Source organism: Cetorhinus maximus, unplaced genomic scaffold, assembly GCF_964194155.1.
Source record: "Cetorhinus maximus unplaced genomic scaffold, sCetMax3.hap1.1 HAP1_SCAFFOLD_257, whole genome shotgun sequence".
NCBI lineage: Eukaryota > Metazoa > Chordata > Chondrichthyes > Lamniformes > Cetorhinidae > Cetorhinus > Cetorhinus maximus.
Genome location: NW_027596217.1, coordinates 51,156 through 123,244, shown reverse-complemented (window position 1 = coordinate 123,244; position 72,089 = coordinate 51,156). Strand labels below are relative to the sequence as shown.

General features: G+C 49.0%; 2 non-coding genes and 1 pseudogene across 2 annotated transcripts; 2 read left to right on the top strand and 1 right to left on the bottom strand.

The window, feature by feature from the left end:
* Positions 1–34,621: 34,621 nt before the first annotated feature.
* Positions 34,622–34,803, top strand: LOC144673093 (U2 spliceosomal RNA). Its single transcript, XR_013574253.1, has one exon. It is a non-coding gene; the product is annotated as a U2 spliceosomal RNA (small nuclear RNA).
* A 5,903-nt stretch (positions 34,804–40,706) lies between these two features.
* LOC144673094 (U2 spliceosomal RNA) lies at positions 40,707–40,891 on the top strand. The gene has a single exon (XR_013574254.1). It is a non-coding gene; the product is annotated as a U2 spliceosomal RNA (small nuclear RNA).
* Positions 40,892–65,427: 24,536 nt separating this feature from the next.
* Positions 65,428–69,046, bottom strand: LOC144673091 (zona pellucida sperm-binding protein 3-like; annotated as a pseudogene).
* Positions 69,047–72,089: the final 3,043 nt, after the last annotated feature.

Here is a 72,089-nt window from a genome sequence, read left to right as displayed (position 1 = left end):
GTGGAATTAGGCAGTAAATAAGGAGGTTAATCCAGGAGTTAAAACTAGTGTATGTGCAGGAAAATAACTATTCCAAAGTTGGTGTAACTCAGTCAAAAGAGGACTGGAAAAATAATTGTTCCTGTTTTTTGCAGATAAAGGTGCTTACTATTTTTATACATGTTAGTACAATTGTAATCCTGTTAATACTGTTGATGTAGCAGTTTTGTATAAGGCTCAAAGGTCACTTTTAGTAATGACCTGTGGTAAAGCCATTCAATGCAAAATGTTTGCTTTCCCTGTTATTTTGTGATAACACCCAAGATGTGAACGTGCATACTGGAATGTCCTGTAATTCTACCTACTTCTGTCTCATAAGATATAAAAAGATGTTAACTTCACAGTGCGGGGAGCCAGTCTGGCTAGGAACCCTGTGTGATGTCCTGAGCAGCCTGCTCCCAAGCGCGCTTGAATAAAAGTTACTTTCGCTACTAACAAGTCAGTGTTCTGGTACTTTGTGTTTAGATTCGACACCAGGATGGGAGGAGGAGGGTCCCCCAACATGACAAAGCCTGGGAGGAGGTGATGAGCTCCCGCGACATGGTGCGGTGCACTGGTACCCAGTGCCGTAAACCCTTCAATGATTTGCTGCGCTCTGGAAGGGTGAGGACCATGTTGGCGTTGGGCATTTAACCCAGCAGGCAGCCTTAGCCTTTGAGGACCACCCACCCCCCGCAAGTCATCGAGCAGAATTTTCTGTTTGACGGGCAGGCAGCCGATTGCGCTGCCGAAACGAGCCGCGCTGCCATTTTCCGCGGGCGGGCCAGTTAAGGCCCACACCGTGGCTTTGCGACTCCCGTGGAGAACAGGAATATAGTCCCGGGGTGGGCAGCCTCTGACTGCTGGTTCCAATGGGGAGCCAGCGGCCTGTATAAAAAGAGTGGCTAGGCAGCCTGCTTGAAGCAGTGCACTATGGCCACTCGGGGAGCGAGGGAGGGAGGTAGGTCTGCATGCACAAGAGCATGAGGAGGAGGAGGGGGGCAGGCTGCAGGAGAGGCCAACAGGGGGGGTCACTGTGCCCATGATTCTCTGATGCCTGCCTTGCTGTCCTCCACCAAGAGGTTTCCATCCGTCGGCACCTGCTGTATCCGGAGGATGGAAGGAGGAGGTTCCCCCATGTCACCAGCCAGGCGTGGGAGGAGGTTGGTGACACTGTCAGCGCCCATGGTGATGTGCGGCGCACTGGCACAGTGCCGAAAATGATTCAATGATTTGCTGCACTCTGGACGGTTGAGCACCATCGGCCTTGGCCATTAGACCCGGAAGGCAGCCTTAGCCTTTGAGCCCCCCCCCCACCATGTCTTACTGCCGTTACTGCATAGGGCATCTGGCACACGCTGGGTGGGCAAATGGATACTGACCACGTTTACATTGGCCTAAGGGGTTGAAGAGAAGATGGGTTCTCCCCGCAGCATATGTTGGTGTTTGTGGTATTTGAGTAGTCTGGGGGCAACCTGCAGGGGAGGCAGCTAGACACATACTCAGAACTCCAACACATGTCTTATTGATGGTGATGAGATGGTGCAAGGGGAGCCTCAAGGTGTCGTGGCCAAGTACCATCTGCTGGCCTCGGCACCACACCTAGTTGCGCCTCCTTGCCATGGGTGCTAAGACCCGTGTGCTATTCAAAGTGATGGACGCCGAATGTGTTCAAGGTGTCCGTTGGGGGAGGGGGTTGGGAACAGCCGGACTATCTTCTGGGGACTGATCACCAGTAGTGTGGACAGGAGCTGCTGGAGGTCTCAGATGGGCCACTGTGGTTGGGGTGCGGCGTGCAGAGTACATGAACGATCAGCCCCAATAAATCCTCTTCTCTGTTCTTCAGGCACAAACAGAACAATAGCCAGGAGCGTCTGCGGACTGGTGGTGGGCACACCGTGCTGCAGCACCTCACCACTTATGAGGAACAGGCCATGGAGCTGGGGAGGAGGCAGATGGCCAGGTCAGCAGGTGTCGGCGAGGCTGGGGTACAGCGACCAGGTATTTGAGGGTCACAGTCCCATCCACTCTGTCTTCCCACCATCCAAAGCACTGATGGTTGCTGCAATCGTTAATGCAGCAACACTGCTCATTCACAGACTGATACAGTCAGGCGTGTGGGTCATACACAAAAGGTCCCTCGTCCCCTTGAGGATGTGCAACTCTAGCACCTTCCATAGACACCTTACCCCATGTGTGACCACTATCCCCAAGGCCTAACATGCCATGGCATCGCTGCTGCACATCCAAAGACTTATAGCATCTGAGGAGGGTTTGTACCTCCTCCACCCTTTCAGCCAGTGCGTCCCACATTACTCTGTCCAAAAGGTGCTCAGCTCCTCACCTGTCAACCTCATGGCACTCAACTGAAATAAATGCCACTACGTTAGAACAGAGTGTCTGACACCTGCTTGACAACTGTGGACAGCTGACTCGGAGACTCCACAAAGATTATCCACTGACCCCTGGAAAGAGCCAGAGGTATAGAAGTTGAGGGCCACAGTGACCTTCAGCGCCACTGGCATGGGGTGTCCACCCACACAGTCAGAGCTGATCTCAGGGCCGATCCTCTGACAGATGGAGGTCACTATCTCCCTTTAGAGATGGAGCCTCATTCGTCATTGCACCTCAGACATTGAGGTAGCTGTATCGCCACCTGTAGACCCTGGCAGCAGGATAGTGGCGTCTTCTGCGGCCACTTCCGCCTTGGACTTCCTGTTGGCCCAGCACCTTTTGTGCCTGCACCTGTCCTCCCACAGGTGGCTCCCCTAGAGGCTGAATATGGACTCCTGGCCTCCTCCACCTTCTGGCCCTCCTTTCCTTCTCATAGGAGTTGCCTCCAGCAGAGACCACAATCCCCAAGGTAAGGGAAGGCTGGTTGATACCTGGAAGGCCCCAAGGATTATGATTCCTCCAGAGTCCTGAACTGAAGCCTGTTATTTCTGTCAAAGCAGCTCTGAAGTGAAATAAATTGTTCTGTTCACATAAGTAGCAGTTAAGTAAGTTCTAACAACTCGCATTAGCGAGCCCACTCACCCCTCTTATCCCACCCGTGGATGAGGTTTTTAAAGATGTGGCCGACCGTCTGCTCGTATGATGCCCTGAAAAAAACCATTCGGGCTGCGCAAAATCAATGTCATTGCTGCCTAAGGGTCTTAACTGGCCCGGTAATTAATGGCAGGCCTGCCCCTGAACTCAGCACGCCTGCCTTCCCAAATATCACGATAGCACGTGGTGACGTCAGGACGCACACCTGATGTCATCACACGTGTGTCAGACCCGCCCCCACATGCCAACTGTGAAATTCTGCCCTATAAAATTCAGAAGTTACCTGCTTATTAAAGACCCCAATTTCTCAGATCCATAACCATCCAGCTCTGCGCCACCTCAGCTGAACTGCTGTCAAAACCCTCAACCATGACTTTTGTTACCTTTTGACTTGACTAGTAGGGTTTCCAGTTTCTACCCTCCGTAGGCTTGAGGTCACCCAGAACTCTGCTGTCAGCATCTTTACTTGAACCAAGTTCCATTCACCCATCACCCTCGTGCTCACTAACCTACATTGGTCCCTGGTTAAGTAACACCTCTAAAAAATTCACATCTTTGTTTTCAAATCCCTCCATGGCTGCAGCCCACGCTTTCTCAGTTCTCTCCTCCAGCTGTTGGAGGTACCTGCACTGGCGATTCTGGGCTTTTGAGCATCCCCAATATAATCATCTCACCATTGGTGAATGAAACTTAATTGCAATTTATTTTCATTAGTTAAAAATTTTTTCAGAAGACTACATAGAAGGCAAGGGACAGACATGATACAAGAAATATTTTTGGTGAAACCCTTTTGCATTACTATCAAGTATTGGTACTTGGGATTGAACTCATTCATGTCATTAGTTAATGTAAACTGCAAAATATAAAATCATTCATATGTCAAGAGAACCTGAAACTTTTCTAGGAGATCCCCTCCTGCCTCAGTTGGTAATGGTTTGATTGTTTGATCAGTGCTCAGCTAGCCTGAAACCAGTATTAGTGCAGCAGGAAGGATGCTGTAGTTAGCCTCCGTGCCCTATGGCCACAGAGGGGAAGTTGGACCAGGAGTCACATTCCCACCTCGCTATCCAGTAACCCCTGTGGGTGTAAGTCCGAATGTAGATAAAATAGCATTCAGTTACAATGGCGCTTTGTGCAACTGAAATCTGCTCAAGTGGGCAGCTCACAGGAATGGGCCAGCCCAGCACCCATGGGATATGCCACAGAAAGGAATCCTGCAGAGAAACAGAGCAGAAATATACAGCCAACATACCTGTCAGTTTCCAGCACCAGTTTAAAGTTACTGCATTAGAAGTGGTCCAGTGAATTAAGAAAGTCACAACAGTATTGTTTTCAGAGATGAATTCAAATAACTCTTGCGTTAATTCAGTGTTGCCTGTTATTTTGGACCCTCCCAATCCCGATATCTTCGTGCTGTAATTGCTCCTGTTAAGATATTACTACACTTCTGTTAACACAGCATCTTCCCAGCTGCGTTTCTCTCGCAGCCGGTCATGTGACAGTCCGGACACTACAGCACCTGCATTGTGGTTTGAACCATCATGCAATTTCCTTTAATGATCCTTTTCTTGAAAGTTTTGGAGGGGATGTAAGAAAAATCAAAGTCTGGAATCCAACTCCATACAATTTCAGCAACTTCAAAATTCCAGTTACTCAACCCCCAGACAGACACAAAAGCAAGCTGTGCTTAATTGTCTGTCTTTTTATGCAATTACTTAATATCTTGTTGCTTCATAATTTCAAGTGCTTTTGAAAACATTAATTCTTAACTGTAGCTGAGTCAGTATGTAATAGCAGGCTCTATAAAAGGTGCAAGTTATGAATTCACATTGCCAGCATGGAGCTTCAATACGAAGGTGCACGTGCTGGGAACTGAAACTTGTGGGCCAGTTGACATCAAGGTATCTCTGTCTATTACACCCTATAGGTACGTATATCATCTCCCCCATAGGCACTATTTGGTCATTTAAGCTTCATGCCGACAGTGTGAATCTGCAAGTTGATTTGCTGCCTGCATCTTGTAAAATGCCCATCTCTGTCCCGGAAAGAAAACCTCCCCGCCAAATTAAAATCGGTGTGTAAGTGCAAAGCTTCAGTCAACATTCTGCTAGTTCTCATTTCACCTCTGGACACAATGAGCAAAATGCCCATCCAGATCTCTCATGTGATAATTGTACAAAAAAAGTCTGCGAAGTAAAACTTGGAGCTGCCACCTTCAGGCAAATCCCTTCCTCCTAAAGGATGTAATAAAGTCTGTAAATTGTTGAATTAACAATAAAAACAGTTAAGGTTTAATCTGATTCCACTGTTCCCAGACATTACTTTCAGCAGGTTCACCCACTCAACCAGCTCATTCCCCTTTGTATTTGAAGCTCTCCGTCTGCAAGAGGTGCTGTGATTGGAAGAAGGAGCGGAGCTTGTAAAAGCAGATTCACAGAATCTGCCTGGAATTTGTTCCAGGGTCATTATTAGATGTAATCACACAAATTGCAAAAAAGAGTGTTCTTCAAATGAAGGGGTTCTGAATCATTGATAATATTCAAAATGTTAATCAGTATCAGTCACTAATGGCCAGCAACTTCAGACTGGAGAACAAGGGAAATTGCGTGTGTAATATATTTTTGAGAATTACCATCATTCTCTAATGATATTGGTTTATTTAATACACAAAAATTATCAGGGCTGACGCTGACCAAATGGATTATGCAGCAGGTATGTGCCTATAGCCAAGGGTTGCTTAAGCAGTGAGGGTAATATCATGGACTTGGATGCCTCTGGATGAACTTTAGCAAATTCAGCACCATCCAAACTACAAAATTAGCACTGAGGATCAATCAAGTGTAGCTTACTTTGCAAAGTAAAGCAGAAGTAGTAATCCTGGCAGTAGCAAGCTTGTGAAGTGTGCACAAGAGGTGCACAATACGTATGCTGAGGTGAAACCCCAGGGCAGAAAGTCGCTGGAAATGCTAGAAATCACACAGCAGAAACTGGCCACGAAACATTCTGCCAAGAGTCACTGCTTAGAAGGCCCATGTTACAGCTGCATATCCCCCTGTTAAAGAAAAGGGAAAACCAAACCAGAGTAGTGCTCTTTAAAAATTTGGACATTTTTTTGAGAGTTTCCAAGGTCATATTCCAGTCTTTGTTTTTAAACTTAATCCTGTATTACACGAACAAACTGCATTAAACATTGGGAAGTTAAAATGATGTTAAATTTGGTGGTGGCATTGCACCCATTTCATCTGATCTCCACTTCCAATATTCCATCTGACCAGTATCAGCATCTGCCCACCACATCAGTTGTGTCCTAATTACCAACAGAGCTCAGGACTCGCCCTAGCCCATGTTTCCTTTCTTTAAAAAAAAATTAACTCATCACTGCCCTGCTAAATGCAAGTATTGTAAATGTGGTGCACCCATTCAGAACACTTAACATCTATGTCATGTCACTTGTTCAGACTTTACACAGCTCCAGGATTTTAGGGCAAATTGATGCCTGCCTGATCTACTCTAAGGAAGCATTTCACTAAATGAACATTGCCATATGAAGCTTCAGATGACAACTGTAGTTGATGCTGCAACAAATTGTACAGACAATCTTGATTGTCCCAGTTCACGATAGCATTGCCTGCAAGCCTTGCTGAGTAACACACCATCCTGCTTTGGAGTCATCATGGCATGTAACAATGCAAAGGGATGCCATTTGACCCTCGAGTCTGTGTGAATCCCTTGAGTCACCCGAGGAGACCGCTCTTTACCCATTCTTCTGTACATTCCACCCCTTCTAGCCCTGCTCACAAAAGGGTCCGCTTCCTGAGGAATTTGAAGGAGGACGGCAAATCCATTTGCTCTGAAAAATTTTCATTCATTCCCGAGCTCATTCAGGAAAAAAAGGTACACAAGGATTATCCTGCAACTGAGAAATTGCTGCATTCAGCTAAGGCTGCAGATTCAAGAATAACATTTCTGCCACCAGGGGTGTGAAGTTGTCACCTATGTAGAGCAGCTGGGGAAAAGAGAGCACGTTGCCAGATTGTATGCTGAGGCCGTTTATGAAGGCTTCCTGGGGAAAGAAAGAGCCAAGCTATGAGAAACACACCCACAACGCCAAGAAATTTAGTGCTGAGCACAGCATAAGAAAGTGAGACTTAGTGCCAGTTAGCATTCTGGCATGAGTGGGAGGTCTGACTGAGATCAATACTCTGGATATGGAATGTGCTCTGCAGATCAGGCCAAAGTCTCAAGAGGGAGGAAGGTGATGTATGAATTGCTCTCTCAAGCACTCAGTAACAGTATAAGGTCAAAGAGACCGCACACAGTTAATATTGAAATAAGGCAAACACATCGCACCTCGACAGGGGCTTGTGAAGGGAACAGCATCAGATCATAAACAGCTGGGATGATAGACAGGGAAAGCCTAGGATATGGACAGTGTCAAATGGACAGATTATCTAATATCATTGGTTACAGCACTGGAGGACATTATACCCGTCAGATCAGTGCTGGATCTCTGAAGGAGCACATTGTCCCATCGAGCTTAAGCTACACTTGTTCAAAAACATTCATTCCCTCCACCATCAACACACAGTAGCAATGTGTACCATCTACAAGATGCACTGCAGGAATTCGCCAAGACTCCTTCAACAGCATCTTCCAAACCCACGACCACTACCATCTAGAAGGACATGGGCAGCAGACACATGAGAACACCACCACCTAGAAGTTTCCTTCCAAACCACTCACTATCATGGCTTGGAAATATATTGCTATTTCTTCACCGTAGCTGGGTCAAAATCCTGGAACTCCCTTCCTAACAGCACTATGGGTACACCTTCACCACATGGACTGCAGTGGTTCAAGAAGGCAGCACACCACCACCACCACCTTCTCAAGGGATGGGCAATAAATGCTGGCCCAGCCAGCGAAGCCCACATCCCGTGAATGAATAAAAACAAAAAAAATGACCCTGTCAATGGAACATCCTGCCCACCCAAGGGTATAAAGTTTGTTACAAATAAATAAATAAATAAAAATAAAAGTGCTTAGCCAAGCAGCCTGGTCAACTACTAGAAGGAAAGATCAGGGGGTTGACAATTCGCTGTTGATTTCTTGTAACACGTTTGCAATGACCGACATTATTGCTAATGGGTGTAGGAAATTCTGTGACACCACTCAGGAGTGTGATGAAATACTCTCCACTTGGCTGGACGAGTGCAGCTCCAACAACACAAGAAGCTCAGCACCTTCTACGACAAGGTAAACTGCGTTCTACCGAGCACTTCAAATGAAGCAGTTCAGGCCTTTTTTTGGCATGATGAATTTGTACTGCATGCGACAGGTTTCAAATACCCCCATATTCACAAACTAAAGATACTGCAGAGCCTCTACAGGTTAGTGTAGGCAGCAAAAGTGGCCTCTTTAAAATCCCAAAGAATCTGTAAATGACCAATCCTGTTGTAATGGCACACACAATTTGTCACTGGCACACCTCAGGTAACATTTGGAGCACTCTTCTGGAGGTCAGAGACATGGCAGAGGAGCTAAACTTAGGTCACCCACAAGACATTCATTGAAATGATTTTGTTTTGAAGACGAGATCAAGAGAAATTTGGAAGGAACACATCATAATTTCCAGCATCCTTCACATTGACCCATCGGATCCTCATGTGTTGCCTCACACAATGTATATTCTGGGTGTAAAAGTCCTTTGGAGGTGCTTTTCTATTTGAGAATGAAACACAACATTGATGGCATTAGTTATATAGCCTGGACCATAAGTAAGCCAATGACTTCGTGAGACTGAATGGCCACATCTTGCTACCACTTTGCTGAGGTGACAAATGTGACCAGTTTCCCTGCTGTCCTGTCTCACAGACTCAGGCATTACAGAGATGTCCCAGAGGAACCCCCATTTCAGAGTCTGTGCTCTAAACGTACTTTGGTCAACACCTTCAAAGTGGACATGCAGTAGGTGGCAGAGATGACATATATCCCCTATGTTGAGGCATACAATTCTAATGCACATCTCACCAAGGCCCTTGTAATTTTGTTGCCTGTACGTTGCATTCTATGCAGGGTAGGGCACTGTGTTGGGACATGTTCCCTTCCTATGCTGCCCTTTCTCTTGTGTTGCCCCTCCTTCACCATAAAAAAGGCTTTACAACAATTTGCAATGGCTCTTCTGAAGAAACCATTCATGCACCAAGAGCTGAATGTTTGTTTACAAAATCTGGAAATTGATTTTTGTCACCCTTAAGGTCCATGATTGTAGGTGCACTGCCAGTTTTGAGAGCCAAAATACTAATGGTTTGGAAATCAAGTTGAGCATCTTTGGAAACTGTACCCAAATTGTTTTCACTTCCTAATAAGAGTAGAATATTGGCAGCAATTCATTTTAGCTCAATGCAATAGACTGCATTCTTTTAAACACAATCCAGAAATCAGATGATTCAATAAACACATGTACCTTTTCATCATTTAATCCCCTCCAGACTTCCCCCAGCTTCTTACTCCCCAACACGTGTCCACTGTACTATCAGAAATCCCCCAAAAGCAAAAGATGTTGAGAGGGGTACTTTGTTTGCCTATTCAAGTTGATGTTCAGAAAATATAGGGAGATCAATTACACGACAAGGACAGATGAACACTCATTGCTGTCAGTGACAGTCTGCTGAGGGAAAGGGGTCCCACATTTGCTTAAATGAATACAAGAACCACTAAATTCAAGATTCTAAAGAGAAAATACTTGCATACTCTGATGAAACTTACTACCATGGAATAGTAGAACAGATTGCAAACATTTAAGGGGAGCCTTAATGAATAATTGACAGAGGGGAATAGAGAAATACAGGCAGGTGGAAACAGTTCAGAGTGGGAGGGAACTCCCGAGGAGTTTAAAATCAGTGAACAGTTTTGCCAAAGGGCCTCCATTTTAGTGTTGACTATTTACAATAAGTGACAGCACTTAAAAAATTCAGCAATTTGGGGCATCCTTTTATGGGGAGAGCCTGCATAAAAACACAAGCTGTTGATGTTTACACAACTTCTCCCCAATGTCCAGAGCATCATGAAAATATAAATACTCTCCTGAAATTATCAGGAGCTTCTTGAAACAGGAAACTAATTAAATGCTGAATTAATGAGGATTAATTTGATGAATTCTTGCACCAATGCAGATTCCCATTGATTCTTCACTGTATAAAATCATACATTAAAAAAAGGCAGCCATTCGACCATTGAGGCTGTGCTGGCTCTTTAAAAGATCCAATTCATCCCATTCCTCTGCTCTCCCCCCAACCCCAGCCATTTTCCCTATTCAAGCTCATGTCCAATTCCTTTAGGGAAACTATTGCATTGGCTTCCACCATCTTTCCAGGCAGTACATTCTACACAATGTCTCACCGCATTGGCCTTGTTTTGTTGTAGCCACATTTGCTTCATTCGGATGGAAAGAGAAGAAAAAGCCTCAATGTCACAAGAAGCTTTGGAAAGAGCGGAGAGAACCGGACATCGAGTGTCGATGTGACTGGCCAAGCCCGAGCTCCCCACACAGCCTCATCGGACTGAAGACCATTTGGCCCGTTTCCCCCTCCCTGCCTCCCCTCACTTTCCCCCAAGAGCTTTCCCAACGAAACAAATTCCCAGACCCTCCCCTCTGGAGGGACGGGGGCGCCGGCGGCGCCTTAACTACCCATTGTCACGTGACGCGGCCCCGGGGTCCTCTCGCGAGGTTTGAGCCGGGTCACGCGGCCTTTGTCGGGGATCGGGAGGCGGCTCCTGGATCCTCTCGCGAGGTTTGAGCCGGGTCACGCGGCCTTTGCCGGGGATCGGGAGGCGGCGGTTGGTTTTGGCGGTGAAAAGAATGGCGCGCGCGGCGATGGAGAATCAAACGGGAGAGAAACGGGTGGAGGGCAAAATATAGAGATGGAGGTGTGGCGGGGCCGGGAGGGCAGGGGGTGGGGCGGAGTCACAAAGTATCGGGGAATGAAAGGAAAACCCTCATTAGGAAAATTAGAGTTTGTGGAAATAAAAGAGGGAGCTGGAAAAACGCTGGCTGAGCGGAAAGAAACAGGAGTGGAGGAAAATCCGGCTCCAGCTCAGGGTTCGGAAGCTCATCTTGGGGTCAAGATATCTTGTGAATAAAGGAGCTCAGATTACGACAGATGCCAGGGATGGAAACAGTGGTCAGGAAATGGAGTTTCTCCCATGACTCAGGACAGTGGCTCCAACAGGGGGACAAACATCGATGGATGTCCCGCTCATTGTTTCTCTGATCACCATTAGAAAGATCCATTATTATTTGTTGGGGGCGAGTTGCCATTTTATGTGGGTGGGCCAATTAAGGGTGGGGGGGATTCCCTGAGTCGTTCCCTGTGAGGGGGTGGGGGATTCCCTGAGTTGTTCCCTGTGCAGGGGGTGGGAGTGAGGGATTCCCTGAGTTGTTCCCTGTGCGGGGAGGGGGTGGGGATGGGGAGGGATTCCCTGAGTTGTTCCCTGTGCAGGGGGAGGGGGTGGGGGATTCCCTGAGTCGTTCCCTGTGCGGGGGGGGATTCCCTGAGTTGTTCCCTGTGCGGGGGAGGGGGTGGGGGATTCCCTGAGTTGTTCCCGGTGCGGGGAGGGGGTGGGGGATTCCCTGATTTGTTCCCTGTGCAGGGGGAGGGTGTGGGGGATTCCCTGAGTCGTTCCCTGTGCTCTTCCCCACATGCGCGCGAAAGAACGCAGAGATCTCCCTGAGGCACAGAGATCTCAGGGAGATCAGTTTGACATGTGTAAATTTAAATAAAGGGAAATAAAAACGTTTAAAATATGCCCCCTCGTGTGGCACCCGCCGAACTGTCAAAGGCCTATTAAGGCCATTGAAATATTAATTAATTCAATTAGCTGAGCTGCCCATCCAACCTTAAGGTTGTCGGGCAGGTGAAGAGCCCAGGCGGCCTTCGCATTTTTCACAAAACCTCAGCCACGGGTGGGATGAGGTTTTATCAAGTGTTTTAAAAGTCTTTGAGAAGAGCAAAGGAGTTTTTTGAGAAACACCTCATCTCTAGTAATTCCTGAGACAACAATGTTGTAAGAACTTTTAACAGCTTTTCTAACAGCAGGGTAGCACCTTCCAAACCTGCAACTTCTACCTCCTAGATGGACAAGGGCGGCAGATGCATGGGGACACCACCATCTGCAAGTTCCCCTTCAAGCCTCACACCATCCTGACTGGGAAATATATCACTGTTCCTTCACTATTACTGGGTCAAAAGCCTGGAACTCCCTCCCTAACAGCACTGTGGATGCACAGGAACTCCAGCGGTTCAAGAAGGCAGCTCACCACCACCTTCTCAAGGACAATTAGGGATGGACAATAAATGCTGGCCTAGCCAGTGATGGCCACTTCCTGTGAAAGAATAAACAAAGGAGTGAGTCTCAGCCATTCATCACTCTATTCCTTTTTACAATTAGAATCATTCACAGACAGCTCATGATCAGGAGATGCAGGATGAGCTGAGCTGTGCAGAGTTTTAGAGATACTGACCCAAGCTTTCTGGCAGTATGCTTCAGCATCTCATTGGAAACATGAACAGTTTTGTTCTAAAGGGCAACAAACAAATGTAACTGAGAAAACTGTAACTTCCACAGTTTTAAACACTTGAGAAATTGAGGAGGAGAAGGAGGGATAATGTATCACAACAACAACCACTATATTTACCGACTGCCCTGAACATAATAAAAAATAATTGCATGGCCTGGCAGTAAGCTATTTTTTAAAAATAGATTACTGTCAGCATTACAATCAGAAAGTTAGCTCAATGTATTTTGGAGATTAGAGCAATAAATGAGACTTAGTTTTGGTCTGGTGGGAAAACCAGAGGGGCTACCCTGCATAGGACTGGACTTCCAATTGCAATTGATCCCAAATAAAAGTCGGGAAATTTTCTTATAACTGTACAGGGCATTGGTATGATCACACCTAGAATACGGTGTACAGTTTTGGTCTCCTTATTTAAGGATGGATACACTTGCATTGAGGTCGTTCAGAGAAGTTCACTTGTTGATTCCTAGGATGAGGAAAGATTGAGCAGGTTGGGATTCTACTCATTAGAATTCAGAAGAATGAGAGTTGACCTTATTGAAACATATAAAATTCTGAAGGGGCTTGACAGTGTGGAGGCTGAGAGGATGTTTTCCTGAGGGAAATGTACAATTAGGAATCACAGGTTCAAAATAAGGGGTCTCCCATTTAAAATGGAGATGAGCAGGCTCCTTCTCTCTAAGGAATGTTAATCTTTGGATATCTGTACCCCAATGAGCAGGGGAGGTTTGGTCATTGAACATATTTAAGGCTGAGTTACAGATTTTTGATCTACAAGGCAATGGTTAATGGAAGCAGGTGGAAAAGTGGAGTTAAGGCCATGATTTTACTAAATGGTAGAGCAGGCTTCAGGGACCAAATGGCCTACTCTTGCTTCTATTTCCTATGTTCTTATGGGCTGAATTTTACAAGGGGTCATATTGCTCGCGCCCCGCCACTGCTGGTTCACAAGTTGGTCAGCAGTTTGCTGACTTTAAAAAGGGTTGCAACACAATGATGATTTGCTGGGGGCAGCCTTAACGAGGTGAGAATGGAACTTCTGCTGCTGGCCAATCTGATAACAATTAGGCAGAGTCAACATGGTTTTGTGAAAGGGATATTATGTTTGACTAATTTATTAGAGTTCTTTGACTAGTAATGTGGATAAAGGGGAACCTGTAAATGTGATATACTTTGATGTGGCACCCTATCGAATGCTTTTTGGAAATCCAAGGTCGGACTACTTCACTTTCCAGCCTAATGAAAAATTCTGTTATGTTATACTCACTGTTCCCTAAAGGACCCTGTACAACAATTAATTACCCCCTTCTCATTGCACAATACCAAATCTAGGGCCTGTTCCCTAGTTGGTTCCTCGACATGCTGGCCTAAAACACCATCTCGTACACATTCCAGAAATTCACCCGCCACAGTATTATTGCTAATCCACAGGCGGGATGAGGCTTGTGTACAAAGGGACACAATGTACAAACCTCTGTATAAAGGGGGAAAAACGTGCCCAACATCGCCCTCATCCTGATGGCCACCTTTGTGTGTGGCTGCATCAAGCTGGGTGCAGACCCTCGGTATGCAAACACCAAGTGTCACTACGTGCTGAGGTTCTACATGTCCCCGGTGTTGCGAAGGATGGGTCTGGCCACGCTGCCGTGGAACGCTCCAAGTAGTTGGACCGTGCCATACCACCTGTCCCTCGTGGAAAAATTTATACAGAGAAACAGCTTTGGCCAGAAGTCCACGAGGCAGTGGTTGGCACGTATTGTCCCAGAGGCTGTGCTGGAAAAACAGATGGTGCATCCTGTCAGATGGTTTGCTGAGTAGACTGTCAAAATCATTTAGCAGAATGCCTCATTGCCAGAACTTTCCACCAAGCACCAATACATAGCTTGTCTGGTGGTGAGAAAGGCCCTCCCTGTCAGATCTTTCCTACACGCCAGGAGTTTTACCCCCTCTGCACGTTGCCCTCGATGTGGCTGCTTGTGGAATGTGCCTTTCCAAAGAAAGCCTGGAGAGAGTTGACGTGGATTTTGTCGAGGTTCACCCCGAGCAGCTCCGTGACACAGGACTCTGTGCTCGATGGGCTGTTCCCAGCGACACGCACCGAGACAAAATCAACTATAGCTGGAGGATCATCAATTCATTGAACGTCGCTCTTTGGCCTGCCCGAAACCTGTTGACCTTCTAGTGTAAAGAGTTGTACCCGACCGAGTGTTGCAGACTGGCACATTCCAAGGTTCAGGACTACATGCTGAGGGACGCACTAAAGCTTGGGGCAGCTGCCGCAAAGGCGCAATGGGGAATGGTCACTATCTAAGACCTTTCAGCCATAGTGCACCGAGTGGCTGGGAACTGTATAGACCCCTCGGGCTATATAGCTCACATTGAATGTATGCAGTGAATATTACATGTATCATAATTGTATTGAAGCACCTCAGAGTACAACATGATCTAAGCAGAGAGCTTAAATACCATTGCACTGTCTCTGACTGCCTGTAATGAGCCTGTTGAAATGTCAGTAATGTTCATTGATTGTATTGAAATACCTCATGACCTATGTGGAAAACTGGAACATGATTGCACTTTCTTGTGATGGTCATTTTGAAATGTTTTGTAATGTTATTTAAAATATTATATGCATAAAGTACATTTTTCAAAATAAAACCTTTTACACCTTCTTGAATTGGCCTTCCAGTGTGAAGAATTGCACATGACCCAGTGTTGCAGACTGGTATGTTCCGAGGTCCAGGACTACGTGCTGAAGGACGCACTAAAGCCTGAGGCAGCTGCCGCACAAGGTGCAATGCGGTCTAAGGCCTTTCCCATAGGGCACCGAGGGACCTGGAGCTGTGAAAAAACCTTCAGGGTTTATGATCAACATGTAATGGGTATGGCAAACATTAACTCTAATTGTCAATGTATTGAGCAACAAACAGTATTGGAAGAAACTGATTTGGTTTACACCTTATGTATGGCTGGATTATGGAGTCAGGGACACTCGGTGGCGGGAGCTGGCTCCGGAAGTCCCACACCTATTCTCAGAATTTCTGACCTTGAAAACTGAAAGGGGCAGGGTGTAAAGCACACATGCAGCATTTACGATTCAGAATCATCCAACTTAAACTTTGGGCAAAAGGTATGACTACAACACCCAACCGATGGAACATGAAATCCAGCAGAAATCAGCAGCATCTGTCCACAACCATGATCAGATCAAGTACGAGCACCCATTGTGAAGAAACCCATGGCGAATCAGGGATGTACCAGAACAATAAACACCATGGCAAGCAGAACGCGATCTAAGACACGATCCCAGTGCTACACTCCTACAGACAACCAGAATTGTGAGAACGTGCAGCAATCTCAAACCAACTTCACAGTATTGACGAACCACCATTCCGTCCCAGAGACTCATAAGGTGATCACTTTGTACAATTGTAGGTTCAAACACAGAAGAGCAATTTGTTGTCATGTAAATAGTTCTTATTATTTAAGGGTACAGCTTGGAGATGTTGTGGTATACCTTTAAGGAGCGTATGTAAAATTGCTGTGCATCGCTAGGCAGGCTGTGACCAAGGAAAAGGTGCTAGGAAAACTGAAAGGTCTGAGGTGGATAAATCACCTGGACCCGAAGGATTACACCCCAGAGTTCTGAAGGAGATAGCTGAGGAGATAGTGGAGGTGTTAGTGGTGATCTTTCAGCAATCACTGGAGTCAGGGTGTGTCCCAGAGGACTGGAAAATCGCTAATGTAACCCCCTGTTTCAGAAGGGAGTGAGGCAAAAGATGGTAAATTACAGGCCGATTAGCCTGACCTCGGTCGTTGGTAAGATTTTAGAGGCCATTATTAAGGATGAGATTTCAGAATACTTGAAAGTGCATGGTAATATAGGGCAAAGTCAGCATGGTTTCATCAAGGGGAGGTCATGCCTGACAAATCTGTTAGAATTCTTTGAGGAGGTAACGAGTAGATTAGACAAAGGAGAGCCAATGGAAGTTATCTGCTTGGATTTCCAGAAGGCCTTTGACAAGGTGCCGCACAGGAGGCTGCTCAGTAAGATAAGAGCCCATGGTGTTAGAGGGAAGGTACTGTCTGGCTGGAGGCAGAGAGTGGTGATAAGGGGGTCTGGCAGGAGGCAGAGAATGGGTGTCTGGCAGGAGGCAGAGAGTGGGGATAAGGGGGTCCTTCTCAGGATGGCGGCCGGTGACTAGTGGAGTTCCGCAGGGGTCAGTGTTGGGAACACAACTTTTCACTTTATACATTAATGATCTAGACGAAGGAACTGAGTGCATTCTGGCTATGTTTGCAGATGATACAAAGATAGGTGGATGGACAGGTAGTATTGAGGAGACGTGAAGGCTGCAGAAGGATTTGGACAGGTTAGGAGAATTGGCAAAGACAGTGGCCGATGTGGGGAAATGTGAGGTCATGCACTTTGGTTGGAAGAATAGAGGCATAGACTAATTTCTAAATGGGGAGAGAATTCAGAAATCTAGAGTGCAAAGGGACTTGGGAGTCCCAGTCCAGGATTATCTTAAGGTTTACTTGCAGGTTAAGGCGGTAGTTAGGAAGGCAAATGCAATGTTGGCATTTTTTTTGAGAGGACTAGAATATAAAAGCATGGATGTGCTGCTGAGGCTTTATTAGGCTCTGGTCAGACCACATTTAGAATATTGTGAGCAATTTTGGGCCCTGTACCTCAGGAAGGATGTGTTGGCCCTGGAGAGGGTCCAGAGGAGGTTCACGAGAACGATCCCAGGAATGAAAGGCTTAACATATGAGGAACGCTTGAGGGCTCTGGGTCTATACTCGATGGAGTTTAGAAGGATGAGGGGAGATTTGATTGAAACTTACAGAATACTGAAAGGCCTGGATAGAGTGGACGTGGGGAAGATGTTTCCATTAGTAGGAGAGACCAGGACCCGAGGACACAGTCTCAGAGTAAAGGGAAGACTGTTTAGAACAGAGATGAGGAGAAACTTCTTTAGCCAGAGAGTAGTGAATCTATGGAATTCATTGCCACAGAAGGCTGTGGAGGCCAGGTCATTGAGTGTATTTAAATTTCAGACTGAGATAGATAGGTTCTTGATTGGTAAGGGATAAATAGGTTCTTGATTGGTAAGGGGGTCAAAGGTTACGGGGCAAAGGCGGGAGAATGGGGTTGAGAAACTTATTAGCCACGATTGAATGGCGGAGCAGACTCAATGGGCCGAACGGCCTAATTTCTGCTCCTATGTCTTATGGTCTTATACTCATGTATAATTATCGGGCCGATGATAGGAGCTGTCCTGGAGACCCAGATATTGTTGTATACGTTTCATCTCTTCAAATCAAAGAATTGAGTTAGCAATCCTCTTTGTGTCGTCGGTGTGTTTGCGTAAGGTGGAAAACGCAACATGGAGGACGCCCAGTTAAGGTGAATGGCAAAAGAACCAAGGCGACATGAGGAGAAACCTTCTTGCGCAGCGAGTGGTTAGAATCTGCAATGCACTGCCTGAGAGTGTGCTGGGGGCACTTTCAAGAGTGGCTTTCAAAAGAGAATCGGATAATTATCTGAAGAGAAAATATTTGCAGGGCTACGGGGGAAAGACAGGTGAGTGGCACTAGGGGAGTTGCTCTTTGCAGAGAGCTAGCTCAGGCACAACAGGGGGAATAGCCTCCTTTTGTGCTCTAACCAATCTAGCATTCTACGAGTGCAGCTCTGCACACTTGCTTGTGCATTGTCACTCACGCCCAGCAAGACACGCAACTGCTTTCAAAAGCTTCTTCCACAGCAGCCTGTGACACTGACGTCCATGTGGATAGGCCCAACCCTCTCCCACCTGATTGGTGGAATACTGCCGATCTACATAACTCTGATGCAGTCTCACTGAAAAAGAGAGAGAACAAAGGCAACTTTTGTAAATTAACCTTCTGTTCCAATTAGAAATCCCGGGACAAATATGCCAACAGTGAAAGCGTCAGTGCTTAGGCCAGAGCGGCACCGACAGAAGAGGCGGCAAAGCTCCAGGGCGTTGGAGGACGAGACACCCGAGCTCCAGAAAATTGGAGACAACAAGGAGACCAGCGCACCCCAACTTGGCCTGCAACCTGAGGAGGCCAGTGCACCACAGCCCCTGGAATCTGGGAGCAGTGAGGCAATCATCGCACCCCAGCTCCAGGAAGCCGGGAACAGCAACCCCCCAGAGGGGGTGAGTTTTGGAGAAGCTTCTCCAGCAAAGGTCATCTCAAAATCCGCTCACTACGTGAACCTCCAGATGCCACTGGAGCAGAACACGGCCAAGGAGATCTACCTCAGCCCATCCAAAGTGAAGGAATTTGAGCTCACTACGGGTATGAAGGAGCAGACTAAAGGTCTGGGACTCTCAGAGACAGTGGGTTTGGTAGGAGAATAAATGCTTTAAAATGGGTTTAAAGATTGTATCCATAAATGTGCGTAGCATTAAATCTACTACGCGATGTGTTGCGACCTTGGACTACCTAGCCAAGGTCAAAGCTGACCTGTTGTTTCTGCAGGAGTGTGCGATACCGCACCTCAGCTCCTACAGGCAATGGTCACGATGGTGGTCCCACGGGCCATCGATCTGGTCGGGCGGAAACGACTCTCGTTCCTCCGGCCTGGGTATTCTGCTGCGGGGAGGCAACTTCACCGTCTCCGAGGTCAAGGAGGTGGTGGGCGGGCGACTCCTGGTAGCAGACGTAATGTACAAGAACGCTCCACTCCGGTTAATTAACGTGTACGGCCCGGCACAAGGGGCTGAGCGGCTGGAGGTTTTTCAGCAGCTCCCACTGCTGCTGGCGACCTCCAGGCCGGTCATTCTGGGCGGGGACTTCAACTGCATCATCGATGCGGCTGGACGATCCGGCAGGGCCGGAAGCAGATTGGACGCTACGTCCAGATCCCTGATGGAAACAGTTAAGGATGCCAAGCTGCACGACGTCTTCAGCAACCCTGCAGACGGAGCGCAGCGTAGATACACCTGGTCGCGGCCAGACGGGTCCATTCGTTCCAGGATAGACTTCCTGTTTGTGTCCCGTGCATTCACAGTCAGATCCACCGAGGTCAAGCCGGTGTTCTTCTCTGACCACTGCCTCCTACTGGCGGACTGCCACTTGGAGGAAGACCTGAGGGTGGGCAGGGGGGCATGGAAGCTAAATGTGCAACTGCTGACCCCAGAGAACATTGAGGAGCTCAAGAGGGATTACAAAGGTTGGAGAACCGTGAAACCCCTCTTTGAGTCCCTGACACACTGGTGGGAAGTGATCAAGGGAAGCATCAAGAGGTTTTTCATCCTCAAAGGCACCCAGAAAGCTAGAAAGGAACAGAGGGAAATGTCCCGACTCCAGGAAAAGATGCAGAATCTGCTCCGGCTGCAGTCGATGGGGGTCGATGTCAAGGAGGAGCTCCAAGAGGTGAAGGGCCAGCAAGCCTCGCACTTTGCCTCGGAGGCCTCCAAGATCATCTTCCGTTCCAGAGTCCGCTCCGTGGAGCAGGATGAGACGTGCTCACGTTTCTTCTTCCAAAAGGTACACAGAGAGCGCTCTGTGATCAGCAGCCTGAAGGAAGAAGACGGCTCAGTAAAGTCATCACGGTCCGACATTCTGAGAATCAGCAAATCCTTTTATGCCGGACTGTATGACGTGAAGCCCACGGACAGCACGGCCTCCCAGTCCTTCCTGTCCTCTATCACGGAGGTCCTAGACCACAGTACGCGGGAGAGCCTAGACAAACCGCTAACTCCTGACGAACTGACTAAGGCCCTCGAGTCCTTCGAGAAGAGTAAAACCCCCGGAAGCGACGGCCTGCCGGCGGAGTTGTATTCGGCTCTGTGGGACTTGATCGGCCCAGACCTGCTAGAAGTGTACGAGAGTATGCTCCTGGCCGGCAGCATGTCAGAATCCATGAGGAAAGGCATCATCACCCTCATCTACAAGCACAAGGGGGAAAGGGAGGAAATTAGAAATTGGCGACCCATTTCACTGTTGAATATGGACTATAAGATTCTGTCCAAGGTCATCGCCAACCGGGTCAAATCCGCTCTGGAATTGGTGATTCACCCTGACCAGACCTGCTCTGTGCCAGGCAGGAAGATCTCTGACAGCCTGGCGCTGCTCAGGGATACGATTGCCTATGTACAGGACAGGGGTGTGGATACCTGCCTCATCAGCTTGGATCAGGAGAAGGCCTTTGACAGAATATCGCACACCTACATGGGGGATGTGCTCTCCAAAATGGGGTTTGGGGAGGGAATTCGAAATTGGATCCAACTGCTCTACACTAACATCAGTAGCGCAGTCTCAATCAATGGGTGGGAAACAGATAGCTTTCCGATTAAATCTGGAGTCAGGCAGGGCTGCCCTCTCTCGCCTGTCCTTTTTGTGTGCTGCATAGAACCCTTTGCCGAGTCCATCAGGAAGGATCCGGGCATAAGAGGAGTGACGATCCCAGGCAGTGGAGGCACTCAGGTAAAAGCCTCCCTGTACATGGACGACGTCGCCGTCTTCTGCTCGGATCCGCTGTCGGTGCGCAGACTGATGCACATCTGCGACCAGTTCGAACTGGCCTCGGGAGCCAAGGTAAATCGTGGGAAGAGCGAGGCCATGTTCTTTGGGAACTGGGCTGACCGATCCTTTGTCCCCTTCACTGTCAGGGCTGACGGCCTGAAGGTGCTGGGGATATGGTTCGGAGGGACCGGGGCATGCGTTAGAAACTGGAAGGAGCGAGTGGCTATGGTGAAAAGGAAACTGGGCATGTGGGAGCGACGCTCCCTCTCCATTGCGGGTAAGAACCTGGTCATCAGGTGTGAGGTACTCTCGCTGTTGCTGTACGTGGCGCAGGTCTGGCCCATTCCACACTCCTGCGCGATGGCGATCACTCGAGCCATCTTCCGCTTTATCTGGAGGTCGAAAATGGATCGTGTCTGCAGGGACGCGATGTACAAGCCTCTAGATAAAGGGGGAAAAAACGTGCCCAACATCGCCCTCATACTGATGGCCACCTTTGTGTGCGGCTGCATCAAGCGGTGCGTAGACCCTCAGTACGCAAACACCAAGTGTCACTACGTGCTGAGGTTCTACCTGTCCCCGGTGTTGCGAAGGATGGGTCTGGCCACGCTGCCGCGGAACGCTCCAAGTAGTTGGACCGCGCCGTACCACCTGTCCCTGGTGGAAAAATTTATGCAGAAAAACACCTTTGACCACAAGTCCATCAGGCAGTGGTCAGCACGTAACGTCCTAGAGGCCCTGAGGGATAAGGAGAGGGTGGACCCTGTGGGATGGTTCCCCGAGCAGACTGTCAAAGTCATTTGGCAGAATGCCTCATCGCCAGAACTTTCCAACAAGCACCAAGACGTAGCTTGGCTGGTGGTGAGAAAGGCCCTCCCCGTCAGATCCTTCCTACACGCCAGGAGTCTCACCCCCTCTGCACGATGCCCTCGAGGTGGCTGTGGTGGGGAAGAGACCGTTGTTCACCTCCTTGTGGATTGTGCCTTTGCAAAGAAAGTCTGGAGAGAGATGCAGTGGTTGCTGTCGAGGTTCATCCCGAGCAGTTCTGTGACACAGGACTCTGTGCTCTACGGGCTGTTCCCAGGGACACACACCGAGACAAACATCAACTGCAGCTGGAGGATCATCAACTCGGTGAAAGACGCGCTTTGGTCTGCCCGAAACTTGTTGGTCTTCCAGCACAAAGAGTTGTCCCCGACCGATTGTTGCGGACTGGCACAATCCAAAGTCCAGGACTACGTGCTGAGGGACGCACTAAAGCTTGGGGCAGCTGCCGCAAAGGCGCAATGGGGAAGGGTCGCTGTCTAAGACCTTTCTACCACAGCGCACCGAGAGACTGAGAACTGTTTAGAGCCCCTCGGGCTGTACAGATCAAAATGAAAGGCTGTAAATGACTGTAATATTGTTTGTACTGATGCACCTGGTGATACATTTTGTAAAAGTTTAACCTGGATTGTACCCTTGTAATGTTGTTTTTGAAATGGTTTTGAATGTGATTGAAGATTTTTATGAATAAAGTATATTTTTACAAAAAAAAAAAGTCAGTGCTTAGCGCCGAGCCATGTTCTTTGGGAACTGGGCTGACCGATCCTTTGTCCCCTTCACTGTCAGGGCTGACGGCCTGAAGGTGCTGGGGATATGGTTCGGAGGGACCGGGGCATGCGTTAGAAACTGGAAGGAGCGAGTGGCTATGGTGAAAAGGAAACTGGGCATGTGGGAGCGACGCTCCCTCTCCATTGCGGGTAAGAACCTGGTCATCAGGTGTGAGGTACTCGCGCTGTTGCTGTACGTGGCGCAGGTCTGGCCCATTCCACACTCCTGCGCGATGGCGATCACTCGAGCCATCTTCCGCTTTATCTGGAGGTCGAAAATGGATCGTGTCTGCAGGGACGCGATGTACAAGCCTCTAGATAAAGGGGGAAAAAACGTGCCCAACATCGCCCTCATACTGATGGCCACCTTTGTGTGTGGCTGCATCAAGCGGTGCGTAGACCCTCAGTACGCAAACACCAAGTGTCACTACGTGCTGAGGTTCTACCTGTCCCCGGTGTTGCGAAGGATGGGTCTGGCCACGCTGCCGCGGAACGCTCCAAGTAGTTGGACCGTGCCGTACCACCTGTCCCTGGTGGAAAAATTTATGCAGAAAAACACCTTTGACCACAAGTCCATCAGGCAGTGGTCAGCACGTAACGTCCTAGAGGCCCTGAGGGATAAGGAGAGGGTGGACCCTGTGGGATGGTTCCCCGAGCAGACTGTCAAAGTCATTTGGCAGAATGCCTCATCGCCAGAACTTTCCAACAAGCACCAAGACGTAGCTTGGCTGGTGGTGAGAAAGGCCCTCCCCGTCAGATCCTTCCTACACGCCAGGAGTCTCACCCCCTCTGCACGATGCCCTCGAGGTGGCTGTGGTGGGGAAGAGACCGTTGTTCACCTCCTTGTGGATTGTGCCTTTGCAAAGAAAGTCTGGAGAGAGATGCAGTGGTTGCTGTCGAGGTTCATCCCGAGCAGTTCTGTGACACAGGACTCTGTGCTCTTCGGGCTGTTCCCAGGGACACACACCGAGACAAACATCAACTGCAGCTGGAGGATCATCAACTCGGTGAAAGAGGCGCTTTGGTCTGCCCGAAACTTGTTGGTCTTCCAGCACAAAGAGTTGTCCCCGACCGATTGTTGCGGACTGGCACAATCCAAAGTCCAGGACTACGTGCTGAGGGACGCACTAAAGCTTGGGGCAGCTGCCGCAAAGGCGCAATGGGGAAGGGTCGCTGTCTAAGACCTTTCTACCACAGCGCACCGAGAGACTGGGAACTGTTTAGAGCCCCTCGGGCTGTACAGATCAAAATGAAAGGCTGTAAATGACTGTAATATTGTTTGTACTGATGCACCTGGTGATACATTTTGTAAAAGTTTAACCTGGATTGTACCCTTGTAATGTTGTTTTTGAAATGGTTTTGAATGTGATTGAAGATTTTTATGAATAAAGTATATTTTTACAAAAAAAAAAGTCAGTGCTTAGCGCCTTTTGGCTAAGATCAAGTGTAGTGTTGCAGGGGCGACACCATGGTCCTGCCAAGGCAAGGTCGGGATGGAAGGGCGATAACCAATCGCAATCCAAATCCATACCGTGGGTTACCTATCACCGTCCGAGTCACGGTGAACCACAGCGAAGGAGGATCACCTATGGATCGGGGCTTCTTCACCAGGAGGATCCTGTTGAAGGCGTGCGGCTTTCAAGCTACGGAGATCTTCACCCTGCACGACTCCCGCAAAGGCGGATATTTTGACGTGACGTTCAAGCGGGTGGCAGACTGCGTCCGGCTCCTGAGGGTGTTCGAGGAGAAGAGAGACCTGCCGGAGATGAAGATCCTGACGGCGGAGCCGCACTTTTCTCTGCCGTTGCAACGGGAACGTGAGGTGATGGTGCATGTGTACAACCCCTTCGTCCCTGTCGCCGACGTGGTCACCTTCCTCACCAGGTACTTCGATAAGGTGGGGAGCGGCACCGAGATTCGAGACGACTTGGGGATCTGGACAGGCAAACGCCTGTTTAAGGTCACGCTAAAGACCGATGGTAAGGGAGCCATTTTCCACCCTCCCTCCAGTTTCGCTATCGGGGGAAACCGGGGCTACCTGGTCTACGCTGGGCAACCCAAGCATTGTCGCTCATGCGGCAAGGCTGGTCATGTGGCGGCCAACTGCAGCGCCTCCCTCTGCAAGATCTGCAAACAGGAAGGGCACCAGACAAAAGACTGCAAACAGGCCAAGTGCTGCAACCTGTGTGGCGAGGCAAGTCACCTCTACAGGACCTGCCCCAAACGCTGCCGTACTTACGCACAGGCAGCCAAAGCCGACCAGGGGGAAGCAGAAGAAATGTTTCGTGTCACTCCAACCACCAAGGCCCCCAGGGAGCTCAACGGGACAAAGGAGGACACAGAGAGAGACAAGGTGGAGAAAGAGATTGAGGCAACAGAGAGCCAATCAACAGCACTACCCCCTGAACCTCCCAGTCCTCAGGAATCAATGGAGGAGGAGGCAGCAGTGGAAAAGCAGCAGGGGGAGTGGCGGACGGTGAAGAACAAGAAAAGTAAGAGGGAGCGAAGAAGAAGCAAAGGCGTTTCCCAGAGAAGCGGCAAGAGGCGTCTCACATCCGACACGGATGACAAGGGCAGCAGCTCTTCGGATGATGAAGTGCCAGAGCGGCACCGACAGAAGAGGCGGCAAAGCTCCAGGGCGTTGGAGGACGAGACACCCGAGCTCCAGAAAATTGGAGACAACAAGGAGACCAGCGCACCCCAACTTTGCCTGCAACCTGAGGAGGCCAGTGCACCACAGCCCCTGGAATCTGGGAGCAGTGAGGCAATCATCGCACCCCAGCTCCAGGAAGCCGGGAACAGCAACACCCCAGAGGGGGTGAGTTTTGGAGAAGCTTCTCCAGCAAAGGTCATCTCAAAACCCGCTCTCTACGTGAACCTCCAGATGCCACTGGAGCAGAACACGGCCAAGGAGATCTACCTCAGCCCATCCAAAGTGAAGGAATTTGAGCTCACTACGGGTATGAAGGAGCAGACTAAAGGTCTGGGACTCTCAGAGACAGTGGGTTTGGTAGGAGAATAAATGCTTTAAAATGGGTTTAAAGATTGTATCCATAAATGTGCGTAGCATTAAATCTACTACGCGATGTGTTGCGACCTTGGACTACCTAGCCAAGGTCAAAGCTGACCTGTTGTTTCTGCAGGAGTGTGCGATACCGCACCTCAGCTCCTACAGGCAATGGTCACGATGGTGGTCCCACGGGCCATCGATCTGGTCGGGCGGAAACGACTCTCGTTCCTCCGGCCTGGGTATTCTGCTGCGGGGAGGCAACTTCACCGTCTCCGAGGTCAAGCAGGTGGTGGGCGGGCGACTCCTTGTAGCAGACGTAATGTACAAGAACGCTCCACTCCGGTTAATTAACGTGTATGGCCCGGCACAAGGGGCTGAGCGGCTGGAGGTTTTTCAGCAGCTCCCACTGCTGCTGGCGACCTCCAGGCCGGTCATTCTGGGCGGGGACTTCAACTGCATCATCGATGCGGCTGGACGATCCGGCAGGGCCGGAAGCAGATTGGACGCTACGTCCAGATCCCTGATGGAAACAGTTAAGGATGCCAAGCTGCACGACGTCTTCAGCAACCCTGCAGACGGAGCGCAGCGTAGATACACCTGGTCGCGGCCAGACGGGTCCATTCGTTCCAGGATAGACTTCCTGTTTGTGTCCCGTGCATTCACAGTCAGATCCACCGAGGTCAAGCCGGTGTTCTTCTCTGACCACTGCCTCCTACTGGCGGACTGCCACTTGGAGGAAGACCTGAGGGTGGGCAGGGGGGCATGGAAGCTAAATGTGCAACTGCTGACCCCAGAGAACATTGAGGAGCTCAAGAGGGATTACAAAGGTTGGAGAACCGTGAAACCCCTCTTTGAGTCCCTGACACACTGGTGGGAAGTGATCAAGGGAAGCATCAAGAGGTTTTTCATCCGCAAAGGCACCCAGAAAGCTAGAAAGGAACAGAGGGAAATGTCCCGACTCCAGGAAAAGATGCAGAATCTGCTCCGGCTGCAGTCGATGGGGGTCGATGTCAAGGAGGAGCTCCAAGAGGTGAAGGGCCAGCAAGCCTCGCACTTTGCCTCGGAGGCCTCCAAGATCATCTTCCGTTCCAGAGTCCGCTCCGTGGAGCAGGATGAGACGTGCTCACGTTTCTTCTTCCAAAAGGTACACAGAGAGCGCTCTGTGATCAGCAGCCTGAAGGAAGAAGACGGCTCAGTAAAGTCATCACGGTCCGACATTCTGAGGATCAGCAAATCCTTTTATGCCGGACTGTATGACGTGAAGCCCACGGACAGCACGGCCTCCCAGTCCTTCCTGTCCTCTATCACGGAGGTCTTAGACCACAGTACGCGGGAGAGCCTAGACAAACCGCTAACTCCTGACGAACTGACTAAGGCCCTCGAGTCCTTCGAGAAGAGTAAAACCCCCGGAAGCGACGGCCTGCCGGCGGAGTTGTATTCGGCTCTGTGGGACTTGATCGGCCCAGACCTGCTAGAAGTGTACGAGAGTATGCTCCTGGCCGGCAGCATGTCAGAATCCATGAGGAAAGGCATCATCACCCTCATCTACAAGCACAAGGGGGAAAGGGAGGAAATTAGAAAATGGCGACCCATTTCACTGTTGAATGTGGACTATAAGATTCTGTCCAAGGTCATCGCCAACCGGGTCAAATCCGCTCTGGAATTGGTGATTCACCCTGACCAGACCTGCTCTGTGCCAGGCAGGAAGATCTCTGACAGCCTGGCGCTGCTCAGGGATACGATTGCCTATGTACAGGACAGGGGTGTGGATACCTGCCTCATCAGCTTGGATCAGGAGAAGGCCTTTGACAGAATATCGCACACCTACATGGGGGATGTGCTCTCCAAAATGGGCTTTGGGGAGGGAATTCGAAATTGGATCCAACTGCTCTACACTAACATCAGTAGCGCAGTCTCAATCAATGGGTGGGAAACAGATAGCTTTCCGATTAAATCTGGAGTCAGGCAGGGCTGTCCTCTCTCGCCTGTCCTTTTCGTGTGCTGCATAGAACCCTTTGCCGAGTCCATCAGGAAGGATCCGGGCATAAGAGGAGTGACGATCCCAGGCAGTGGAGGCACTCAGGTAAAAGCCTCCCTGTACATGGACGACGTCGCCGTTTTCTGCTCGGATCCGCTGTCGGTGCGCAGACTGATGCACGTCTGCGACCAGTTCGAACTGGCCTCGGGAGCCAAGTTAAATCGTGGGAAGAGCGAGGCCATGTTCTTTGGGAACTGGGCTGACCGATCCTTTGTCCCCTTCACTGTCAGGGCTGACGGCCTGAAGGTGCTGGGGATATGGTTCGGAGGGACCGGGGCATGCGTTAGAAACTGGAAGGAGCGAGTGGCTATGGTGAAAAGGAAACTGGGCATGTGGGAGCGACGCTCCCTCTCCATTGCGGGTAAGAACCTGGTCATCAGGTGTGAGGTACTCTCGCTGTTGCTGTACGTGGCGCAGGTCTGGCCCATTCCACACTCCTGCGCGATGGCGATCACTCGAGCCATCTTCCGCTTTATCTGGAGGTCTAAAATGGATCGTGTCCGCAGGGACGCGATGTACAAGCCTCTAGATAAAGGGGGAAAAAACGTGCCCAACATCGCCCTCATACTGATGGCCACCTTTGTGTGTGGCTGCATCAAGCGGTGCGTAGACCCTCAGTACGCAAACACCAAGTGTCACTACGTGCTGAGGTTCTACCTGTCCCCGCTGTTGCGAAGAATGGGTCTGGCCACGCTGCCGCGGAACGCTCCAACTAGTTGGACCGTGCCGTACCACCTGTCCCTCGTGGAAAAATTGATGCAGAAAAACACCTTTGACCACAAGTCCATCAGGCAGTGGTCAGCACGTAACGTCCTAGAGGCCCTGAGGGAAAAGGAGAGGGTGGACCCTGTGGGATGGTTCCCCGAGCAGACTGTCAAAGTCATTTGGCAGAACGCCTCATCGCCAGAACTTTCCAACAAGCACCAAGACGTAGCTTGGCTGGTGGTGAGAAAGGCCCTCCCCGTCAGATCCTTCCTACATGCCTGGAGGCTCACCCCCTCTGCACGTTGCCCTCGAGGTGGCTGTGGTGGGGAAGAGACCGTTGTTCACCTCCTTGTGGATTGTGCCTTTGCAAAGAAAGTCTGGAGAGAGATGCAGTGGTTGCTGTCGAGGTTCATCCCGAGCAGTTCTGTGACACAGGACTCTGTGCTCTACGGGCTGTTCCCAGGGACACACACCGAGACAAACATCGACTGCAGCTGGAGGATCATCAACTCGGTGAAAGACGCGCTTTGGTCTGCCCGAAACTTGTTGGTCTTCCAGCACAAAGAGTTGTCCCCGACCGATTATTTCGGACTGGCACAATCCAAAGTCCAGGACTACGTGCTGAGGGACGCACTAAAGCTTGGGGCAGCTGCTTCAAAGGCGCAATGGGGAAGGGTCGCTGTCTAAGACCTTTCTACCACAGCGCACCGAGAGACTGGGAACTGTTTAGAGCCCCTCGGGCTGTACAGATCAAAATGAAAGGCTGTAAATGATTGTAATATTGTTTGTACTGATGCACCTGGTGATACATTTTGTAAAAATTTAACCTGGATTGTACCCTTGTAATGTTGTTTTTGAAATGGTTTGGAATGTGATTGAAGATATTTTATGAATAAAGTATATTTTTACAAAAAAAAAAAAAAAAATCTGTTCTTATCTGGCAGGGGAGAGACCATGGGCATGGTCCTGCCAAGGCAAGGTTGGGAAGCAAAGGCTATAACCAATCGAAATCCATATCATGGGTTACCTATCACTGTCCGAGTCACGGTGAACGACAGCGAAGGAGGATCACCTATGGATCGGGTCTTCTTCGCCAGGAGGATCCTGTTGAAGGCGTGCGGCTTAGAGGCTCCGGAGATCGTATCCCTGCAGGGCTTCCCCAATGCTGGTTTTTTCAACGTGACGTTCAAGCGGGTGGCAGACTGCGTCCAGCTCCTGAGGGTGTTCGAGGAAAAGAGAGACCTGCCGGAGATGATGATCCTGACGGCGGAGCCGCTCATTTCTCTGCCGTTGCAACGGGAACGTGTGGTGATGGTGCATCTGTACAACCCCTTCGTCCCTGTCGCCGACGTGGTCACCTTCCTCACCAGGTGCGTCCATAAGGTGGGGAGCGGCACCGAGATTCGAGACGAGTTGGGGATCTGGACAGGCAAATGCCTGTTTAAGGTCACGCTAAAGACCGATGGTAAGGGAGCCATTTACCACCCTCCTTCCAGTTTCGCTATCGGGGGAAACCGTGGCTACCTGGTCTACGCTGGGCAACCCATGCATTGTCGCTCATGCGGCAAGGCTGGTCATGTGGCGGCCAACTGCAGCGCCTCCCTCTGCAAGATCTGCAAACAGGAAGGGCACCAGACAAAAGACTGCAAACAGGCCAAGTGCTGCAACCTGTGTGGCGAGGCAGGTCACCTCTACAGGACCTGCCCCAAACGCTGCCGTACTTACGCACAGGCAGCCAAAGCCAACGAGGGGGAAGCAGAAGAAATGTTTCGTGTCACTCCAACCACCAAGGCCCCCAGGGAGCTCAACGGGACAAAGGAGGACACAGAGAGAGACAAGGTGGAGGAAGAGATTGAGGCAACAGAGAGCCAATCAACAGCACTACCCTCTGAACCTCCCAGTCCTCAGGACAGCGAATCAATGGAGGAGGAGGCAGCAGTGGAAAAGCAACAGGGGGAGTGGCGGATGGAGAAGAACACCAAAAGGAAGAAGGAGCAAAGAAGAAGCAAAGCCATTTCCCTGAAAAGCGGCAAGAGGCGTCTCCCATCTGACATGGATGACAAGGGCAGCAGCTCTTCGGATGAAGAAGTGCCAGGGCGGCACCGACAGAAGAGGCGGCAAAGCTCCAGGGCGTTGGAGGACGAGACACCCGAGCTCCAGAACATTGGAGACAACAAGGAGACCAGCGCACCCCAACTTTGCCTGCAACCTGAGGAGGCCAGTACACCACAGCCCCTGGAACTGGGAGCAGTGAGGTAATCATCGCACCCCAGCTCCAGGAAGCCGGGAACAGCAACACCCCAGAGGGGGTGAGTTTTGGAGAAGCTTCTCCAGCAAAGGTCATCTCAAAACCCGCTCTCTACGTGAACCTCCAGATGCCACCTGAGCAGAACACTGCCAAGGAGATCTACCACACCCCATCCAAAGTGAAGGAATTTGAGCTCACTACGGGTATGAAGGAGCAGACTAAAGGTCTGGGACTCTAAGAGACAGTGGGTTTGGTAGGAGAATAAATGCTTTAAAATGGGTTTAAAGATTGTATCCATAAATGTGCATAGCATTAAATCTACTACGCGATGTGTTGCAACCTTGGACTACCTAGCCAAGGTCAAAGCTGACCTGTTGTTTCTGCAGGAGTGTGCGATACCGCACCTCAGCTCCTACAGGCAATGGTCACGATGGTGGTCCCATGGGCCATCGATCTGGTCGGGCGGAAACGACTCTCGTTCCTCCGGCCTGGGTATTCTGCTGCAGGGAGGCAACTTCACCGTCTCCGAGGTTAAGGAGGTGGTGGGCGGGCAACTCCTCATAGCAGACGTAATGTACAAGAACGCTCCACTCCGGTTAATTAACGTGTATGGCCCGGCACAAGGGGCTGAGCGGCTCGATGTTTTTCAGCAGCTCCCACTGCTGCTGGCAACCTCCAGGCCGGTCATTCTGGGCGGTGACTTCAACTGCATTATCGATGCGGCTGGACAATCCAACAGGGCCGACAGCAGATTGGACGCTACGTCCAGATCCCTGATGGAAACAGTTAAGGATGCCAAGCGGCACGACGTCTTCAGCAACCCTGCAGATGGAGCGCAGCGTAGATACACGTGTTAGCGGCCAGACGGGTCCATTCGTTCCAGGATAGACTTCCTGTTTGTGTCCCGTGCATTCACAGTCAGATCCACCGATGTCATGACGGAGTTCTTCTCTGGCCACTGCCTCCTTCTGGCGGACTGCCACTTGGAGAAGGACCTGAGGGTGGGCAAGGGGGCATGGAAGCTAAATGTTGAACTGCTGACCACAGAGAACATTGAGGAGCTAAAGAGGGATTACAAAGGTTGGAAAACCGTGAAACCCCTCTTTGAGTCCCTGACACACTGGTGGGAAGCGATCAAGGGAAACATCAAGAGGTTTTTCATCCTCCAAGGCACCCAGAAAGCTAGAAAGGAACAGAGGGAAAAGTCACGACTCCAGAAAAACATGCAGAATCTGCTCCGGCTGCAGTCGATGGGGGTCGATGTCAAGGAGGAGCTCCAGGAGGTGAAGAGCCAGCAAGCCTCGCACTTTGCCTCGGAGGCCTCCAAGATCATCTTCCGTTCCAGAGTCCGCTCCGTGGAGCAGGATGAGACGTGCTCACGTTTCTTCTTCCAAAAGGTACACAGAGAGAGCTCTGTGATCAGCAGCCTGAAGGAAGAAGACGGCTCAGTAAAGTCATTACGGTCCGACATTTTGCGGATCAGCATATCCTTTTATGCCGGATTGTATGACGTGAAGCCCACGGACTGCACGGCCTCCCAGTCCTTCCTGTCCTCTATCACGGAGGTCTTAGACGACAGTACGCGGGAGAGCCTGGACAAACCGCTAACTCCTGATGAACTGACTAAGGCCCTTGAGTCCTTCGAGAAGAGTAAAACTCCCGGAAGCGACGGCTTGCCGGCGGAGTTGTATTGGGCTCTGTGGGACTTGATCGGCCCAGAACTGCTAGGAGTGTACGAGAGTATGCTCCTGGCCGGTAGAATGTCAGAATCCATGAGGAAAGGCATCATCACTCTCATCTACAAGCACAAGGGGGAAAGGGAGGAAATTAGAAATTGGCGACCCATTTCACTGTTGAATGTGGATGATAAGATTCTGTCCAACGTCATCGCCAATCGGGTCAAATCCGCTCTGGAATTGGTGATTCACCCTGACCAGACCTGCACTGTGCCAGGCAGGAAGATCTCTGACAGCCTCGCGCTGCTCAGGCATACGATTGCCTATGTACAGGACAGGGGTGTGGATACCTGCCTCATCAGCTTGGATCAGGAGAAGGCCTTTGACAGAATATCGCACACCTACATGGTGGATGTGCTCTCCAAAATGGGGTTTGGGGAGGGAATTCGAAATTGGATCCAACTGCTCTACACTAACATCAGTAGTGCAGTCTCAGTCAATGGGTGGGAAACAGACAGCTTTCCGATTAAATCTGGAGTCAGGCAGGGCTGTCCTCTCTCGCCTGTTCTTTTCGTGTGTTGCATAGAACCCTTTGCCGAGTCCATCAGGAAGGATCCGGGCATAAGAGGAGTGACGATCCCAGGCAGTGGAGGCACTCAGGTAAAAGCCTCCCTATACATGGACGACGTCGCCGCCTTTTGCTCGGATCTGCTGTCGGTGCGCAGGCTGATCCACATCTGTGACCAGTTCGAACTGGCCTCGGGAGCCAAGGTAAATCGTGGGAAGAGCGAGACCATGTTCTTTGGGAACTGGGCTGACCGATCCTTTCTCCCCTTCACTGTCAGGGCTGACGGCCTGAAGGTGCTGGGGATATGGTTCGGAGGGACCAGGGCATGCGTTAGAAACTGGAAGGAGCGAGTGGCTATGGTGAAAAGGAAACTGGGCATGTGGGAGTGGCGCTCCCTCTCCATTACGGGTAAGAACCTGGTCATCAGGCGTGAGGCACTCTCGCTGTTGCTGTACGTGGCGCAGGTCTGGCCCATTCCAGACTCCTGCGTGACGGCGATCACTCGAGCCATCTTCCGCTTTATCTGGAGGTCGAAAATGGATCATGTCCGCAGGGACGCGATGTACAAGCCTCTAGATAAAGGGGGAAAAAACGTGCCCAACGTCGCCCTCATACTGATGGCCACCTTTGTGTGTGGCTGCATCAAGCGGTGCGTAGACCCTCAGTACGCAAACACCAAGTGTCACTACGTGCTGAGGTTCTACCTGTCCCCGGTGTTGTGAAGAATGGGTCTGGCCACGCTGCCGCGGAACGCTCCAACTAGTTGGACCGTGCCGTACCACCTGTTCCTCGTGGAAACATTTATGCAGAAAAACACCTTTGACCACAAGTCCATCAGGCAGTGGTCAGCACGTAACGTCCTAGAGGCCCTGAGGGAAAAGGAGAGGGTGGACCCTGTGGGATGGTTCCCCGAGCAGACTGTCAAAGTCATTTGGCAGAATGCCTCATCGCCAGAACTTTCCAACAAGCACCAAGACGTGGCTTGGCTGGTGGTGAGAAAGGCCCTCCCCGTCAGATCCTTCCTACACACCAGGAGTCTCACCCCCTCTGCACGTTGCCCTCGAGGTGGCTGTGGTGGGGAAGAGACCGTTGTTCACCTCCTTGTGGATTGTGCCTTTGCAAAGAAAGTCTGGAGAGAGATGCAGTGGTTGCTGTCGAGGTTCATCCCGAGCAGTTCTGTGACACAGGACTCTGTGCTCTACGGGCTGTTCCCAGGGACACACACTGAGACAAATATCAACTGCAGCTGGAGGATCATAAACTCGGTGAAAGACGCGCTTTGGTCTGCCCGAAACTTGTTGGTCTTCCAGCCCAAAGAGTTGTCCCCGACCGATTGTTGCGGACTGGCACAATCCAAAGTCCAGGACTCCAGCACTAAAGCTTGGGGCAGCTGCCGCAAAGGCGCAATGGGGAAGGGTCGCTGTCTAAGACCTTTCTGCCACAGTGCACCGAGAGACTGGGAACTGTTTAGAGCCCCTCGGGCTGAACAGCTCAAAATGAAAGGCTGTAAATGATTGTAATATTGTTTGTACTGATGCACCTGGTGATACATTTTGTAAAAGTTGAACCGGATTGTACCCTTGTAATGGTGTTTTTGAAATGGTTTGGAATGTGATTGAAGATATTTTATGAATAAAGTATATTTTTGCAAAAAAAAAAAAATAAAAATCTGTTCTTATCAGTTTAATATCTGATACGTCCCTTCTCTGGGGACCATATATTAAATTGATTTTTGGAGCAGGGAGATGGAATAGGGGCTTGCACCGCCCACTCCACGCATCGGCCTGGTATTGCAGTATCTCTGGGAAAGGTGCACCCTCCCTTTCCAGGGGATTTTCAATGCTAAAAATAGTTTTCTTACAAGCATCTGCTTTCTTTACTTTTCAACATGTACATGTTCCAAAACCCAAAGGAGGTGTCAGCTGTGGCTCAGTTCATAGCACCCTCGCCTTTGAATCCGAGGGTTGTGGGTTCATGTCCCACTCCCGGGAACCAAGAACTGTGATTGTACTCGAAAGAGTTGCAATCTGTGACTGTTGATAACTCGAAAGAATTTTGACGAGGTGTCAGCTGTGGCTCAGTTCATAGCACCCTCGCCTTTGAATCAGAGGGTTGTGGATTCGTGTCCCACTCCCGTAAACCAAGAACTGTGATTGTACTCAAAAAAAAAGAGTTGCAATCTGTGACTGTTGATAACTCGAAAGAATGCTTTCAAAAGCTTCTTCCACAGCAGCCTCTGACACTGACGTCCATGTGGATAGGCCCAACCCTCTCCCACCTGATCGGTGGAATACTGCCGATCTACATAACTCGGATGCAGTCTCACTGAAAAGGAAAGAGAACAAAGGCAACTTTTGTTCCAATTAGAAATCCCGGGACAAATATGCCAGCAGTGAAACCGTCAGTGCTTAGATATATACATAAGTCTTTGAACGCTGTCAGTCTGCTTTAAAGGAGGGAAGGCACATGGCACTCGGGGAAGTCAAGGGCGGCGCCGGTATCGCTTCTCGGCCTTTTCGCTAAGATCAAGAGTTGCAGCGGCGACACCATGATCCTGCCAAGGCAAGGTCGGGATGGAAAGGTTATAACCAATCGAAATCCATACCATGGGTTAGCTATCACCGTCCGAGTCACGGTGAACGACAGCGAAGGAGGATCACCTATGGATCGGGTCTTCTTCGCCAGGAGGATCCTGTTGAAGGCGTGCGGCTTCCAAGCTCCAGAGATCGTATCCCTGCAGGACTTCCCCAAAGCTGGTTTTTTCAACGTGACGTTCAAGCGGGTGGCAGACTGCGTCCAGCTCCTGAGGGTGTTCGAGGAAAAGAGAGACCTGCCGGAGATGATGATCCTGACGGTGGAGCCGCTCTTTTCTCTGCCGTTGCAACGGGAACGTGTGGTGATGGTGCATCTGTACAACCCCTTCGTCCCTGTCGCCGACGTGGTCACCTTCCTCACCAGGTACTTCGATAAGGTGGGGAGCGGAACCGAGATTCGAGACGAGTTGGGTATCTGGACAGGCAAACGCCTGTTTAAGGTCACGCTAAAGACCGATGGTAAGGGAGCCATTTTCCACCCCCCTTCCAGTTTCGCTATCGGGGGAAACCGTGGCTACCTGGTCTACGCTGGGCAACCCAAGCATTGTCGCTCATGCGGCAAGGCTGGTCATGTGGCGGCCAACTGCAGCGCCTCCCTCTGCAAGATCTGCAAACAGGAAGGGCACCAGACAAAAGACTGCAAACAGGCCAAGTGCTTCAACCTGTGTGGCGAGGCAGGTCACCTCTACAGGACCTGCCCCAAGTGCTGCCCTACTTACGCACAGGCAGCCAAAGCCAACGAGGGGGAAGCAGAAGAAATGTTTTGTGTCATTCCAAACACCAAGGCCCCCAGGGAGCTCAACGGGACAAAGGAGGACACAGAGAGAGACAAGGTGGAGAAAGAGATTGAGGCAACAGAGAGCCAATCAACAGCACTACCCCCTGAACCTCCCAGTCCTCAGGACAGCGAATTAATGGAGGAGGAGGCAGCAGTGGAAAAGCAGCAGGGGGAGTGGCGGACGGTGAAGAACACCAAAAGGAAGAAGGAGCGAAGAAGAAACAAAGCCATTTCACGGAAAAGCGGCAAGAGGCGTCTCCCATCCGACATGGATGACAAGGGCAGCAGCTCTTTGGATGATGAAGTGCCAGGGCGGCACCGACAGAAGAGGCGGCAAAGCTCCAGGGCGTTGGAGGACGAGACACCCGAGCTCCAGAACATTGGAGACAACAAGGAGACCAGCGCACCCCAACTTTGCCTGCAACCTGAGGAGGCCAGTGAACCACAGCCCCTGGAATCTGGGAGCAGTGAGGCAATCATCGCACCCCAGCTCCAGGAAGCCGGGAACAGCAACACCCCAGAGGGGGTGAGTTTTGGAGAAGCTTCTCCAGCAAAGGTCATCTCAAAACCCGCTCTCTACGTGAACCTCCAGATGCCACCTGAGCAGAACACTGCCAAGGAGATCTACCTCACCCCATCCAAAGTGAAGGAATTTGAGCTCACTACGGGTATGAAGGAGCAGGCAAAAGGTCTGGGACTCTCAGGGACAGTCGGTTTGGTAGGAGAATAAAGGCTTTAAAATGGGTTTAAAGATTGTATCCATAAATGTGCGTAGCATTAAATCTACTACGCGATGTGTTGCGACCTTGGACTACCTAGCCAAGGTCAAAGCTGACCTGTTGTTTCTGCAGGAGTGTGCGATACCGGAACTCAGCTCCTACAGGCAATGGTCACGATGGTGGTCCCATGGGCCATCGATCTGGTCAGGCGGAAATGACTCTCGTTCCTCCGGCCTGGGTATTCTGCTGCGGGGAGGCAACTTCACCATCTCCGAGGTTAAGGAGGTGGTGGGCGGGCGACTCCTCGTAGCAGACGTAATGTACAAGAACGCTCCACTCCGGTTAATTAACGTGTATGACCCGGCACAGGGGGCTGAGCGGCTGGAGGTTTTTCAGCAGCTCCCACTGCTGCTGGCGTCCTCCAGGCCGGTCATTCTTGGCGGTGACTTCAACTGCATCATCGATGCGGCTGGACGATCCAGCAGGGCCGGCAGGAGTTTGGACGCTACGTCCAGATCCCTGATGGAAACAGTTAAGGATGCCAAGCTGCACGACGTCTTCAGCAACCCTGCAGACGGAGCGCAGCGTAGATACACCTGGTCAGGGCCAGACGGGTCCATTCGTTCCAGGATAGACTTCCTGTTTGTGTCCCGTGCATTCACAGTCAGATCCACCGATGTCAAGCCGGTGTTCTTCTCTGACCACTGCCTCCTACTGGCGGACTGCCACTTGGAGAAGGACCTGAGGGGGGGCAGGGGGGCATGGAAGCTAAATGTGCAACTGCTGACCCCAGAGAACATTGAGTAGCTCAAGAGGGCTTATAAAGGTAGGAGAACCATGAAACCCCTCTTCGAGTCCCTGACACACTGGTGGGAAGCGATCAAGGGAAACATCAAAAGGTTTTTCATCCTCAAAGGCATCCAGAAAGCTAGAAAGGAACATGGGAAATGTCACGACTCCAGAAAAACATGCAGAATCTGCTCCGGCTGCAGTCGATGGGAGTCGATGTCAAGGAGGAGCTCCAAGAGGTGAAGAGCCAGCAAGCCTCGCACTTTGCCTTGGAGGCCTCCAAGATCATCTTCCGTTCCAGAGTCCGCTCCGTGGAGCAGGATGAGACGCGCTCACGTTTCTTCTTCCAAAAGGTACACAGAGAGAGCTCTGTGATCAGCAGCCTGAAGGAAGAAGACGGCTCAGTAAAGTCATCACGGTCCGACATTTTGCGGATCAGCATATCCTTTTATGCCGGATTTTATGACGTGAAGCCAATGGACTTCACGGCCTCCCAGTCCTTCCTGTCCTCTATCACGGAGGTCTTAGACGACAGTACGCGGGAGAGCCTGGACAAACCGCTAACTCCTGATGAACTGACTAAGGCCCTTGTGTCCTTTGAGAAGAGTAAAACTCCCGGGAGCGACGGCTTGCCGGCGGAGTTGTATTCGGCTCTGTGGGACTTGATCGGTCCAGAACTGCTAGGAGTGTACGAGAGTATGCTCCTGGCCGGTAGTATTTCAGAATCCATGAGGAAAGGCATCATCACCCTCATCTACAAGCACAAGGGGGAAAGGGAGGAAATTAGAAATTGGCGACCCTTTTCACTGTTGAATGTGGACTATAAGATTCTGTCCAACGTCATCGCCAATCGGGTCAAATCCGCTCTGGAATTGGTGATTCACCCTGACCAGACCTGCTCTGTGCCAGGCAGGAAGATCTCTGACAGCCTCGCGCTGCTCAGGCATACGATTGCCTATGTACAGGACAGGGGTGTGGATACCTGCCTCATCAGCTTGGATCAGGAGAAGGCCTTTGACAGAATATCGCACACCTACATGGTGGATGTGCTCTCCAAAATGGGGTTTGGGGAGGGAATTCGAAATTGGATCCGACTGCTCTACACTAACATCCGTAGTGCAGTCTCAATCAATGGGTGGGAAACAGACAGCTTTCCGATTAAATCTGGAGTCAGGCAGGGCTGTCCTCTCTCACCTGTTCTTTTCGTGTGTTGCATAGAACCCTTTGCCGAGTCCATCAGGAAGGATCCGGGCATAAGAGGAGTGACGATCCCAGGCAGTGGAGGCACTCAGGTAAATGACTCCCTGTACGTGGACCAAGTCGCCGTCTTCTGCTCGGATCCGCTGTCGGTGCGCAGACTGATCCACATCTGTGACCAGTTCGAACTGGCCTCGGGAGCCAAGGTAAATCGTGGTAAGAGCGAGACCATGTTCTTTGGGAACTGGGCTGACCGATCCTTTCTCCCCTTCACTGTCAGGGCTGACGGCCTGAAGGTGCTGGGGATATGGTTCGGAGGGACCAGGGCATGAGTTAGAAACTGGAAGGAGCGAGTGTCTATGGTGAAAAGGAAACTGGGCATGTGGGAGCGACGCTCCCTCTCCAGTGCGGGTAAGAACCTGGTCATCAGGTGTGAGGCACTCTCGCCATTGCTGTACGTGGCGCAGGTCTGGCACATTCCAGACTCCTGCGCGATGGCGATCACTCGTGCCATCTTCCGCTTTATCTGGAGGTCGAAAATGGATCGTGTCCGCAGGGACGCGATGTACAAGCCTCTAGATAAAGGGGGAAAAAACGTGCCCAACATCGCCCTCATACTGATGGCCACCTTTGTGTGTGGCTGCATCAAGCGGCGCATAGACCCTCAGTACGCAAACACCAAGTGTCACTACGTGCTGAGGTTCTACCTGTCCCCGCTGTTGCGAAGAATGGGTCTGGCCACGCTGCCGCGGAACGCTCCAAGTAGTTGGACCGTGCCGTACCACCTGTCCCTCGTGGAAACATTTATGCAGAAAAACACCTTTGACCACAAGTCCATCAGGCAGTGGTCAGCACGTAACGTCCTAGAGGCCCTGAGGGAAAAGGAGAGGGTGGACCCTGTGGGATGGTTCCCCGAGCAGACTGTCAAAGTCATTTGGCAGAATGCCTCATCGCCAGAACTTTCCAACGTGCACCAAGACGTGGCTTGGCTGGTGGTGAGAAAGGCCCTCCCCGTCAGATCCTTCCTACACACCAGGAGACTCACCCCCTCTGCACATTGCCCTCGAGGTGGCTGTGGTGGGGAAGAGACCGTTGTTCACCTCCTTGTGGATTGTGCCTTTGCAAAGAAAGTCTGGAGAGAGATGCAGTGGTTGCTGTCGAGGTTCATCCCAAGCAGTTCTGTGACACAGGACTCTGTGCTCTACGGGCTGTTCCCAGGGACACACACCGAGACAAACATCAACTGCAGCTGGAGGATCATCAACTCGGTGAAAGACGCGCTTTGGTCTGCCCGAAACTTGTTGGTCTTCCAGCACAAAGAGTTGTCCCCGACCGATTGTTGCGGACTGGCACAATCCAAAGTCCAGGACTACGTGCTGAGGGATGCACTAAAGCTTGGGGCAGCTGCCGCAAAGGTGCAATGGGGAAGGGTCGCTGTCTACGACCTTTCTGCCACAGTGCACCGAGAGACTGGGAACTGTCTAGAGCCCCTCGGGCTGTACAGCTCAAAATGAAAGGCTGTAAATGATTGTAATATTGTTTGTACTGATGCACCTGGTGATACATTTTGTAAAAATTTAACCTGGATTGTACCCTTGTAATGTTGTTTTTGAAATGGTTTGGAATGTGATTGAAGATATTTTATGAATAAAGTTTATTTTTGCAAAAAAAAATAAAAATCTGTTCTTATCAGTTTAATATATGATACGTCCCTTCTCTGGGGACCATGTATTAAATTGATTTTTGGAGCAGGGAGATGGAATAGGGGCTTGCTACGTCCACTCCCCGCATCGACCCGGTAATGCAGTATCTCTGGGAACGGTGCACCCCCCCCTTTCCAGGGGATTTTCAATGCTAAAAATAGTTTTTTTACAAGCATCAGCTTTCTTTACTTTTCGACATGTACATGTTCTAAAACCCAACTTTCTTTCTTTTTTTCTTTCTCTCATTCACTCACCCACCCACCCACCCGCCCGCAGCAGCTACACACAAAAAACACGCACTCTCACCCAACACTCACAGACAGCACCCTCATCTCACAAACACTCTACCTCACTCATACAAAAACATCTCTCACTTGCAAATTCACCTCTCAAACATTCTCTCAGCTGCACCTTTCGCCTCACAACATTTTAACCCAGCTCTCTGCTGCCGCTGCCGCTGCTGCTGATGACACAGCAACGATCAAAACTCACACCTCAAAGCTCACACACTTTACACAGCTACTCGGAAACGTCTACATCCACATTCAAACAATCCTTACACTGCACAAGAAGCCCATTCCGCCTCTCGTGCTTGCACCATCTCTCCCAATGAACACTTCACCTCCTGCCATTCTCCAACACCCAACCGATGGAACATGAAATCCGGCAGAAATCAGCAGCATCTGTCCACAACCATGATCAGATCAAGTTTGAGCACCCATTGTGAAGAAACCCATGGCGAATCAGGGAAGTACCAGAACAACAAACACCAAGTAACCCCATGGCAAGCAGAATGTGATCTAAGACACGATCCCAGTACTACTCTCCTACAGACAACCAGAATTGTGAGAATGTACAGCAATCTCAAACCAACTTCACAGTATCGACGAACCACCATTCCATCCCAGAGACTCATAAGGTGATCACTTTGTACAATTGTAGGTTCAAACACAGAAGAGCAATTTGTTGTCATGTAAATAATTCTTATTATTTAAGGGTACAGCTTGGAGTTGTGGTGGTATACCTTTAAGGAGCGTATGTAAAATTGTTGTGCATCGCTAGGCAGGGTATGACCAAGGTAAAGGTGCTAGGAAAACTGAAAGGTCTGAAGGTGGATAAATCACGTGGACCCGACGGATTACACCCCAGTGTTCTGAAGGAGATAGCTGAGGTGATAGTGGAGGCGTTAGTGGTGATCTTTCAGCAATCACTGGAGTCAGGGTGTGTCCCAGAGGACTGGAAAATCGCTAATGTAAAACCTGTTTCAGAAGGGAGTGAGGCAAAAGATGGTAAATTACAGGCCGATTAGCCTGACCTCGGTCGTTGGTAAGATTTTAGAGGCCATTATTAAGGATGAGATTTCAGAATACTTGAAAGTGCATGGTAAAATAGGGCAAAGTCAGCATGGTTTCATCAAGGGGAGGTCATGCCTGACAAATCTGTTAGAATTCTTTGAGGAGGTAACGAGTAGATTAGACAAAGGAGAGCCAATGGATGTTATCTGCTTGGATTTCCAGAAGGCCTTTGACAAGGTGCCGCACAGGAGGCTGCTCAGTAAGATAAGAGCCCATGGTGTTAGAGGCAAGGTAATAGCATGGATAGAAGATTGGCTGTCTGGCAGGAGGCAGAGAGTGGGGATAAAGGGAGTCCTTCTCAGGATGGCGGCCGGTGACTAGTGGAGTTCCGCAGGGGTCACTGTTGGGACCACAACTTTTCACTTTATACATTAATGATCTAGACGAAGGAACCGAGGGCATTCTGGCCAAGTTTGCAGATGATACAAAGATAGGTGGATGGACAGGTAGTATTGAGGAGGCGTGGAGGCTGCAGAAGGATTTGGACAGGTTAGGAGAATTGGCAAAAACAGTGGCAGATGTGGGGAAATATGAGGTCATGCACTTTGGTAGGAAGAATAGAGGCATAGACTATTTTCTAAATGGGGAGAGAATTCAGAAATCTGGAGTGCAAAGGGACTTGGGAATCCCAGTCCAGGATTCTCTTAAGGTTAACTTGCAGGTTGAGTCGGTAGTTAGGAAGGCAAATGCAATGTTGGCATTTATTTTGAGAGGACTAGAATATAAAAGCAGGGATGAGCTGCTGAGGCTTTATAAGGCTCTGGTCAGACCACATTTAGAATATTGTGAGCAATTTTGGGCCCCTTATCTCAGGAGGGATGTTTTCGCCCTGGAGAGGGTCCAGAGGAGGTTCACGAGAACGATCCCAGGAATGAGAGGCTTAACATATGAGGAACGCTTGAGGACTCTGGGTCTATACTCGATGGAGTTTAGAAGGATGAGGCGGGATTTGATTGAAACAAAGGCTATATCGAATCGAAACCCATACCATGGGTTATCTAACACCGTCCAAGTCACGGTGAAGGACAGCGAAGTATGATCACCTATGGATCGGGTCTTCTTCGCCAGGAGGATCCTGTTGAAGGCTTGCGGTTTTGAGGCTCCGGAGATCTTCATTCTGCAGGACTTCCCCAACGCTGGAATTTTCGACGGGACGTTCAAGCGGGTGGCAGACTGCGTCCAGCTCCTGAGGGTGTTTGAGGAGAAGAGAGACCTGCTGGAGATGACGATCCTGACTGCGGAGCCGTTCTTGTCTCTGCCGTTGCATCGGGACCGTATGGTGATGGTGCATCTGTACAACCCCTTCGTCCCTTCTCCACCAGGTACTTCGATAAGGTGGGGAGCGGCACCGAGATTCGAGACGACTTGGGGATCTGGACAGGCAAACGCCAGTTTAAGGTCATGCTAAAGACCTACGGTAAGAGAGCCGCTTTCCACCATCCTTCCAGATTCGCTATCGGGGGAAACCGTGGCTACCTGGTCTACGCTGGGCAACCCAAGCATTGTCGCTCATGCGGCAAGGCTGGTCATGTGGCGGCCAACTGCAGCGCCTCCATCTGCAAGATCTGCAAACAGGAAGGGCACCAGACAAAAGACTGCAAACAGGCTAAGTGCTGTAACCTGTGTGGCGAGGCAGGTCACCTCTACAGGACCTGCCCCAAATGCTGCTGTACTTACGCACAGGCAGCCAAAGCCAACGAGGGGGAAGCAGAAGAAATGCTTCGTGTCACTCCAACCACCAAGGCACCCAGGGAGCTCAACGGGACCAAGGAGGATACTGCGAGAAACAAGGTGGAGGAAGAGATTGAGGCAACAGAGAGCCAATCAACAGCACTACCCCCTGAACCTCCCAGTCCTCAGGACAGCGAATCAATGGAGGAGGAGGCAGCAGTGGAAAAGCAGCAGGTGGAGTGGCAGATGGTGAAGAGAGCCAAAAGGAAGAAGGAGCGAAGAAGAAGCAAAGCCACTTCCCAGACAAGTGGCAAGTGGCGTCTCCCTTCCGTCATGGATGACAAAGGCAGCAGCTCTTCGGATGAAGAAGTGCCAGGACGGCAGCTACAGAAGAAGCGGCAAAGCTCCAGGGCAATGGAGGACGAGACACCCGAGCTCCAGAACATTGGTGACAACAAGGAGACCAGCGCACCCCAACTTTGCCTGCAACCTGAGGAGGCCAGTGCACCACAGCCCCAGGAATCTGGGAGCAGTGAGGCAATCATCAAACCACAGCTCCGGGAAGCCGGGAACAGCAATGCCCCAGAGGGGGTGAGTTTTGGAGAAGCTTCTCCAGCAAAGGTCATCTCAAAACCCGCTCTCTACGCAAACCCCCAGATGCCACCCGTGCAGAACACTGCCAAGGATTACTACCTCAGCCCATCCAAATTGAAGGAATTTGAGCTCACTACGGGTATGAAGGAGCAGACTAAATGTCTGGGACTCTCAGAAACAACGGGTTTGGTAGGAGAATAAATGCTTTAAAATGGGTTTAAAGATTGTATCCATAAATGTGCGTAGCATTAAATCTACTACGCGATGTGTTGCGACCAGGGACTACCTTGCCAAGGTCAAAGCTGAGCTGTTGTTTCTGCAGGAGTGTGCGTTACCGCACCTCAGCTCCTACAGGCAATGGTCACGATGGTGTTCCCATGGGCCATCGATCTGGTCGGGCTGAAACGACTCTCGTTCCTCCGGCCTGGGTATTCTGCTGCGGGGAGGCAACTTCACCGTCTCCGAGGTTAAGGAGGTGGTGGGCGGGCGCCTCCTCGTAGCAGATGTAATGTACAAGATCGCTTCACTCCGGTTAATTAACGTGTATGGCCCATCACAAGGGGCCGAGCGGCTGGAGGTTTTTCAGCAGCTCCCACTGCTGCTGGCGACCTCCAGGCCGCTCATTCTTTTCGGTGACTTCAACTGCATCATCGATGCTGCTGGACGATCCAGCAGGGCCGACAGCAGATTGGACGCTACTTCCAGATCCCTGATGAAAACAGTTAAGGATGTCAAGCTGCACGACGTCTTCAGCAACCCTGCAGACGGAGCGCAGTGTAGATACACCCGGTTGCGGCCAGATGGGTCCATTCATTCCAGGATAGACTTCCTGTTTGTGTCCCGTGCATTCACAGTCAGATCCACCGACGTCAAGCCGGTGTTTTTCTCTGACCACTGCCTCCTACTGGCGGACTGCCACTTAGAGAAGTACCTGAGGGTGGGCAGGGGGTCATGGAAGCTAAATGTGCAACTGCCGTCCCCAGAGAACATTGAGTAGCTCAAGAGGGATTTCAAAGTTTGGAGAACCGTGAAACCCCTCTTTGTGTCCCTGACAAACTGGTGGGAAGCGATCAAGGGAAACATCAAGAGGTTGTTCATCCTCAAAGGCACCCAGAAAGCTAGAAAGGAACAGAGGGAAATGCTTCGACTCCATAAAAACATGCAGAATCTGCTCCGGCTGCGGTCGATGGGGGTCGACGTCAAGGAGGAACTCCAAGAGGTGAAGAGCCAGCAAGCCTCGCACTTTGCCTGAGAGGCCTCCAAGATCATCTTCCATTCCAGAGTCCGCTCCGTGGAGCAGGATGAGACATACTCATGTTTCTGCTTCCAAAAGGTACACAGAGAGAGCTCTGTGATCAGCAGCCTGATGGAAGAAGACGGCTCAGTAAAGTCATCGCAGTCCGACATTTTGAGGATCAGCAAATCCTTTTATGCCGGATTGTATGACGTGAAGCCCACGGACAGCACGGCCTCCCAGTGCTTCCTGTCCTCTATCATGGAGGTCTTAGACAACAGTACGCGGGAGAGCCTGGACAAACCGTTAACTCCTGATGAACTGACTTAGGCCCTTGAGTCCTTCGAGAAGAGTAAAACTCTCAGAAGCGACGGCTTGCCCGCGGAGTTGTATTTGGATCTGTGGGACTTGATCGGCCCGGACCTGCTAGGAGTGCACGAGAGTATGCTCCTGGCTGGCAGTATGTCAGAATCCATGAGCAAAGGTATTATCACCCTCATCTACAAGCACAAGGGGGGAAGGGAGGAAATTAGAAATTGGCGACCCATTTCACTGTTGAATGTGAACTATAAGATTCTATCTAAGGTCATCACCAATCGGGTCAAATCCGTTCTGAAATTGGTGATTCACCCTGACCAGACCTGCACTGTGCCAGGCAGGAAGATCTCTGACAGATTCGTGCTGCTGAGGGATACTATTGCCTATGTACAGGACAGGGGTGTGGATACCTGCCTCATCAGCTTGCATCAGGAGAAATCCTTTGACAGAATATCGCACACCTACATGGGGTTGAGAAACTTATTAACCATGACTGAATGGCGCAGCAGACTCAATGGGCCGATCGGCCTTTTTTCTGCTCCTTTGTCTTATGGTCTTATACTTATGTATAATTATCGGGCCGATGATAGGAGCTGTCCTGGAGACCCAGATATTGTTGTATTTGTTTCATCTCTTCAAATCAAAGAATTGAGTTAGCAATCCTCTTTGTGTCGTCGGTGTGTTTACGTATTGTGGAAACCGCAATATGGAGGACCCCCAGTTAAGGTGAATGGCAAAAGAACCAAGGCGACATGAGGAGAAACCTTCTTGCGCAACGAGTGGTTAGAATCTGCAATGCGCTGCCTGAGAGTGTGCTGGGGGCACTTTCAAGAGTGGCTTTCAAAAGAGAATCGGATAATTATCTGAAGAGAAAATATTTGCAGGGCTACGGGGGAAAGGCAGGTGAGTGGCACTAGGGGAGTTGCTCTTGCAGAGAGCTAACACAGACACGACAGGCCGAATGGCCTCCTTTTCTTCTCTAACCAATCTAGGATTCTATGTGTGCAGCTCTGCACACTTGCTTGCTGCCTTGTCACTCACGCCCTGCAAGACATGCAGCTGCTTTCAAAAGCTTCTTCCACAGCAGCCTCTGACACTGGCATAGAGTGATTGAGAGAGAAAGAAAGAAAGAAAGTTGGGTTTTGGAACATGTACATGTTGAAAAGAAAAGAAAGCAGATGTTTGTAAGAAAACTATTTTTAGCATTGAAAATCCCCTGGAAAGGGGGGCGTGCACATTACCAAATCTAGGGCCTGTTCCCTAGTTGGTTCTTCGACATGCTGGCCTAAAACACCATCTCGTACACACTCCAGAAATTGAACCGCCGCAGTATTATTGCTAATCCACAGGCGGGTTGAGGCTTCATGAAATCTTTTTAAAAATTCATTGACATGCCCCAACTCATGGGTCACATGAGGGGACATGTTTTAAAATGTTTTAATTTCTTTATTTACATGTTTAAAACTTAAACTAATCTCCCTCAGGCAGCTCCGTGCCTTGGAGATTTCTGCGCTCTTTCGCACACATCTGGCCCATTCCTCACTCCTGCGTGGTGGTGATTCCCCGAGCCATCTTTCACTTTATCTGGAGGTCGGAAAGGTATCAGGTTTGCAGGGACACAATGTACAAACCTCTATATAAAGGGGGAAACTCGTGCCCAACATCGCCCTCATCTTGATGGCCACCTTTGTGTGTGGCTGCATCAAGCTGGGTGCAGACCCTCAGTACGCAAACACCAAGTGTCACTAAGTGCCATACCACCTGTCCCTCGTGGAAAAATTTATGCAGAGAAACACCTTTGACCACAAGTCTATCAGGCAGTGGCGGCACGTAACGTCTTTGAGGCCCAGAGGGAAAAGGAGAGGGTGGATCCTGTGGGATGGTACCCCAAGCAGACTGTCAAAGTCATTTGGCAGAATGCCTCATCGCCAGAACTTTCCAACAAGCACCAAGACGTAGCTTGGCTGGTGGTAAGAAAGGCCCTCCCCGTCAGATCTGTCCTACACGCCAGGAGTCTCACCCCCTTGGCACGTTGCCCTCGAGGTGGCTGTGGTCGGGAAGAGACCGTTGTTCACCTCCTTGTAGATTGTGCCTTTGCAAAGAAGGTCTGGAGGGAGATGCAGTGGTTTCTGTCGAGGTTCATCCCGAGAAGTTCTGTGACACAGGACTCTGTGCTCTACGGGCTGTTCCTAGGGACACACACTGAGACAAATATCAACTTCAGCTGGAGGATCATCAACTCTGTGAAAGACGCTCTTTGGTCTGCCCAAAACTTGTTGGTCTTCCAGCGCAAAGAGTTGTCCCCGACCCAGTGTTGCAGACTGGCACATTTCAATGTCCAGGACTACGTGCTGAGGGACGCACTAAATCTTGGGGCACCTGCTGCAAAGGCGCAATGGGGAAGGGTCGCTGTCTAAGACCTTTCTGCCACAGGGCACCGAGGGACTGGAAACTGTTTCAATCCCCTCAGGCTGTACAGCTCAAAATGAATGTCTGCAAATGATTGTAATATTGTTTATACTGATGCACCTGGTGATACATGTTGTAAAAGTTGAACCTGATTGTACCTTTGTAATGGTGTTTTTGAAATGGTTTGGAATGTGGTTGAAGATATTTTATGGATAAAGTATATTTTTGCAAAAAAAAAATAAAATGTTACTTCACAACTCTACTTCCTCGCCCCTGGAACCAAACTCGTAAACCTCTTCTGCACTCTCTCCAATGCCTTCACTACCTTCCTAAAATGCAACTCAAAATGCTATCCATCAGAGTCAGCATGGCTTGATGAAGAGTAAATCGTGTTTGACTAATTTGCTAGAGTTCTTTGAAGATGTGACAAGCAAAGTGGATAATGGGGATCCTGTAGATGTAGTATGTCTGGACTTCCAGAAGGCATTTGATAAGGTGCCGCACAAAGGATTAATACACAAGATAAGATCACACGTAGCTAAGGGTAATATATTAGCTTGGATAGAGGATTGGCTAACCAACAGAAAGCAGAGAGTCAGTATAAATGGGTCTTCACTGGATTGCAAGCTGTAACTAGTGGGGTGCCACAGGGTTCGGTCCTTGGGCCTCAACTATTTACTTGGATTCAGGGATAGAAGGTACTATAGCTAAATTTGCAGATGACACCAAAATAGGTGGGAAAGTAAGTTGCAATGAAGAAATAAGAAATTTACAAATGGATATGGACAGGTCAGGTGAATGGGCCAAAATTTGGCAGATGGAGTTTAACGTGGATAAGTGTGAGGTTATCCATTTTGGTCAGAAGAATAAAAAGGCGACTTATTATTTAAATGGAGAGAAACTTCAGAAATGCTTCAGCACAGAGGGATCTGGGTGTCCTCGTGCATGAATTGTTGAAAGCTAGTATGCAGGTACAGCAGGTAACAAGGAAGTCAAATGGAATATCTTATCGGCCTTTTGTCTAAGATCAAGTGTCGTCATGAAGCGATGGTTATAACCAGTCTAGCCCCATATGATGTGGTACGTAACACCGTTCGGGTGACGGTGTAGGACAGCGAAGGAGGAGCACCCATGGATCGGGCATTCTTCATCAAGCGGATCCTGTTGAAGGCGTGTGGATTTGAAGCGGATGAGTTCTACTCCCTGCAAGACTTCCCCAGCGCTCCATGTTTCGACGTGACGTTCAAGCGTGTGGCAGCTTGCGTCAAGTTCCTGAAGGTGCTCGAGGAGAAGAGAGACCAGCCGGTGATGAAGATCCTGACGGTTGAGCCACTCTTTGCTCTGCCTTAGCAATGGGACCGCGTGGTGAAGGTGCATCTCTACAATCCCCACGCCCCTGTCACCGACGTGTTCACCTTCCTGGCCAGGTACGTCGACAAGGTTGGGAGCTGCACCGAGTAAGAGACGCCTTCGTGATTTGGACATGCAAACGCCAGGTCAAGTTTACACTCAAGACCGACGGTAAGGGAGCCATCTTACACCCTCCTTCCAGCTTCGCTATCGGGGGAAGCTGTGGCTACCTTGTCTCCGATGGGCAGCCCAAACTTTGTCGCTCATGCGGCAAGTCTGGTCATTTGGCGGCCAACTGCAGAGCCACCCTCTGCAAGAACTGCAAACAGGAAGGTCACCAGAAAACAGACTAAGTGCTGCAACCTGTGTGGCGAGGCAGGTCACCTCTACAGGACCTGCTCCAAACGTTGCCTCAGTTATGCACAGGCAGCCAAATCCAACGAGGGGGAAGCAGAAGAAATGCTTCATGTCATTACTACCAAGCACACTTGCAACACTCCAAGCACCATGGCCCCCAGTGAGAACAACGGGACAAAGGAGGACACAGAGAGAGACAAGGTGGAGGAAAAGATTGAGGCAGCAGACAGCCAATGAACAGCACTGCCCCCTGAACCTCCCACTCCTCAGGAGAGCGAATCAATGGAGGAGGAGGAAGCAGCGGAACATCAGCAGGTGGAGAGGCAGCTGGTGAAGAGAGCTAAAAGGAAGAAGGGGCTAAGAACGGACCAAGCCACTTCCCAGACAAGTGGCAAGAGGCGTCTCCTATCCGACACGGATGACAAGGGCAGCTGCTCTTCGGATGAAGAAAGGCAAGGGCGGCACCTACAGAAGAAGCGGAAAAGCTCTAGGGAGTTGCAGGACGAGACATCCAAGCTCCAGAACATTGGAGACAATGAGGAGACCAGCGCACCCCAAATTTACCCACAACCCGAAGAGGCCAGCACACCCAAGCCCCAGTATTCTGGGAGCAGAGAGACGCTCAGCGCACCCCAGCTCCGGGAAGCCGGGAGCAGCAATGCCCCAGGGGGGAGAAGATTGGAGAAGATTCTCCAACAGAGGACATTTTAATTCCCGTTCCCTACATGAACCCCCAGATGCCACCTGAGCAGAATATTGCCAAGGGGGAGGTTCAGGACAGTTTCTTCAGTCCATCCAACGTCACGCAATTTGGATGGACTGAGGACTAAATGTTTTGGACTCTCAGAGAGAACAGGTTTGGTAAGAGACTAAATGTTTTAAATTGGGTGTAAAGATTGTATCCATAAATGTGCGTAGCATTAAATCTACTACGTGATGTGTTGCGACCTTGGACTACCTTGCCAAGGTCAAAGCTGACCTGTTGTTTCTGCAGGAGTGTGCGATACCGCACCTCAGCTCCTACAGGCAATGGTCACGATGGTGGTCCCATGGGCCATCGATCTTGTCGGGCGGAAACGACTCTCGTTACTCTGGCCTTGGTATTCTGCTGCAGGGAGGCAACTTCACCGTCTCCGAGAATAAGGAGGTGGTGGGCGGGCGCCTCCTCGTAGCAGACGTAATGTACAAGAATGCTCACTCCAGTAAATTAACGTGTATGCCCGGTCACAAGGGGCCGAGCGGCTGGAGGTTTTTCAGCAGCAACCACTGCTGCTGGTGACCTCCGGGCCGGTCATTCTGGGCGGTGACTTCAACTACATCATCGATGTGGGTGGACAATCCGGCAGGGCCGACAGCAGATTGGACGCTACGTCCAGATCCCTGATGGAAACAGTAAAGGATGCCAAGCTGCACGACAGCTTCAGCAACCCTGCAGACGGAGCGCAGCATAGATACACATGGTCGCAGCCAAACGGGTCCATCCATTCCAATAGAGACTTACTGTTTGTGCCCCGAGCGTTCGCAGTCAGATCCAACGACATCATGCTGGTGTTCTTCTCTGACCACTGCCTCCTACTGGCTGACTGTCACTTACAGGAGGACGAGATGGTGGGCAGCGGGCATGCAAGCTAATCGTTCAACTGCTGACCCCAGAGAACATTGAGTAGCTCAAAAGGTATTACAAAGGTTGGAGAACTGTGAAACCCCTCTTTGAGTCCCTGAAACCCTGGTGGGAAGTGATCAAGGGAAACATCAAGAGTTTTTTCATCCTCAAAGGTGCCCTGAAATCTGGAAAGGAACAGAGGGAAATGTCCCGACTCCAGAAAAACATGCAGAATCTGCTGCGGCTGCAGTCGATAGGGTTCGATGTCAAGGAGGAACTCCAAGAGGTGAAGAGCCAGCAAGCCTCGCTCTTTGCCTCGGAGGCCTCCAAGATCATCTTCCATTCCAGAGTCCGCTCCATGGAGCAGGATGAGACGTGCTCACGTTTCTTCTTCCAAAAGGTACACAGAGAGAGCTCTGTGACCAGCTGCCTGAAGGAAGAAGACGGCTCAGTAAAGTCATCGCAGCTCGACATTTTGAGTGTCAGCAAATCCTTTTATACCGGATTTTATGACATGAAGCCCTCGGACAGCACGGTCTCCCAGTCATTCCTGTCCTTTATCACGGAGGTCTTAGACGACAGAACACGGGAGAGCCTGGACAAACCGCTAACTCCTGACGAACGGAATGACGCCCTCCTGTCCTTCAAGATGAGTAAAACTCCCGGAAGCGATGGCTTTCCGGTGGAGTTGTATTCGGCTCTGTGGGACTGGATCAGCCCAGACCTGCTAGAAGTGTACGAGAGTATGCTCCTGGCCGGCAGTATGTCAGAATCCATGAGGAAAGGCATCATTACCCTCATCTACAAGCACAAGGGGGAAAGGGAGGAAATTAGAAATTGGCGACCCATTTCACTGTTGAATGTGGACTATAAGATTCTGTCCAAGGTCATCACCAATCGGGTCAAATCCGCTCTGGAATTGGTGATCCACCCTGACCAGACCTGCACTGTGCCAGGCAGGAAGATCTCTGACAGCCGCACGCTGCTCAGGGATGCGATTGCCTATGTACAGGACAGGGATGTGGACACCTGCCTCATCAGCCTGGATTAGGAGAAGGCCTTTGACAGAATATCACACACCTACATGGTGGATGTGCTCTCCAAAATGGGGTTTGGGGAGGGAATTTGCAATTGGATCCAACTGCTTTCCACTAACATCAGTAGCATGATCTGAATCAATGGGTGGAAATCAGATAGCTTCCCGATTAAATCTGGAGTCAGGCAGGGCTGCCCTCTCTCCCCTGCCCTGTTTGTGTGTTGCATAGAACCCTTTGCTGAGTCGATCAGGAAGGATCCGTGCATAAGAGGAGTGACGATCCCAGACAGTGGAGGTACTCAGGTCAAAGCCTCCCTGTACATGGACGATGTCGCCATCTTCTGCTCGGATCTGCTGTTGGTGCGCAGATTGATCCACATCTGCGACCAGTTCGAACTGGCCTCGGGAGCCAAGTTAAATCGTGGGAAGAGCGAGGACATGTTCTTTGGGAACTGGGCTGACCGATCCTTTATCGCCTTCACCGTCAGGGCTGACAGCCTGAAGGTGCTAGGGATATGGTTTGGATGGGCCAGGGCATGCGTTAGAAACTGGAAGGAGCGAGTGTCTATGGTGCAAAGAAAACTGGGCATGTGGGAGTGATGCTCCCTCTCCATTGCGGGTAAGAACCTGGTCATCAGGTGTGAGGCACTTTCGCTGTCGCTGTATGTGGTACAGGTCTGGCCCATTCCAAACTCCTGCGTGGTGGCGATCACCCGAGCCATCTTTCACTTTATCTGGAGGTCCAAAATGATTCGTGTCCTTTGGGACACGATGTACAAGCTTCTAGATAAAGGGGGAAAAAACGTCCCCAACATCGCCCTCATACTGATGGCCACCTTTGTGTGTGGCTGCATCAAGTGGTGCGTAGACCCTCAGTACGCAAACACCAAGTGTCACTACATGCTGAGGTTCTACCTGTCCCCAGTGTTGCAAAGGATGGGTCGGCCACGCTGCCGCGGAACGCTCCAAGTAGTTGGACCGGCATGGCACGTACCACCTGTCCATCGTGGAAAAATCTATGCGGAGAAAAACTTTTGACTCCATATCCATCAGGCAGTGGTAGGCAGGTAACGTCTTAGAGGCCCTGTGGGAAAAGGAGAGGGTGCATCCTGTGGGATGGTTCCCCGAGCAGACTGTCAAAGTCATTTAGCAGAATGCCTCATCGCCAGAACTTTCCAACAAGCACCAAGATGTAGCTTGGCTGGCGGTGAGAAAGGACCTCCCCATCAGATCCTTCCTACACGCCAGGAGTCTCACCCCCTCGGCACGTTGCCCTCGAGGTGGCTGTGGTGGGGATGAGACCGTTTTTCACCTCCTTGTGGATTGTGCCTTTGCAAAGAAGGTCTGGAGAGAGATGCAGTGGTTTCTGTCGAGGTTCATCCCGAGCAGTTCTGTGACACAGGACTCTGTGCTCTACGGGCTGTTCCCAGGGACACACACCGAGAAAAACATCAACTATCGCTGGCGGATCATCAACTCGGTGAAAGACGCTCTTTGGGGCTGGGGAGTGTATAGACCCCTCGGGCTGTCCAGCTCACAATGAATGTCTGCATTGAATGCTAGTTGTATTCTAATTGTATTGAAGCACCTCAGAGAGCAACATGTTGTATGTAGATAACTCCAATCCCATTGTCTGATTGTCTGTAATGACCAGATTTAAATGGTTGCAATATTCATCGATTGTATTGAAGCAGCTCGTGATCCATGTTTAAAAGTTGATTCTGATTGTACTGTTTGTGATGGCGATTTAGAAATGTTTTGTAATGTTCTTCCAGATATTTTATGAATGAAATATATTTTTCCAATAAAAAGGAAAGCAATTCCGAGAGTACACCATATGTGTATAACATTCCCCATTGCTTTCTCAACACTAATGGATTGTGAAGAGAGGGATGGGTCAGAAATTCCACTGAGCAGCATTGACTCCCAGCTACAGAAATGAAATTAAGTTGAGTCCTTAACAGCGAGGTGCTATTGGGAGGTAACTCTGTTGTTGAATTTCATTTTGATCGAACATTTCTTCAACTCTCTGCTGAGGAATTCCAAGTTGGAGATTGCCTGTGAGATGTCAAATGGCCTCCTGCTTCCTTGCATCATTCTATAATTGTACGGACAGAATGTTGGTCCAATTCCCTCTGAGCTGAGAGAGGATCAAACCCAGATCCCGGTTATTATAAACACCACACCCCAACCAAATGAACAAGCCTTTACTCTCTCTTTCTCACAGCCTCTGCTCCTCACTTTTTCTATGTTTCCAGCCTGTTCTGTTCCTCTGACCTTCATTCCTGACGTTCTATTGACCACGGCCGACTCACTGTCCCTCTCACTCCCACCGTCTCTCTGCCCCTTCACCCACTTCCAAACCCCTTGGTTGAATAGCCCCTCATAGAGCTCAGTTGGGTGGGTGTTAGACTGAAAATCGAAAGGTCCCCAGCTCATTCCGGACTTTTCTCCTTTCCTTTGTGTCACCATTTGGGTTCGATTCTCGAGCTGCCTGATTTACTCTGAAATTATTTCCACAGCGCCGAAGATTGGACTGGAATAGAGAGACATTAAGGGTGGGAAATATTTCCATTTTCTCTATTTAACTGAGTCTCAATCTCCTTCTGTCCTTTTCTCTGGTTTTTCCCTCTCTCGGGGTGGGATGGATATTTGATTTGTTGCATTTGTCCTAAACAGAAACCTTTTCCACATCTCGGATGGTCAGACACACTGGGCGGAATTTAATACGCGAAGCCTGGGTCCCGTTGGTGCGAGTGAGTGCCAATTCCGTTTGCGTGTCGAGAGCCGGCATTGGCACCAGACCAATTAAAATGTAAAGAGCCAGCGGTGGGCACGTGGGGCAGGTATGATCACACGGTGGGCACGTGGGACAGGTGTGATCACATGGTGGGCACGTGGGGAAGGTGTGATCACACGTGGGGCAGGTGTGATCACATGGTGGGTATGTGGGGCATTTACCTGCCCTCCCTCAAGCGGCACCTGCCCTCCATCAACCTTCAACTGCCCTCTCTGAGTTTGGATCTTCCCTGTGGGGTACAACTTCCACCCACGACCCGATGACATCTGACAGGATGGACCGAAACAAGACATTTGCTCCCCTCCCAATTCTTCACCCCTACTCACACCGTCCAACCCCCTAGTGTCTCTCTGTGGCTCCCGTCGACACCTCGACCCCACCTGTAATACCCCCCTCTCCGTTCTTGCTGCTACTGACAGTACATGTCCGTGAACATTCTCCTGTTCCCCTCCTCTTTGCCTCAGAGTTCAGCAAAGAGAACCACTCACCGCTTGACCAAATGGACCAGCTCACCTAGTGCATGCCACCTTTAACCAGCCCTAAATCAGGTGGCACAAGTTTCCCGTTCACCGCTGACTTAATCTTGATGGTCGGACTTAATGTGGAAAAGTTATAATTTAATGAGTATTCATGGGATGCTCATGTAGGGAAAAGAAGTTCCCGTCATCGGACACTGTGAATGCCGACCCACCACTGAAACGGTGCCAACTCAACCCATTAAACTCTCTTTTTTCATTCATTCATGGCATGTGGGCATCGCTGGCTGGGCCAGCATGTATTGCCCATCCCTAATTGCCCTTGTTCAGAGGGCATTAAGAGTCAGCCACATTGCTGTGGGTCTGGAGTCACATGTAGGCCGACCAGGTAAGGACAGCAGATTTTCTTCCCTGAAGGACATTAGTGAACCAGATGGGTTTTTACAATGATAAAAACAAAAAGCTAAAAGCTACTGCGGATGCTGTAAATCCAAAACAAAAACAGAATTACCTGGAAAAACTCAGCAAGTCTGGCAGCATCGGCGGAGAAGAAATCAGTTAACGTTTCGAGCCTTCATGGCCCTTCGGCAGAACTGCCGAAGTTCTGCCGAAGGGCCATGAAGGCTCGAAACGTTAACTGATTTCTTCTCCGCCGATGCTGCCAGACTTGCTGAGTTTTTCCAGGTAATTCTGTTTTTGTTTTGGGTTTTTACAATAATCGACAATGGTTTTGTTGTCAGCATCAGACTTTTAATTCCAGGTTTTTATTGAATTCAAATTTCACCATATGCCATGGTGCAATTTGAAGCCAGGTTCCCAGAGCAATACCCTGGGTCTCAGGGATGACGAGTCCAGTGACAAATCCACGATGTCACCACCTTCCGCCATCGGGAAGATGAGATTTTGGTTCCTGCCTGATTAAATCACTCTGCCCACCACATTCCCACTCTCGATGGCCCCATTAAATTCTGCCCAATGTAAGAGAGAATGTGCAAGGTGATGGGAATAAGGGAGGGGAGTGGGACTAGGTGGAAAGCTCTTTCAGAGAGCCAGCACAGGCTCGATGGGCCGAATGTCCTCCTTCTGCACTGTAAAGATATTGTGATACTGTGAAATGTTTCAGCTCAATGACCCTTCAACTGAACAATTTTAATCCCGGTGATTCAGTTCTTTTCATCATTGAATTAATTGAACAATTAGATTTAACGGATATTTCAGCACATTCTTCAACTGCTCTCTGAACTTAGTCTGGGTCATGGCATAAATACAAGTGTTTGTGCAGCAACTCAGGAGCTGCAGCATGAAGCCTAACTCCATTACAATGAAATGAAACTGTACAGACCTATACCATAACAACCACATCCGGTACCACACGGAATAAACCATTAACATCGTCCATAACAGGATGAAATTTGCCGAGATAGGAAACAGTAAAATGATGGATTTCCTTCGACTCTCCATCTCTGGGTCTCTGGGACTCTCCCCACTGCTGTCAGCCCGGAGACTCCTGCGGGCTCTGCTGCTCACTAAAATGTGTCTGACAGTGAAAACATTGAGCATCAAAATAAGAACAAATGGGATAAACGGGGTTATAGTCTGATGCAGGAACTCGATTGATACCCAGACTGTAGAAAACCGAACCGACTCTGGTACGAAACAAAAGAAGGGGGAGTTGAAGAGCAAATACTGACCTGTGTATATAAAATACCAGATAATATTCTTTAAACAGCTCAGAACAGTCATTGTTCCCAGAACCATAGCTGCCATTTTACTGGTGCAATATTTACTTTTCAGCTTCTGGCCACAAATGGCCACGAAGCGATCAAAGGTGAAAGTGATGATGAACCAGACAGAACAGTCAGTGGCTGCATAAAGCAGGATGCCATGGATATTACATATCGGCATCAACTTCAGGAAAAGAAACTGTTCCCACTAAACAATTGGAATGTGTCTGAATATCAGGTCGAGGATAATTACCAGTAGATATGCTGTTGCCATGGCCACCAGGTAGCATGTCACACATTCAGAGAGACCATACGTTCCCTTATACAGGATCGCAATCGTCACTGAGTTAGCTGTGAGGAAGGGGAATAAATAGGATAATTATGCATCAGGGTGGGAACAAAGTTTCAGATTGATTCAGGAAATTGAGATTTTCAGAAGCACTTTTGTGTCCAGGGATCCATTGCAATGATTCTACCTGTAAGAACAAATGGGAAGTTTTATGATGTGGTGAAGGCAGGAGAGATTAAATGGCAAAAGGAATGACACTAAAATAATAAATCGAATGTTGATCATGATCCTCCACTTCCTCCTTTCCCCCTCAAGACACTTCACAGGAGCAATATAAAACAAAATATGACACTGAGGCACATCAGGAGATATTAGGTCAAATGACTAAAAGCTTGGTCAAAGTGGTAAGTTTTATGGAGTGGCTTTCGGGGAGCAAGGTGAGATTGAGAGGTGGAGAGGTGAAAGGAGGGAATTCCAGAACTTGATGGCCAAGGCAGCCAACAATAATGGAGTGATTAAAGTGGTGATTCCATAATCAAAGGGAGAGAGAGAAAACCGATGGGGAAGGCGAACATTCCTCCTCTCAGCCTGAGTGAGGCAATGGTTCTCCATATCTTGGGACCAGCTGTGACGGAGCCTGTAGCATCCAGTGTGAGCGCGAGCATTTAGGGTGATGTTATGTTTCTGCCTTGACCCCTTCTTAACTCCCAGCTGGCTCTCATCCTGTTGTCTGAAATCATGTCCAAGCTGCAGATGGTGGAACCATGGACCTTGTGCTTTCCATCCCACCCCACTCCCACTCCCCAACCACCCCCCCGCACCCCACACCCCCCCGACATTTCTGATTTTTTGCTTTCTAATGATTGCAAAAAATGGCCAGGTTCCAGGAGGCAGAGAGAGAGAGAGAGCGAGAGTGAGAGACTGAGTGTGAGTGAGAGTGAGAGAGAGAGAGAGAGAGAGAGCGTGAGAGAGAGAGAGAGTGAGAGAGAGTGAGAGAGAGAGAAAGTGAGAGAGAGAGAGCGAATGAGCGAGTGTGAGACAGAGAGGGAGAGAGTGAAAGAGAGCGAGGGTAAGAGAGAGCTAGGGTAAGAGAGAGAGAATGAGGGAGAGAGAGTGAGATAGAGAGAGCATCAGCACAGCACTGATGATGAATCCCTATCATTTGGCCTGACCCTCACAGCCACCAGCTCATATCCTCGCACTGCCTGTACCTTAGGGACTGGTAGTGACTCAGAATCTGCCTGTGGTGTGTCACTGAGAGTGAGTGAGCTGCAGCCAGACCAGGGGGAAAGGATCATTCATGTGACAGCTCAGCGGAGGGTGAGGGTACAAACGATTTGAGAATCATGGGGCAGCATAGAGGAGAATGGTGATGGGTGTGTACACTGAATTGCTTTGTACATTGACCGTCTGTCAGGATGTTTGTTGTCACTTTCAAGGAGCATGGAGGTGTCCAGCTCCAAAGTGACTCAGGACATTGCCCAGGGCATGAAACCCATTCTGTCCGCTGTAGAAGTGGTCACTCACTCCAGTACAGCACTAGCAGACCCAGCTGAGGTACAGTGCCTGGGGGGCATTGTCTCAGTTTCCATTGGATACGGAATGGAGATTGGGACTGGAACTGAAACCAATGGCTTTGGTCTTCCCAAAATTTACATGACAAGAACATTAAGGCAGCTAAACACGGTTTATAGAATTAATAGCTGGAGACAGAGACTTACCAGGGACACCAACAATAGCGAGGATGGAGTAGTAACCTGCTTGAATAACCAGAAGTAGCCCATAAACTCGCCATGATAATGTCATCCAATCAGAATTAATAAAATGCCAGCCAAGCCCATCGGTTAAACTCCGATCCATTGTTCTCAGATTCCGATCCATTGTTGTAACATTCCAATCGATTGTTCTCAGATGCCGATCCATTGTTGTAACATTCCAATCCATTATTCTAAGATTCCGATCCCTCCTCTCCCTCTCTCTGGAGCCGCTGATCCCTGTCAGTGTTGGTGGTGACGTTCCCGCTGACATTATGGGATAACACATTGAACGGATTCCCTTATTAACAGAAGATGGAAACCCTCCAGTGACACAATTAGGATCCATGGAGAGTGACATTAATTACAGTCACTGAACAAACAAGTTCAGTTAATCCCTTCAAATCCAACACTTCTTTTGCCACAATAATTTACCCGGTCTGGATGGGATGTGTGAGGGTCACTGAGGGAAGGAATGGTAAAAATAATGGACACACTGACCATAACCTTTCAATCCTCCTTGGATATGGGGGTGGTGCCAGAGAACTGGAGGGTTGTAAATGTTCCACCCAGTTTAAAAAAGGAGAGGAGGATAAACCCTGTAACTACAAACCAGCCAGTCTCACATCAGTGAAACATTGGAGGAATCATCTAACTTCTAAAATCTGCAACAACTTAAAATGTGGCTTGGAAAACATGAGTTAATAAATAAGCAGCAGCACAGGTATGTTCATGGGAAATCGTGTGTGACCAACTTGGAGTTCTTTGAGGAAGTAATGGAGAGGGTTGATGAGCTCAGCCTGGTTCATGTTATGTATATGGACTTTCAATTGCCACATGTTAGGAAAGTGAAACCCATAGATTAAAGGAGCAGTGGCATTGTGCATATGACACTGGCTGTGGGACAGAAAGCAGACAGAAGTGGTCAACGGTGACAATTCAGGACGGAGGGGAGTACACAGTGATGTTCCCCATGAGTCAGTATTAGGACCACTGCTCCTTCTGATACCGTTAAATGACCTGGACTTATATATAAAGGATAGAATTTTGTTTATTGTAGATAACAGGAATACAGAATGTAAACAGTGAGGAGAATAGGAATAGGCTTTAGGGGGACAGAGATTGGTGAAATGGAGAGAGAATTTGTGGCGTGCAATGATTCAATTGTTCTGCATTTGATTATGTCTGTCTGTTGGCTGATCAATGCTCCTGGTGCTTGATTAATTAAGCCTGGGTGTGGACTCAGAGAAAAGTAAATAAAGCTGGAGAAAGTGCTGGAAGCTGGAGCTGAAGCATGGAGCAGACATTTAAAACACTGAATAAAATCTATTAGACACGTAGAAAATCAACATCAATCTGAGATATCAAATATAAAACATACATGAGAAATGAAATTTAATGTAGAGCAATGTGAATGATTCATGTGGGACGAAGAATGAGGACAGATGATATAAATAATATCAAGTAATTTTAAACGAGGTGCAGGGACAGTGGAGAACATGTACACAAATCCTCGTAGGCTTTTACACTCGATGGGTGTGAAGTTCCAGCCCCACCCACCAGCGGGATTGTCTGCTCCCATCAAAAGCCAACGGGCTTTTGGCTGGGCCACCAAATATCCCGGAGCAGGTCCCCCCATGACGGCGCTGGAATATCCTGGCCTCTGTCTCTGTCTAAATCAAATGTCTTGCAGGGAGTTTTAATAATTTGATCAACTTCTCTTGCCACCTTCAAAGATTTGTGCATTCCAAATTGGAGCAACTCACTGGATAAAAATGTTCTCTTTCTCTCCCCTCTGGTTCTTTTGACAATTATTTGAAATTTTGTAACTGAGTGTTGTTCCGGTGGAAACAGTTTCTCCTCACTCTGTCAATACTCCACATTAATTTGAACACATCCATTCAATTTCCCCTTGACTTTATCTGCTCTAAGGAGAACAATCCCACCTTCTCTGATCTCTCCATATAACTGAATTCCTCATCCGTGGTACCATTCCAATAAATATCTGCTGCACTCCCTCCAAGACCCTCACACCCTTTCTCATATGAAACACCCAGAATTCGACACAATTCCTTTTATCCAGTGAGTTGTTCAAGTCTGGAATGCACTGTCTGAAGACATGCTGGAAGCAGATTCAATAGTAAGTTTCAAAAGGGAACAGGATAAATACCGATAGGGGGATTTGCAGGGTTATGGGGAAAGAGCAGGCAGGAGAGACAAAGCAAAATCGCTCTTTCAAAGATGGTACAGATACAATGCAGCAAATAATTCCCATCCAGGCTGTATGATTATCCGAACCCGTGATTACAGAATCCAGTGAGTTAGCACCTCATGTGTACAATTGACATTCAGCTGTTAACTAGTGCACCATCCAGATTCCATCACTTACTCATCAAAATACAAGGCTACGACTGTGACATACGTTACAAACTGCCTTGTTCCATGGTCAAATCTGATATTTTATGTTGTTTACCCAAACGATCCAAAACTGCAGATATTTCCTTAGACCTGCAAGTGGATTTATCGAAACTGAAATTGAAGACATCTTTCATATCGACCGGCTGAATTTTGGGAAAAATAGATGCCAGCAACTGCAACAAGAGATGTCCAATGTTCCTGTATTGCAACAGTTATGGAAGACCGTGATTGGAGGGTGGCCAGAGTCCTTCCAGGATGTTCCAGAGGCTCTAAGACTGTTTTGGCCTCACAGAGATGAGCTTGGGATTCCCCAAGGGCCAGAAAGTCCTTGATCTCTTAGACCTGACATCCTCCAGGAATTACACCAAGTGTATATGTGGATAGATCGAACCAGGAGACAGGCTGGAGAAACAGTATAGTGATCAGGGATGAATCTAGACATCGAATGATAAGAACATAAGAAATAGGAACAGGAGTAGGCCATTCGGCCCCTCGAGACTGCTCCACCATTCAATAAGATCATGGCTGATCTTCTTGAGTTTCGATTTCCACATTCCCATCTACCCCCGATAACCTTTGATTCCCTAGCCTAACAAGAATCTATCTACCCCTGCCTTAAAATTTTCAATGACCCCACCTCCACCACCTTCTCAGGCAGAGACTTCCAAAGTCGCACAATCCTCTGAGAGAATAAGTTCTCCTCATCTCCATCCTAAAAAGGTGACCCCTAAATTTAAAACAGTGCCCCCTAGTTCTGGACTCTCCCACAAGAGGAAACGTCCTTTCCACGTCCACCTTGTCAAGGCTGTTCAGGATCTTGTATACTTCAATCAAATCACGCCCCTCACTCTTCTAAACTCCAGTGGAAACAAGCCCAGCCTGTCCAACCTTTCCTTAAAAGACAACCCACTCATTCCAGGTATGAACGTAGTAAACCTCCTGTCCACTGCCTCCAATGCATTTACATCCTTCCTTGAATACGGAGACCTAAACTGCATACATTATGCGAGGCACAGTCTCACCAATGCCCTCTATAACTGAAGCAAAACAGCCTTATTTTTCTGTTTAGTTCACCCGTAATAAAGGATAGCATACCATTAGCATTCTTAATTACTTGCAGTACCTGTACACTAAGTTTTTGTGGCTCATGTACTAGAACATCTAGATCCCTCTGCACCTCAGAATTATGCAGCCATTTTCCATTTTAGTAATATTCTGCTTTTTTGTTCTTCCTGTCAGAGTGAACAACTTCACACATCCCACATTAAACTCCATTTGCCAGATCTTTGCCCACTCACTCAACCTTTCTATATCCATCAAGAACCTCCTTATGCCTTCTTCACAAAATACTTTCCTACCTATCTTTGTGTCATCTGCAAATTGAGCTATCAGCCTTCACTCTCCTCATCTAAGTCATTGATGTACATTGAAAAAAGTTGAGGCCTCAGCACAGGCCCCTGTGGGTCTCCACTTGTTCACATCCTGCCAGAGGGAATGTGAGGCGTGCCAAGTCAACATGTCCCGACATCAGAAGAATCACAAGGTACCCACATATCCAATAACCATTTGATGGTCCAGAACCTGAGTATCGCTGAAAAAAGAGATTTTTTTTGTCAGAGCTTTTCATCTTGCACTCGTCAGGACAATTTGAAAAAATGCCAATGTAAGGGGAACAACAAATTTATACTGTGAGCAGAGAGTGCTGATTGGTTGGCAAGTAGACTGATGGTAGAGATTCTTCCATTGAGAAAATACCAGTTGATGGTGACTTACAGTTAATTGCTAAGCAGTGTTTGAAATGTAAACCAGGCCCTGAACTCATGTCTTTCTCCACCTCCCCTCACGCACCCTCCAACCTCATCTTGCTCCCGACCCCTCATCTCATGTACCTTCAATCTTACTCCCAATAAACTTGAGCACACAATTTCTCTTCCTGTTCTGACATGAGCTAATATTAATACTTTCCTCTCCTCAGGTACTCTCCCCCTCCCTTTCAATTTCACTCTCAATGGCCCTGCTCCAATTTCTTTTCAGGTTCCTTGTTCCAGTTCCCTATAGAGGGGAAATTATTCCCCAAACCCACCCTACCAAATCCTCCCAACAGTTTAAACACCTTAGATCAGACTCAACCTTCAATCTAGGAGTTAAACTGCTCCTCACCCCAATCTTTATTCTGGCCAATCAGCAGCGAGACTAAGAACACAATGGCTGCTTTGCTGTTCGATGTCCAAACATCAGAAATCCAGATGTGTGGGTGCCCAGAGTTTGGATAACTGAAGCATCACATCTGAGAGAGGCCAACATCCCATTAGCCCCAATTAACCATTTACAAGTGAGGTATTGGACTCAAATTTGTTCCTTCAGATAACAGCATGATTTTTCTAGTTTTTGTTCAAGGTGGATGACCTCACTCTCCATCACAGAACATGAACAATCCCTTATGCTCCTGTCTGCAAAAATATTACCACCTGCAAACTTGGATATCCCTACAAATTACAAATGAAGTTCAGGCACCAGATCAGATCCCTGGCAACCACCACATGTCAATTCCTGAGTTAGATGATGTTCTCCGGATCCCCAAACACTTCATTTTCCCTCCATGTCTGTGAAAGTTGTAATCCCCTCTGGAAGTCCATATGGGCAACATCCTCTTAGTGAACTCCAATGAAAATTGACAGTTTAGTCCCATCCACTTAAAGCCATGTTGTCTCTCTGATCACCTTCTGTTTGAGCTGCAGATTCACTATTCCCTACAATAGACAGGCCTTTGTTAACTGGTTGACCAGTCAATTGTACAATTTCACCAGGTGTTGAAGAAATGAAAGATTCATTGACAAATGATTGCAAACAGGATGTTTATTTGATCAGTGTAGACATGACCATTCATACCCACTGATTACAGCAAACCTCAAACATTCCAATACAGTGAGCCCCCTCTCCAGGGGGTGAACATCACCATGGAAGAGAATGAGGGATCCCATACCAGCCAGGCTCAGGAGCAGGTCCACAAGGAGGCCCCAGATCTTCTCACATCCTCTCCCCCACACTGGGTGGCTATAGATACCAAGCCTGGGGTCTGAAGCACAAGACAAAAATCAGTAGTTCCTGCTTCTCTCTATCTTCAGTAAACCCATCATTCAGGAGGCTGAGTTCTGTGCTTGGAGAGATGAAACCCAGCCATTAGGTCCACAGAGACATTTAACTAACATGGAGGATGCAGAAACATATCAGCTCCCAGATACAAGGTAGACAGAATCACTGCTTATTGATCATTTGATCACTGGTTGACCTGAGTTTGCTTGTGTTTCCTGTACAGGAACAAGTCCGGCAATGAAGCAGAGATCAGAGAGACAGCTGTCACAGTCAGGGCCACGATCAGGACCACCTCAGACTCCACACCTACAAAGCAATGAGAAACCAATGGTTAGTGAAGGAAACACTGAGAGGGAAATGGAAACCAGCAGTCGGCCAACTCACCACCTGCAGACCGCTCCTGCATCCTTCGCTCATCCTCATTCAGGGACTCTGTTGCCAGCTTGGTCACATCAGTATCCAGAATGAGCAGGGGTCCAAGTGAGGCATCACCCACCCACTTCAATCCAGCTTCACTCTCTGCAACATCAAACATTCCAGTTAGAGATGGGAAAGGGGGGCCTCCAACATCTAGAGGATCAATGTCCTACCACCTTCAGGTACAAGATCTCTCCTTCCTCTGGGACCAAACCACAACTCCCTTGTGGCATCACAGTTACCCACATGCAACAGGCTCAAATGTCAATGCTTGATTTCTCCAATGTGGGTCCAGCTAAATAGGAGGAGCAGCCCATCAACCAGGTTGTGCATCACATCCCCACACAACACATCCCTGAGGGAGAGTGGGGGACCTTACATATTCTGCACCTTCTGGAAAGTACAATCTTTGTTCCTGGAATCCCTCTGATCCACTGGAGCAACTTTCAGGTGACAGGTGATGAAAATCTGAGGGACACATTCAACACACGTCATGATTCAGTGACTCCCTCCCAACATGGAGACCCCAATGATCAGCTTCCTCTTACCAAGGAACGGTCATCTCCAAGGAAACGGAACGCATCCAGGTCAAACCGGAGCTTGTCCAGCTCCCGCTCGTCTCTTGGCAACAATGGTTGAAAAGGAGTCCTCAGCTTTGCTGTCCAGGAGGCAACTGAAGGAAGATTAAAAAGGGACCGGAAGTGAATCAAGTGATGCCATTGAGATGGGACCAGCTGGAGAAAGCAGAGAGATCCTTACCCATTGTGGTCAATGATGCTGTATCTCAGGGTGGAGTCCTTGTCTGGGCTCAATGTAGCTACACAGCGGTCAATGTAGAGCTTCAGGGGCATGTGGTTGGTCATTGAAACAGAGGCTTCAATGTGAATGAGCTCACCCAGGTAGTAGACAGTCGAAGTGCGCTCTGTAAGCCAGTCACCTGAAGTACAAGAGGACAAGGGTTAGAGACAGTGGCTGTAAATCCCAGTGAGTGACTACAGGAAATCACTCCCCATCCACCAATCACGTACCATTCATTAGGTGCAGAGAGAATGACAGATTCCCTTCTCCAGACTTGGTGGTGATGAATGGGATCCAGGTGGGCTTGATGGGGTCACTGCTCACATTGCCCTTCCTCTAAAGGCAGGGGAGTCATTTTAGGACAACTTCAGAGACCACCAGCAGCTGTAGATCTTATTGACAAAGCGAGTAAAGATTCTCACCTAAAATAACGACACTCAATGGGAAAGACAGCTCCATTCGTTCTCACAATGACAGATCAATGATACTCTGGGGTGTGGTTCAGTTGGGTGGTGTAGATGAGGAAATCTCCAATCATCTGAAAGAATCAGGTTAAGGAATGAAGAACTGATCTGAAATGAGAATGTTCTCCACAGGGGTTAACAATGAAGTCATCCCATCCCCTGAAAACAATTCTGAGGGGGATTGACAGGGTCAGTGTGAAGAGGCTGCTTCCCCCCAGCCGGAGGAGAGTTGATTATTAGGTGTAGGCATCTCAGGTCAGGGAGTTACTTAAGATTAATGTGACAGGGAATTACTTCATTCAGCAGGTGGTGAATCTTTGGGATTCTATCCCAGAGAGCTGTTGATGCTCAGTCACTGAGTACGTTTGAGACAGATGGATTTATTTTGGGGAATGAAGGGAATGTTATGATGTGGCAGATGATGCTAGTCAGGTGGATCGAATCCACGAGGGAAACTTGATCAGGCACTCAACTGTTTTGCAATTAGTATTTCATTTTGAGATCAGTGCCCGGAATTCAGAAACAACAAGACTGCTACAAATTCAGGAGGTTTAGATAAAAATGTAAACATGAACGAAAGAAAAGATTAAGCACATACATAGGTCTACAAATTTCTATAAGAACTCCCAAAATCTCTGATTAATCTGGCTCCCAGTGACACCTCCATTAAGGCAACAATAAATAAAACAGATTTGAACAGACCCAGGCAAAGCAACACCACCTGGACAGGAGAATTCAATACGAGTTAACACATCCTTGGTTCCTTTAGTCAGGAACTTGACGCAGAGGCTGCAGGCTTCTCACATTTGTGAAAGATCTTAGGATGTCTTCACCACTGACTCAGCCTCATCCCCTTTACAGGTAAATTCCATTGTTCCCACATCATGTTGCAACTTCACTTTTCATAATATAAAACTTTAGTACTAATTTATCAGTAACCTTTTGAAAAAATTAACACTTCAGCTTAGTTTCTGAAAGCTGGGTGTAACATCCCACCATCGCTTGGAAACTCAAGCTATCCAAATTTATATGAAAAAGAAAATGTTCATCACATCTCATTCTAAAACTTCAGCCATGTTTATGGATTTAGCATTTCAAAGCTCGATTCTTTTTGATGACTCAAAGCCTCCAGACCAGCTGTCCCCAATTCAGCCCCATACAAATTATCCCATCCCCAATATTACAATAAAGCACAATATTAGGATATTTATCATATTTTGATGACAGGAATCAAAGAGCTTGTTAAGAGGACAGGAACATGGCGGTTGTGTAGAAGTTCGGTCAGGATCTTAATGATTGGGGAACAGGCTCGAGGGGCCGGATGGCCTCATTATGGCCTGCAATGCAACCTCAGCCCTTTATCCAAAGAGGGAGATCATGAGAACAAGACCAGGGTCCATTAATAGGGAAGTGACTCAACAAAAGCACAGCTTCAGTTAACAGTAAAAAGGAGCCACAAGTGGACAGTAACATGGAGCATGTAAATAGAAGAGTTTGAAGCCAGGGCCCCATTTATTCCAATGACAGGAAGAGTGGGAAGTGTGGAGTTCCTCTTTAGTCCAATACATCTCAATTCCCATTCCATTTTCTTCATTTAAGAGACATTCCAATTGGATTAAACTGGACTGAAACTGAAACCTCCAGTTGGATTGATCTGAATGAAGGGAATAGAGCTGAAAATCCTCTAAACAACAAAAGGAAATGCTTGGAGGATCCAAAGAGAAGGTTCAAGACCAATGGGGCTGATGTCATAGGTTGGAGAGACTCAGGGACCAGTTAAAGCAAAGTACAATACAGACTAGAAAGCTAATTTGTAGTTTTATAAAGCAGGAGACAGCTATCTCCTCAATATCATTGACATCTCACCCAGTGTTGGAATGAAGAGTGAGGAACAACCTACAGCCCAAGCTTAGAGCAAGAGCTGAGGATTCCCATTACCTGCAACCTGCTGCCACACTCATGGAGTTCATAGTCAAAGAGGACAGTGTGGTTCTGAGAGTAGATCCTGGTTGGCCGACAACCTGCTGTCCCCAGGGTCAGGTCAACAGCTTTGATCAGGTGCCTGGTCCCAAATAAATCCAGCTGGACCCTGAGCCGCAGCTTTTCCTCTCCACACTGCACCATCACAGTCTGCAGTGGAGACACACTTCCACCCTCAGACACACAGAAATGGGAACCAAAGGGAGGCTCAGGAGGAGAGACTGTCTGAGGCACAGGGGTGGCTTTGACTCTGGTCCATGGAAACCTCTGGCCCAAAAACTGTTGCCAAGTATCAGAGCCACAAACAGCTCCAACTAACATCAGCACTGGGAACAAAGCCCTCACTACAAAATCCCTCATGTTACCAAACAACTCAACCATCCCTTCAGCCACCGAGCAGCATCTTTTATACACACAAGCTGCACTCACCTGACACCAATGAGACCAGAAGCAGCAACATTGAACCAATTAACCAGCCCCAATCTCCACAATCTCCACCAATGACAGAACTCATGGATTTATTACCAGGAAGGCTGATTTTATTTGGACTATTAGGAGTTGTTCTGGTGGGGAATAATGTCGATGAACAAAAAGGAAGGTGTGTGATCGGGTGGAAGGCAGGAGAGATTAAAGGATAAAAGGTTTCATGGTACAAAAGTCAAAGGCAGTGATAATGGGGAAAGGAAAGAAACAAAAAATGTGTCCAGATGAGGTCTGAATGGCTGCATAGCAACCGTCTGAATGTACCATAGAGTCGTAGAATGTTTACAGCACAGAAAGAGGCCACTCAGCCCATCGTATCCAGCCTTCCAGTCACAAAAACATCCATCTTTTTTTTTCCTGCCACTGAGCCAATTTTGTATCCAGCTCGCTACATTCCCCTGGATCCTATGGGCTGTTATTTTTTTAAGCAGTCTGCCATGTGGAACCTTGTCGAAAGCCTTGTTATAATCAATGTGCATCACATCAACTACACCACCCTCATCAATCCTACTTGTTATTTCCTCAAAAACTTCAATCTAATTAGCCAGATATGACCTGTGTACTATAGGCCCCCAAACCGTCAAGGAGAGATAAAGGATCAAATATATAATCAAATTTCAGAGAAATGTAAGAACATTAGGGAAGTAATAGTAGGCGATTTTAACTACCCAAATATTAACTTGGATAGTTTTAGTGTGCAAGGTAGGGAGGGAGCAAAATTCTGAAGTTGCATCCAGGAGAACATTTTTAGATGGTGCGTAGAAAGCCCAGCAAGGGAGGGGGCAGTTCTGGACCTAATATTTTGAAATAAGCCCGGGCAGGTGGAAGGCATATCAGCAGGGGAGCATTTTGGAGATAGTGACCATAACTCAGTTAGATTTCGGATAGTTATGGAAAAGGATAAGGTTGGACCAGGAATATAAGTTCTAAACTGGGGAAAGGCTAATTTTACTAAGATGAGATGCGATTTCGCACAAGTGGACTGGGAGCAGCTACTTGCAGATAAAACTGTGTCAGAACAGTGGAGGGTTTTCAAGGTGGTAATAGCAAAAGCACAGGGCAAATATGTTCCCGTAAAGACAACGGGTGGGGGGAACCAATCCTGGAGAACCCTGGATGTCAAGGGGCATAAAGGTTAGGATGAAGAAAACAAGAGAAGCTTATGACAGATACCGAGGGCTCAATACAGCTGAGTCCTTACAGGAATGTAAAAAGTGTAGAGGGAACTTAGAAAGGAAATTAGGAAAACTAAGAGAGTGCATGAGATAGCATTGGTGGGTAGAATAAAGGAAAACCCAAAGGGGATATTTAAATATATAGAGAGGAAGAGAATAACTAGGGAAAGAGTAGGGCCAATTCGGGATAATGGAGGTAATCTGTGTGTGGACCCGGAAGACATGGGTGCAGTCCTCAATGAGTCCTTTACGTTGGTCTTCACAATGGAAAAGGACGACGCAGATACAGATATCAGGGTGGAGGACTGTGAAATATTAGAGGAAATTAACATAGAGAGAGAGGGGGAACTTGCAGGTCTAGCGGCCTTAGAAATTGATAAATCCACAGGCCTGGATGAGGTGTATCCCAGGCTGTTGAGGGAGCCAAGGGAAGAGATATCAGGGGCCCTGGCAATAATTTTCAAATCCTCTCTGGTCACAGGTGCGATGCCAGAGGACTGGAGGACTGCTAACGTTATCCCATTAATAAGAAAGGGAGGAAGGGAGAGACCAGGAAATTACAGGCCAGTCAGTCTAACCTCAGTTGTGGGGAAGTTACTAGAAATAATTCTGAGGGGCAGAATATATCTGGCCTTGGAGAGACAAGGATTAATCGGGGACAGTCAGCATGGGTTTGTTAAGGGAAGTTCGAGTTTGAAAAATTTGTTCGAATTTTTTGAGGAGGTAACCAGGAGTGTTGATGAGGGCAATGCATTTTACTTTAGCAACGCTTTTGATAAGGTCCCTCATGGCAGACTGGGCAAGAAAGTAAGAGCCCATGGGATCCAAGGCAAAGTGGCATGTTGGATCTAAAATTGGCTGAGAGGCAGGAAGCAGAGGGTGATGGTAGAGAGATGTTTCTGTGACTGGAAGTCTATTTCTAGTGGGGTTCCACAGAGCTCGTTCCTGGGGCCCTTGCTGTTTGTGGTGTACATAAATGACTTAGATTTAAATGTAGGGGGTATGATCAAGAAGTTTGCAGATAACACGAAAATTGGTAGAGTGGCAAATAGTGAGGAGGATGGCCATAAACTGCAGGAGGATATCAATGGACTGGTCAGGTGGGCAGAGCAGTGGCAAATGGAATTCAACCCGGAAAAGTGTGAGGTAATGCACTTGGGGATGGCTAACAAGGCAAGGGAATACACTATGAATGGTAGGACCCTGAAAAGCACTGAATATCAGAGGGACCTTGGTGAGCATATCCATAGATCCCTGAAGGTAGCAGGGCAGGTAGATCAGGTGGTTAAGAAGGCATGAGGGATACTCGCCTTTATTATCTGAAGCATAGAATACAAGAGCAGGGAGGTTATGCTGGAACTGTATAAAACGCTGGTTAGGACACAACTGGAGTACTGTGTGCAGTTCTGGTCACCACATTATAGGAAGGATGTGAATGCACTGGAGAGGGTGCAGAGGAGACTTACCAGGATGCTGCCTGGGCTGGAGGGACTGAGATATGAGCAAAGATTGCATAGGCTGGGGTTGTT